The following is a 72089-nucleotide window of genomic DNA, read 5'->3' as shown; positions in this document are numbered from 1 at the left end:
ACATGTATTTCAAAATAAATATAAGACATAATCGAAATTGAATGATAAAAGTTCAAGCCAGTTGCAAAGTTAGTTCACGAAAGACCGTTGGTATCGCGTCCTTTCCTTTTGATCGTGAAAGATAACTATAATGCATTATTGTTCCTTTTAGTATCTTCTCCAACTTTTTTTATCTACAGCAAAATATATATAAAATTAAGAATATGTGGTATGATTGCCAATGAGACTCAATTCTTCAATGACAAGTAATCTTCAGTCCAGAAGATTTGTTGTATAACTGAAAAAAGAAAAAGAAGGATACAACCACCAAATTACGTATACAGTAGCAATTCAGTAAGTATACCTCCATGTCCAGATTTTTCAGCTGGAGAATATGCATGGTATAATGTGTTAACTGGAAATGTATAATTATTCATCAAACTGTTTCAGCTTTCAGCCTTGTTTTCACTACTACGAGTGTCTTATAAAAGAATTAGGAATAAATGAGCACTCAGGTATTCCCACATACAAAAACATATCATTTTACAAGGATGAGATTTTGGCGAATCATAAGTCCTTCATGGCTTCAACGAACATTACATTGAACAGCAAATCTGAGGACTTACCTTGTTTGAATTAGATACCTAAGCTTCACAAAATCTCGTACAAAAAAACGGTACATTGCCGACTCATCTGCATGTTCTACAAAATTGTCCATTAGACAGACAAAAATTCTGCCCGCAGTGAAAGAGGGTCTTCAGAAATACTGTGAAATTGTTAACTCGCGTAGTGGTATTAACCATGTGGGTTCTAAAAAACTCTAAATAACTTCTGGATAATTTTAAATCACAATCTTTCTCTGATATCAATTCTATCAAAACTTTTGATTTTTCAACCCTATATACCACCGTTCCCATTGTGAAATTGAAAAATCGTCTGAAAGAAATAATCCACAATGCTTTTCAAAATAAAAATGGTAGCATACGCTATAAACTTATTCATGTTATTACTTTGGGATACCTTACGGCATATTTTGTTTATAGTAAACAAAAAGGTAAAACATGCTACAAAGAGGACCAAGTGATCAGTATACTGGAGTTTCATATTGGCAACATATTTGTTGAATTTGGAGTTTGGAGTTCAAGACCTAGTTGATAAATATTCCGTATCAACTTCACAAATAATACATGATGGTCTTGAAGTATAGATTCTAGGTACTGACATTGTTTATCATCTTAATTACGTGTTATAGTGTTCTTTTATTTGTTTTTGTAAATTATTAACCTTTACTGTTTAGTCCATTTTTTGTAATATCCTTTTCGCGTGGCTCGGTACTTATGCATCCAACCAATGTGTTGTTGTGCTGTGGTAAATTTTTGGTATTCTTCTTGTCTTTCATTTTTTCTTATGTGCTTTGTCTATTTTGTGCCATTTTGTTTTTTTCTTTGTTGATATATTTGTTTGTTTTTATAGTGATTAAGATTATAACATGATGTTGACTGCTGTACCCCTATTTTTTACATTGTTACCTATTATGTCTGGTTTTTTTTGTTCACACATTGTTGTCAATATAATGGAATTGTATGTGACTGTCATACAAGTGAGAGGTTTAGCTAGCTATAAAACCAGGTTTAATCCACCATTCTCTACATAAAGAAATGCCTGTACCAAGTAAGAAATATGACAGTTGTTTTCCCTTCGTTTGATTTGTTTGAGCTTTTGGTTTTGCCATTTGATAAGGGACTTTCAGATTTGAATTTTCCTTGGAGTTCGGTATTTTTGTTATTTTACATTTTATAATAACACTGTACCACCCTCATTACTTCACGCCCTTAAATGACCGTTTCATATACATTATTTGGTAATATTGTATAGCAGCGACAATATAAATTAAAAAGATGTTTTACTCAAATCGAATATACATTTATATAACGTATCAAGCAAATTTACAAAATATCTCTTTAAGATGTATAGTTTCGACTTATGAGTTTGAATGTCCTTTTGGTATCTTTCGCCTTTCTATCATAAATGCACATTTTAAACCATAAGCAAATACGTATGACAAAATCTAAACATAAGTACTGATATTTGACAGACACATGTCATTCTTAAGAACAAAAATTGGTGCCTGTTTTTTTTAACAGTTAAAAGACTTAAACATAACAAGTACTGTTTATTTTGTTAGGTCGACAAGTACAAAGAGTTGCATTTCACGCAAAATATACAATCAACGATCAACAGACTGAGCTCTCCTCAATCAGTTTGTTAGAAACGCTTATAACTACCGAAATGGACATTTTACTGCTCCTTCTGATGGCGTGTATTTCTATGCTTCTACATTCCAGTCGACGTATAATGGCGATAAATTACAACTACAAATATTCAAAAACAATTACTATGTGGAATCCGAAGCTTTGACGAATTTGGAAAAAAGAAGCTCAATGAATGCTATATTACCCCCTAAGACGAGGTTAGGTTATCAAAATACGTAATATCTTATTTATGAACAATTCAAGGAGGTCTGAGTTTCTTGTCTGGTTATCTTATGTATTAAAACCTGAAATCACCCGATTTCCATATCTAAAATCCGGGATTTCTTCGATTTATTGTGTTTCATTTTATTTTGTGACAGTGTAGTTTTGCCGTTGTCTTACTAATCTTTTGAGTTACCTGTTTTCGGTTATTGTCATTGTGCATTCTCTAATAATATACGACAAGCTATATAATTGATATACCTGAACAAGTCAATTACTTTACGACACCATTGAACAACTGACAAACTAGCCAAAATAGTTTAGTACCTTACCATATCTTATAGTCCAATTTACGCAAATGACATCAATTGTAAAATGAGTCATTACTATATTGTACCCGAATAATACAAAATAGTTAAATTTACTCAATTGTTTCATTTGACCCCATTGTCAAACAATTTGACCCTAAAAAACATGAAAATTGCATTCGAAAACCCTATATCGACGAAAGACACATAATACCATGTTCTTAAAAATAAATACACACAGAAAACTAAAAAATTGAGCAACACGAATTTAAACAACAGCTGTGAAGATAAGTACCATGGAAGGGTCTATAGTTCTTCCATAGTAGTTTGATTACTTGTATTCAAATCTATGATGAATAATACATAAAAGGGATAACAGGAATCGATATAAATACCACAAAGTACAACAGATCACTAGATTCATCAATATTTGACACCTTTGAAAACTACAATACACACAAACAAAGAATTAAAGTGCAATATATCACTAAAACCACTAATACTCGACTCCTCTGATAATATAATATACACAAACAAAGAAAAACAAAAAGAACATCAGAACACTAGATCCACCAACACTCAACCCCTCTGAATAAAGACCTACAAACAAAGACAAATTAAAAAGACCAGAAAAACACCAGAACTACCATTACTCGACTCCTCTGCAAAATAAACTCAAACAAAACAAACAATAAAGAACAACAGAACCCAAAAAAACCACAAAAACTCGACTCCTCTAACAAATAAACACAAACAAGACAAAAAAAACAAAGAACAACATAGCACTAAAACCACCAAAACTCGACTCCTCTAACAAATAAACACAAACAAAGACAAAAAACAAAGAACAACATAGAACTAGAACATTCAAAACTTGACTCCTCTAACAAATAAACACAAACAAGACAAAAAACAAAGAACAAAATAGCAGTAGAACCATCAACACTCGACTTTTCTAACAAATAAACACAACCAAAGACAAAAAAAAAACAAAGAACAAGATATCACAGGAACTACCAACACCCACCTCATATGAAAAATACACGCAAACAACAAAGAACAACAGAACACACTCGACTCGTCTACAAAAATACTCAAAAACAAAGAAAACAGCAAAGTACAACATAACACCAGAACCACCAACACTGGATTCCTCTGACAAAATACACACACACAAAGACAAACAACTTGTACAACACAACACCAGAACATCAACAATTGATTCCTCTTACAAAATACACACAAACAAAGGCAAACAATTGATCGCTTGAACCACCAACACTCGATAAATCGACAGGACTCCACATCTCTACCTGTACATAATAATATGTAACCCAGTATCTCCCAAAATAGACAGTACTAGAAATCTCTACCTGTACCTAATAATATGCAACCCAATATCACCTAAATTAGACAGTACTAGAAATCTCTACTTGACATTTCTACCTGTTCTTAATCATATGCAATCCAATGTTACCTAAAATCGACAGTACTAGAGATTTTTACCTGTACCTAATAATTTGCGACCCAATGTCACCTAAAATTGTCACACACATAACAAGTTTTTATAATGCTACAACTGGTGAATTCAAATTTTCAAAAACGTACCTACTTCTTTGTAAGAACAAGAATGCTCTATCTGAATCACTTCAATTGATGAAAAATGAAGCATTTTTGATAAATATTTTTGCCGGTAACGTAACTAGTAGTGTACACGTTTATTGCTGTCTTGAAAAATACTAATAGGGGAATGATCTATGTTCAAAAAGACAAAAATACGGAGAATGCGTTTGGTCGTTGTTATTCAACGTTTTCTGGTTTCGTTATATATTATTAACTCATGAATAGACATGCTATGCTATCTATTATCTGCTGGGCTTTTACAATGCATGATACCCGGCTGAAGACCACGAGATCGATATTAATCATTATGAGCTGGAACTATTATCGAACCAGGCATCTCTTATGCAATTATCAAAAACAGCACGTGTTTGAACATCATATTGACTTTTATCATTATCTATTTCTTTTGGTAAAAATTAGATGATACTATTACCCAATTTAATAAACCAATTAAGAATTTGTTTTTAAATATGTAATTTAAGCAATGTGTTCTGATACTTAAACAAATGTGTAAAGGTCGATATTTAGGTTTGGGATGAAATGTTGTATGCAATTTTAAAAAAATTGAGGCTTGGTCGAACATGCGGTTCCCTAATTTCACATAACTTGGTTTGGAAATGCTGCTTTATTGCTGTAAACAATTCCGTTTTAGCGATACGGAAATCAAAGGACTTCATCATATTATTTTTGTCTCAGTAGAGCTCAATAAGTCTCAATAAATAGGAAAAAAAGTGTCAATACGATAACATAATTGTACCTCCATGGAGGAGTCATGCTGCAAAAGCAAATTGTTTGTGTTTTTTTCATGCATCCCTTTTACTAAAATGACTATAAATAGAAGAAAAAACATAAAAAACCAAGCCAACAGAAAAAGGATAAAAGGTTTTTTTAATGTTGTTGATTCCTTCTAATTCATTTTTTTTCTCAATCGAAAAACTACTCAAAATTTGCAAAAATTGAAAAAAGCAAATTGCAGTTTTGTTTCATATTTAGCATGTTTAGACAATTCTGATTTGATTTTCTTGTTAAAAATTGAAATACCTTTATGAAACGACAAAATGTGAAATAATTTCAAACCATATTTGCCAAACATCGTTTCAAGTCATTTTCAAACAATTATGTTCAACGGGATGTGTATCTGGATAAATATGATATAGCGTATATATTTTTCAAATAAAATTGTCACTTATCATACCAAAGAACTAGTTTAAGTGATTTTGAATGGCATAATCAAATAAAACTGACTAATCTGATTTAGGTCGGACTTGTGTCGTAATGGTCTGATCTATTTCTAAGAATTTACATATGGATTGAAATAACTGTTGTTCGAACTGACTACCTTGATCACTATGCAGTTCTAGCGAACACCCTTATCTTTTTTATGCAACCTTTAAGCATCACCTCAGCGACAGTTTTTGCTTTCGGATTTGATAGTAGAATTATTTGCATGAATTTAGTAAAGTGATCTTCATATTAAACTACTAGTTAAAGTTATTTTAAAGACATAATAAGTAAAACTTGAATGAGATAATGAAGTATTATGATCACACTAAGGGGAAACTGAAACTGTTAAACAACAATCGTCTCCACTTGATAAAAACAACCTGATAGCTTCTCGTTGTTATTCATCGTTAAAACTGAAAAAGTATATCCGCCTTCAGAACAATATGTTTTCTTGTGTGACATAATTGTATATTTGTTATTAATTAGAAGGCGCACATCAAATATAAAAAGCTGCACAATCACCATTTCATTTTCCATAGTGGTCCCAGTTATATTACACTATAAAATCAAGGAATAGTATATGAAAAAAGAAGATGTGTTAATTACCTTAAAAGTACGAAATTAGTTTGTTTATAAATACATTTGATTCAGCAGATAGAATATTTTCAGCAATTAACAGTAGTATATATGGCAAGGTGTCATATAGCTTTATTCTACATAAAGTTGTGTTTTATATTCACTGTATTATTTGTTGACAGGCAACAGATAATTAGTTCTTAAACTTTTATATCAGCTTTTAACCTTGTTGTCATAACATCACTGCACCAATGGCGTCAGTTCACGCCAAAACCAGTGGTAAAGGGACTATGAGTTCACATCTTTGCTACAATTGTCTGTTTAAACCTTTTTGGACGACCCGATCTGAAGACAGAGCTACCAGTTCTTAATCTACTTACAGAGTTTGATAACTAGAAACAAAACTGTGAGAATAGGAAAATGAGTTATCAGACCACCTAGTCTGATCTAGCAACCGTCAGTTCGAAGCTTCAAACTTGGGAGTTTACATCAAAATTTAACATTTAAGAGAGAATGGGTTTGACATATTTGTATGAAATGTGTAGTACCAAAACATTTCTATATGAAAGGTTAAATATAACTTCTACTGTTCTACCTAAAAATGGATAAAAAGATTTCAAAATAAATATATGTTGTAATTTTCCAAATGCAAATTTGAAAGCAGTAAGAAAATATGTAAACAATAGAAAACATCAGTACTGATATTTGAAAGACACATGTCCTATGTTAAATATGCACTTTTCAAAAAATTGTGCAGAATTTATCTTTGTTTCAAATAAAGAAATACTTTACATGAGTAAAGTTTTATCCTGTCCAGTACTATAGAAAAAATTTCACATAACATTTCATTGCATATAAGAAAATAACTATCACTGGAAGTTAACCAATCAAATTTTCCCCTTTCTTAACATGTGTACAAGTTTTAGTAACCATGTAACCTCAAGTTTCAAAAATATTCTATAGAAACCCCAAATAAAAAAATAATGATGCTTTGAAAAACCCAAGATATATGTTTATGACCCAGAAATGTTTTACTGCAATGAAATGTAGGATCAATTACCTACCACTGTCAAATTCAGGGGAATATTTTTTTTCGACCTATTTTCGTATGCAACAGGATGTGACGTACTATGATTTGGTGGTATCACACCTTTAGATTTTTAGGAATTTTAGACTTTACATTATTGAGTTATGGGATTTTATTCATCAAAAAAGGAGGATTTCCATGTTTTCGGACATAACTCAAAAATGCTTTCAGCAGTTGTCATTTGTCATGAAACTTTGGTCAAGTGACTATATCTATTGATGCAAGCTCCGTTTCAGTTTTATAAATTTAAGGTTTTAGGTTTCAGAGTTATGGTATTTTATTCATAAAAAAGGGGGGATTTCCCAGTTTGCAGATTATAATTCAAAAAATGCTTTGAACAGTATTAAACTTTGTTGACTGCTTTATATCTATTGAAATAACCTCCCTTTATTTTTATGCCCCCGTTGTAGTGGAGGGGGCATTAAGTTTAACCCTTGTCCGTACGTTCTAAAAATAGAACGTTACATCAAATAGTTGATTTGGGTCAAAGTTGAAATTGTCTTTTGCTCAAAAAGGTAAATGTGCTGATGTAAATAGATTACGGTCTTTTCTGTGTTTATCAACTTAATGTCAGTGATCATAATTATTTTGGTATTGCTCGGGATTTATGATAATTAAATTATGAATGAATTAAAACGAAAGTAAATTTCCAGTAAAAATGTTGAATAGAAGCATGTTTTCATGGAGTGTGTGTCCGAGCGAGAACATCTCTATGTTCATTACTTTAGGAATATTAATTTAAAACACAGATTTCACTATTCAGCCCATTAGGGGCCAGCTGAGGCCCACCTCTGAATGCGGGATTTTTTCGCTGCATGGATCCCATTGGTGGCCTCCGGCGGCTGTTATCTGCTCTTTGGTGGGGTTGTTGACATATTCCCCATTTCCATTCTAAATTTTATTATTTCAGCTTCTTTTTGATAGCTGAGGGATAGTTATGATAACTAGACCCAGGAAGCGTTCCTCGGACACACGGGTTCATGCTGAGCTCATCCAGACAGAAAACCATGCATTTAGGGTGACTATACGCGCCTTAACGAGAATATTGTTAGTATGACAAACACAGGTTTCATCTCCATATGACTAATCTACGGTGCAACAATAAAATTACTTTGTAACAGTGAAACGCCAAAAATCAAATATATAGTTGAATAGCATTGGAAACCAAAAGTTACAATAAGGGACAACTAATGACCAGATACTTTTATGTAAATACAATTAAACAAAAACATTCATGTATCAAGTGTAGTACAACATTGTCATTTATTTATCTGATGTTGCAGGATCATTTGAATTGAGTGTGATCTCAGTCATTAAACCACCCCTGGCTGGTCATATCATTAACATGGTCATTCCAGTCAAGTTTTAAGGTGTATCTTAATTAAATATATATATAATATAATCCAACTATTTTTAGGCGTTTGAACAATTTTACAGGATCAAATGTTCACAATTACTACATAAAAATCTAAAGATTTCGCCACACCTACCCCAAATAAACCGACGGGTGATCGAATGTGCTCTAGAAAGGAAATTAGTTACTGCATGCCCCACTAGTGACACTAGTTTATATAAATTTGAGAGAAAATACAGAACTGGCTAAACAGTTAAAACAAACCAGACTAAGGTTAAACGAACAACTGCTCATCAAGGTACAAACCAAATAAAAAGACATACACATAAAGAAAGAAACATATCTAAATCATGGAAGAACATCTCGGTTTGGTATAACTTCATAATAACATTCCTAAATTCAATATTTTAATGAAAAATCCCAATACATTAAAGAGCTTGGTGGTGAAAAACCCAATTGGATATTTGCTTGAAGGGTGAATTGGAGTTAATAATGCAATTGAAAAAAACTATTTCACTCAATTACATAAAAAAAAAACCATTTGTGAATTCTTATGTGGAGCTCTGTTGTATGCTGAATCTGATTAGTTCAGTTTGTGGGGAACCAGTACTGGTAAGTAAATAATATTTGGTGTGTTGTTGTACATGTATCAGAATTACAACATCTAATCCATGGGGATTAGTTGTCAACCCCCTTAGTCATGGTTGTCATGGTCTATTGACATTAAATCTTGGGCATGTTACAGCTTAAAATTAAAAATTCAAACCTCAGTAAATTACAATAAGACCACCATCAACATCATCTTAAAAACTAAATGTGTATGAACATGCATATTAATATTTTGGTGTAAGAAGTTCATCCTTTCAATCTACTTTGTCATATTCCTTTCATATTCATTTAAATAAATGCAACAAGGATTATTAATATACATGTACAACAATAAGAAAATAATCCACTGCCAAAGATAATTGAAAGACGTCTAGAGGTCAATACACAATCTCAAACAATAGACAAAATGAAAAACTTAAAAGTACAGCCAATTGCTGAAATGTATTGTTACATGTATTTGCAAGATCTAAAATATTATATCTTTCACAACTTTTTATGCTTTTATGAAATTGAGAACAAAAAAAAAGATGTCTATTTCAGGGATATATAATTGGTCATACATGTAATTTGAAATCTTATTTTATTATGACGTCGGATTTGTATGTCGTCTTCAGGAATGGGTGTTGGTTAGAAACTGGATGTCAATCTGAGTCTTATACATGTATATATATTGATTCAGTTGTGATGAATAATAGACACTGATAGATAAGTCTGATAACATTTTATAGTTGTAATGTTTGTTCACCTAGATGGAAGTATGTTCTTATTTCAAAAAGAGGGCACTCAGCAAATATTATTAATTAGTGCATGAACTACTTGCTAGAAACTGAATGTTTTTACAACAACTTTGTGTGTTTTAACTGGGATACATATACGTACATATAATATAAAAAAATTCATGTCTTTTTCAGGACTTCTGATCCATGTTTGGCATGTTTGTTAGGTCATAGAGGTGGTTATGAAGGTTGGATGTTCATGACAGTCCTTTATTACAAAGTATATTACTGGATTGAGCTTTTTGTCCAAGTGTATTATTAAAGTGTTTTGCTTTGAGATCAGTTCATTGTTATGCAAATGCATTCTTTGTGAAATAAAGATTTGACAGACAACTCACATCTGCATATGATCTGCTGCAAGGTAAGATGATTATAACTGTCAGAACAAGGAGTTGTACCATCCATTCAATGTAAGTATTTAAAGGGAGATAAAAGCATTTTATTTTAATACTCTTGAACCAAACTTTTTTTGTCCAGAAGCCAAATAAAAAATGCACAAATTTACCAAACAATGCTACTCGTGCTACTAACAATATGAGCTAGGTGGTTTTTTAACATTTTTTAAACATCTATGCTGCCTGCTGGTGAGTCATGAGTGTAAATGATCATTCACTTAGGGAGCTACCATTTGATTTTAAGGGGGGGGGGGGTTCTAGGATAAAAATTTTGTCCTGCATTTTTTTTTAGTTGTATTCTCTGTCCTGCATTTGTTTTTTTCACTCCATTCGGTCCTGCATTTTTTTTAATAGTTTATCCAGACTTTTGTATGCCCGCCGTAGCGGAGGGGGCATGCAGTTTTACCCTGGTCCGTCTCAAAGTTGGTTTCCGTTCTCTAACTTTAGTCTGCCTCAACCAAATGTTATGAAACTTATACACAATGCTTATTACCACAATATACGGGTCAAGTTTGAATTTTGGGGCGGTCACTTTTCATGTTCTAGAGTTATGCCCTTTACAAATTTTTTTTTCTAAATATTAAGTTATTTTCAAAATTGGAGTTATCTTCCTTTGTACATGATTATAGTGGAATCAACTACAATCAATGCTTTATACAATGCAATGTTTAATTTTGCCTTTCACTGATAAATTAACGCAATTTTTACCCTTCATTCCTAAAAATATTTCAAAGTCTTCTTTGAAAATTGGAGTTATCTTTCTTTGTGCATAATGGTAGTTGAATCAACTACAACCAATACTTTATACAACGCAATATTCAATTTTACTACCTACTGATAAATTAAAGCAATCTTTACCATTCAGTCCTTACAAGCTTTTTGATTACCGCTCTAGGGTATGCCCCTTTACAAATAAAAAAAAAATGCTGAATTTTTCGTTTCCATTCTCTAACTTTAGTTTGCCTCAACCAAATGTTATGAAACTTATACACAATGCTTATTACTACATAATACAGATTAAGTGTGAAATTTGGTGGTGACATTTTTTACCATTCTTGAGTTGTGTCCCTTTATAAACATAAAAGTTGCTCAATTTTTCGTTTCCGTTCTCTAACTTTAGTTTGTCTCAAAACTTTATGTTATGATACTTACACACAATGCTTATTACCACCCAACTCGGATCAAGTTTAAATTTGGATAGCATCACTTTTACTGTTCTTCAGTTATGTCCCTTTTTAACTATATGAAATGCAAGCGGGGGCATCATCTGTGTCCACACTATTCACATTTATTTACATAAATTGTCATCCTGCCTTTTTACTTACTGAAAACTCCTGTCCTGTCTTTTTTTCGCAAATTTCATCCTAGCCCGCCCCCAAAACAAATATCAAATGGTAGCTCCCTTATACATATATACAGGTAATCAGTGTTAGTAAGTATAAATTAATTTTTTTAATCCTATTGTCCGTCAATCCTGTTTATATCTAAAAGAATTTAAATCAGTTTGTAGGAGTTATGAGCATCTGTATTGGAATCTGCCGGATCTGGTATATTATCGTTACTTAATACCATAACATATCTTCATAGAAACAATTTCCACATTTAAACAAAATCTTTTACTAATGATACTGGAAAGATCCTGAACAAATTTTCAGTTTTATGTGGACAAACCCAAGTTAGAAATGACCATCTCAAAGGAACATAAATAAAACCATACAAATATTACATGCATGCAGGTTCTCGGACACCATCCCTCATACTAAAATCACATCATGCAGAAATGCACCTTATGTGGTCCTCTTATTTTGAGTTTTTGCTACTATCCAAAATCAAATTTTAGGACTTATTTTATCGGAATCATTTGGCAATCCTTCCAATCTTCCACTTCTTTACGTAAATCTCTCCAGTGTTGGAGCACACTCAACTAGCTGTGTTCCCTTATTGGATCATTTTTAAAAATGTTAATGTATTCATAGGCACATAGAAGTTATTTCAAAGTTAAAATGTTGAAAGGAAATCCTCCAATGAAACGTTGCACATGCAAAATTTGTTTTTTACAGGAATGTTAATATAATATAGACGAAGCACTCATAGCACGTTGGCCGGTATGTAGATTTGATATATAATGTCTAGCTAAATAAAATCTATGAACGGTCGGCACTGATTTAAAGAAGTGTCTCCTCCATGACAGTCGAACATTAAAACTCGATATTAAATAAGACACTGCTATTTTCAGTGTTTGGTACAGGTTGGCTGTCACTGTGCACAACAGTTCAACATAGAACCCTATGGGGAAAAACCAGAGAACTCTTTTTTGTCAGAAAACACTGTCAAACATCCAAACATACTATCCAAACTGATCTGTGTCCACACTTGTTTTTTAACAATAAATAATTACACAGTACATAAAAAATGAATGATTTGCAACTCTATAGATCATATTTAGTAATTTAAATATGACATGTACTAGGTGATTTCTATCAAATAAACTCCTGGACAGACATCACTTCATATTTATAGAGTAGCAAATCATTCTCATACTTTGTTTTGGTAAAATAAATAATGATTAAAGGTTAAAAGGTACAAGTATGCTATTGTTCTCTGAATAATTTTTACCCAACTGCGCAAGTGCAAAATGCACCATATGGTTCAGAAGTCTAGGATTATGTGCAGGTACTTCGTTTTAGCTTCTTCACCACTCTGGAATGGCAAACAGCCGGCTTTTACAGAACACAATGTTTCACTGTTGATGATTTGGGTTAAAGGTGACATTGCATAGATGTTTCGAATCAAGGAGCTGATCAGATCTAATACTGTCTTTAAGTTGTTTTACTATAGTCTGAAACTTGACAGTTAAGTAGGTACTTCTTGACAATAGAAATGTCATTGTCGATATCTGGCACCTATTTTGTCCATCCTGGTAATTTTAAGAACCAGTTGGAAGATAACTATTGGTACTCTTTTCGTTGTTCACTATCAAAAAGGTGATTTTTCTGCCTTTGTTTTTTTTTTCACTGTTAATATATTAAGTTCGATACTTAATACTATATCCAGCGAGTTATGACCAACACCATCAGTTTGGATATTTGCATCTGAACAGAGGCGTTTTAAGTCCAATGAATTTAAATACTTTACATCTTTATATATTTGAGATGTTAAAGGAAGTTGTTGTAGAAATGTCGCTACACTTTTATTGTGTGGATAGTAGCCATTCTAAATTAAACTATATTATATATATGAATTGTCTATTACATTTTTTGCCTCCTTGTTTATATTTTACCGGAACTCCGCCACCGCGCGCTGTATTATGGGTAACTGTTAAATATACTATTCATTGAACAACCAAACAAACAAGCACGCAACAACAAACAAACATTTGCGATATGCAGGTGGTGGGTAGCATCCCTAGGCATTAGTTGCATTACGCATTTTGGCTTGTTATTACGTTCTTCTTCTCTTTGTATGCCATCTGGTTTTTTTTCAATAACAGATATTGTAGAGTTTTGATTAAATATTTAGTACCGTACAAAATGAAAATGATACTTTGTAAATTTCCTACGTCCGAAGCCTTTATCTTTAACAGGAACTATCAAAATCAAATATATTGAAAAATCAAGTGAATTACAAGTTTTGATGTTTGCCTCTTTTAATTGTAATCTTAAATTCTTTTCATTGTTTTTTCAATTGTTTTTTGCATATACTGACGGTGTTTTTTAGTGTTTTGAGTGTGTCCTTGGTTAATATTCCATTATAGTATGGTCCTTCTTATGATTCCGTCGAGTTTCTTTCAATCTGAGAATTATCTTGAAATTCCATCGTATACTTTGTCAACAGTAACGAGTGACAGAGCATATTAAAAGCGAAAATTCAAAATACAAATTCGATGAGAAAAAGACACTTACCTGGACTAACAGAAAAACGACTAAAAATGAAACAACAGTGTACTAAGCACTGCATAAAATAACTGTATACTGAGCAAGACGATCGCAACCATAAATCGGGTTGATTTCAGGTGCTCATAGCATGTATAAAGTCGATGATCGGTAACTTTAAGTGATGTATGACGATTGTAATATATCCGCTGTCATCTAGATCTGTAACACATACATCCCGTACCGATCAACCAAATACTGACGGCGCCTGTAAAACATTCGGAAGGGTGACTTCTACTTTACAATAAGAAACCTGTATGTAATAGCTTCATTGTACGCAACAAATCTCCATCGAGGCAATCATGACAGAAAACGCAACCGTTGAAATATCGTAATAATTGGAAAATATTTACTCCATTAGCAGGCGTTGCGGGAATGTTGCTACATAGAAACGGAAAAATCATTACTGGATAGCCGAAGTACTGCTCGAGAGTAACGTATTTTAAAAATGAGACATTAAACGCAAGACGGAAGGACAGAGGGTCTGCTACTGCTTAGAAATGGAACTTGACAATTCAAAATCGTCCTCTTTTCCATGAATAAGACTAATTGCCGGAGTTGTTCTTACATGAGAAACATGATAGGTGCCACATATGGAGCAGGACCTGCTTCCCCTTCTTGAGATTCTGAGATCACCCCCAGTTGTTGGTGGGGTTCGTGTTGCTCAATCTTTAGTTTTCGTAATTTTGTTTTGTATTCAATTGTTTGTCTTTTGATCGTTTTCTTTTTTTGCCATAGCGTTGTCAGTTGATTTTCGACTTATGAGTTTGAATGTCCATTTGGTATCTTTCGCCTTTCTTTTGTTATCATTAAGTCTATCACAGATTCTAGTTTGAAGTCGACCATCTGTGTCAATATCGAGGAAAATATCAAAATATGAAGTAGTCTTTCTTCTTTCGATTGTATCTTTATTCTAAAGTTACTTGGAAATATGAGATATTAGCACTCATTGAAACGTGAAAAGTAAAATAACAAAAATACCGAATTTCAAAACGGAACGTCCCTTATCAGATGGCAAAATAAACCTCTCACTTGTATGACAGTCGCATAGAATTACATTATATTGACAATAATGTGAGTTATTGAGTGACAGAACATCATCAATAAATTTGAAAGTGAAAATGAAGAACTTTGCAAGATGCTTGTCTGTATGGATGCTGCTTAAATTTGGCAAATACTGAAAAAAGAAAGAGTTAGTTTTAGCAAGTTCAACCTACGAATGCCTGCTTGTATACTTTTCATATAGTTACGACTAAAGGAAAAAGAAAGCTCTAATTCAACAGCCGTAAATTCCTTCTTAATGGAGCTCTGTACATTCCTGACCACATGTGATAAAAGTTCATATCATTGATTTGTTTCCGAATATTTACGATAAAAGCAATCGAGGTCAAAGCGTTAGGATCAGAAAAATAAATATGTAGTTTCTTTAAGTAATTCTGCCACTGATTTAGATTCAATTTATATAACTTTTAAACATGATTTTAGTTTTAATTCTTCTTTTAAAAAAAAGGGTTCCAAAGTTAAGGAATTTCTATTTCAATTATGCAGCATTTAGTAATCAACCTATCAATGCAACATTTGCCACTCCTGGCAAACTTTGCCTTACAATAGGACTTCTACAGACCATTTCAATAGACTGTTACTTCCCATAAAATAGGTTTATATATAAGGCGTATAGGACTTTTTAGCTGTATTTGGCAAAACTTTTAGGAATTTCTGGTCCTCAATGCTCTTCAACTTCGTACTTTATTTGGCCTTTTCAACATTTTTTTATTCGAGCGTCACTGATGGGTCTTTTGTAGACGAAACGCGCGTCTGGCGTAAATATAAAATTTCTATCCTGGTAACTATGATGAGTTCATTGGTAACAATATTTTAAATTCTACATGTTTGGTAAAATTCTGCATCGAAGGACGTACCGAATTTTCAAAATTAAGCAAAGTTTCTTTTTCTGAACCCTCGTCAGATATATATATATATATATATATATACTTATATATATATATATAGTTGTCAAATGTTCAGAAATGTGCAAAATATTGTTCCAACCCATAAGCACACACGAAGCTGTGAAACAGTATAGATCAGTTTTTTTTTCTTTTTTTTTTTTTATAAAATGACTGCTTTGAAATAAATTCAGATTCCTTGTCCGGGTTTAGCTTACATTGTGTTGCTTTTTTGGTTTTATTAGCGCTTCAACGACTTTAGAATAAAGTGGTCACCATCATCAATGAAGAGACATAAATTATCAAAATGCGCGTTTGATGCAAAAAAATAGGCTAAATCTGAAGGACATCTACCACTGTATGTATCATCATTGTATGTATATTATTTATCGTCACGGATGCAGATCTGCTAAAGGAAACCCTAAACCTCCATATGAATCAACATTACAATAACCTTATTGATCAATACGGATATATATCTGCTTCCGGGAATACATGTCATGCTTATCAAGTACTTGACAAAGCTACAGCTAATAGTGAAGATTTATACTTACTGAAAGATTTTTATAATACCCTCGTAAATAATGTCTGACTTTAGGGTATTATAAAAATCTTTCAGTAAGTATAAATCTTCAAAAACGCTCCTTCGCATAAACTTACTGTTATGTTTTTAAGGGAACTACATTTGTATTCAAATTGATGGAGCAAAATGAATTTAGGTCGTTATATCTCCACTTTAATTTAAATCTTAAGCTAAACATAATTCTTTCAACGATCATTAATCATTTTTTTCTATTGAGCGTTAATATTCATATTTATGGATAGCTAGGATCAATTCATTCTGGTATTTTTGTTCACTCTTAGTGTCAAATAAAGGCAACAGTAGTATACCGCTGTTCAATAGTCATAAATCGATTTAACTGAAACAAATCCGGGTCACAAACCAAAACCGAGGGAAACACATCAACTATAAGCGAAAAATAATGGAACAACAGAAACACTGAACTGTTACAAAAACAAACGCAAACATACATAGAAACGGACTATTTGATAACAACTGCCATATTCCTGACTTGGTACAGGACATGTTAAGAAACAAATGGTGGGTTGAACCTGGTTTTATGGCTAGCCAAACCTCCCGCTTATATGGCAATATTAAAAAATACCGCTAAAATAACAACATTACGTTACAGGAATACAGTACAAATAAACGCAAGAACACCCACAAAAAGTGACGTCACAGGTAAATTTCTAAAAATAAAATATAAAATTGGGATTAAGTTTGTAATGGTGTTATTTTATGTATTTTCTAACCATTAAAAGAATATTAATATAGAATTGTGTTAGTAATGGTGTAATTATTTGTATTTTCTAACCATGTTGGTTTTTCTTATAAGCAAAAACTGTGTAAAAACAAATAAATTCTGTGCATATAGTTGCTTTAAACTAAAAATCATATAAATGAACTAGCTGATTAATTATCTGAACTTTTACATACATATAGAAAATAAAAATAGAATTCAAACCACAAATGATAAGACATAACACAATATCTAACCAGACTTACAAACTAAACATTATAACTAAATACATGCGAGTTCACACACGGCAAAACAGTCATATTCGGGAATAGGTCACGTTCGGTACTTAGCAGACCAGACGACGTAGATGGTAAACCACAATCTAAGACGTAGTAAAAATGTCGTTACATAGTTTAGACACAGACACATGGTATAGATGTATCAAACACAGGGATTTGATGACAGACACATGAATTGGATTTTCTAAGGTATCTGAATACTACAAGAAAGGAACATCACATGGAAAGTTGCCTGATTTGTTAACTGAGCAGGTCACAAGACATTTATAAACCACATATCGAGTGTGTGCAACCACACTAAAGATCATTTTTCTATCGAATCCTTTCCAAAGAATTTCTATTAAAAGGTCCAAAGCTAACACTACAGTTATTTGGTTAATTTTGATATAACAAATCTTGATAGGACTGTTGCAAAAACACTATTGAAAGATCTCTATAACTGTGTTGAATTGGTTACCTTTTAGAATAAGTTTATTTTAAGGATCGATCAGTTTACCCGGATCGTATCTAAAATTACGGGCTCGGTAAACAACATCGTCGTAAAACTTAGGATGTTTACAGAGTTTTGGCTGCTTGTTTCCAATATTTGGGAAAGTGAAAATATATTTTTTCTATGCTATATATACTATCAACTACATAACTACATGTGTGGTTACACAGTTTTGGCTGATGGATGCGAATATTGTCACCTTAACCTATTATGTCTGTTTGGGTCGCCCGGTTTTGTCGATGTGGCGGAGCAATAAACAGCTGTCATGCCATTGAGATTTTAAGGTAGCTGTATAACCAGCTTTAGCCCATTACTTTCTTCAGAAAATGCCTGTACAAAGTCAGGAATACAACAAATGATTTCTATTTGTTCCTTTGATTGATATAGTCAAGGTTGAGGTTTGTCGGGTTTTTTTATTTCCCCCTTTTTGAATTAACATTGTTAATTCTTCTTTATACTTTATATGTCAAATAAATTTTTGAGGGTTAAAGTCACTCAGATTCGTTCTACAAAATTTATGTATGAGGTCAGCTTATTGTTGAGATATCAATGTCAGACGATTTGACCATCAGCATTGTTTAAAGAGTGTATATAAGGACTTGCACAAACAATAAAAAGCTAAAATTAAAATATAGAAGTAAATTAAAGTGATCACGACTAGTAAATTACTGAAACGACACGATCAATTGATTTATTGCTAATAGTTGGAAAACCCAAACATGTTACAAATAAGTGTCCGGAAAATGTTATCTATTGTCCGGATAGAGGATGTAATCATTCAATATAAACGTTTTATCATAAAGGAAACAGACTTTCCGAATCCCGTCTTGCTTACTTTATCAAATATATATAGATATATTTGTGGTTTTTCGTTAAAAACTAGAAGTTTAAGTTAATCCTTTGTTTCGGAGCTTATATTTGTATAAATAATTGGTCGACAAATCCCAAACCCATTTTACCACTTTTGTGGTAGATATCGGATATCGTCAACTAAGAGGTGAGAATTTATCTATTTATGTTCATGTTTATGGGTCTTACTTTTCAGTTTATACGGTAATTAATAAATTGAAACTAGAATTAAATTATATTATCCAAACAACATACATTTGAATACGACACAATTTTAATAGCTTAATCGAAAAGAAATCACAATCGGGCACCAGTTGTGAACGACTCAATTGTATAAGGCAAAAACTATCAACGAATAAAAATGTTGAAAAAGGAGAGCCAAGCTCTATTACTGTCTTGTTATTGATAATGTATTTTCATTAAACAAAAATAGATATATCTTCATTTTTAGCTTCATATACTTTTAAAATGTGTAAACATGTTTTCTGAATCAATCAACAAATAATGGAATAACAAAATTATTTTAAAACGACAAAATTGAAAATTGTTAAATTCAATCGTTGATTACTTTTGGTATTAAACTGGATATTCGGACTTAGAACAAATAGACCAATATCCTTATTTCGAAAGCTCAAATTACAGGAGCGTAAACGAAATCGTGCATATTAATACAACTACCATTTTTACGCTTTCAAAATTACTTCTAAATGCTTAATTCCTCTGATAGTCGTAATAATTTACCTTTGTTCCTTACTTACTGACTGCATTACAATATTTGATTCTGTTGAATGTGACAGAACAAAGCTATTTTCAATTTAAGTTAACTGCTCTTATTTACGTACTTTAAATAATTTTATTCCTGTTCTCAGACGGAAATCTCGTTAACTTTGCAGAGATGACGGGAATATGGTTTATAGTGACAGTACTTGTCTTTGTTTTGAATCATGGAATGGCTACGCAGTCGATTATACAAAATTCCGATATGAGAGTATTTTGCCTGATGTTTGCATTACCAGGACGTAAAAATGGTCCAGATATTAACGGGTTCAAGAATCTATTCGATGCCCAACTCGATAAAGTAGGCAAGAATGTCTTTGGAAACATTCCACACAGTAAAAGAATGGAAGAGGCCGGAAAGATATGCACATTCATGGACAGTTCTTCCCCAAAATGTGCTTATCACAGGATAGCAACCATTGGAAACCACATGATTGATGATCTAAGAAGACTAGAAAGTAGCATTGGCACCGGATTCAAAGATTCGTGGTACATGTATACAGTACTTCTATCGACGTGGTACATGGATCGAGTTTTTTTAAGTCTCAACTGTGGCCCAGTGAATGTCAATTTGCCTCGTCCAACATCTCAGTGGGAATATATAGCTAAATGGAGTAAGCATCTACTCTCTCGTACAAATTTCTGCACTTGGTCAAAACCGTTGGACAAAACAATTGCACAAAATCTACGTCAAGAAGTGAAGAAGATTTGCAACTACAGGGAAACAGAGCCTATTTGTAGACTAGAACCGGTTCTAGACTTTGTAGATTCAATGACAATTCTATGCGATATTGTTCCACAAACCGAATGGCAAACTAGTTCAACAAACTTTAAGTTCTTTAAAAGTGCAGGATATATCAACTTCTATAGTATGAGGGTTAAAATGCCGCCAAATATTGTCAATCTATTTGATACAAGCACAAGAGAAGAAGCTATCAAAACAGGAATACTTAGCATCTTTTTTCAAATGTATGACGATTTTAAAGCAAATGACTTATCGCTAGCTGTCAAACTGTTAAAGATACTTCCCAAAAGTCAGTATTTACCGTGTGATTACAATGCACCTTTTCCATCATTCAAATGGTTGATTTGCTCATGCGCTAAGGTATTTAACGAGCTCCGTTTGTTCCTTCAAACGTATGGTAAGGCTAACTCCGATGTTTTACCCCGTAAATTCTTAGTTTCAAATATTGACTTTCGGGAATACATAAAAAACTTAAAAGTATCTCAAATAAAAGAGCTGGCAGAGAAGAATGCAGTCAGTCTTCAAGTCGTTGCTATGGATATCAAGAATGATGTACAACACCGATTTCAACAACTGGGAACATACTTTAAGAAAGTAGCTACGTACCAAAAAGCTAAGCTAAATGCGGACGTTGGATATCTCAAAGGCAGCATAAAAGATTATCAGACGAGATTTAACAAATATGTAGAAGATATCAAAGGTAAACTAACAACATTACTAGGGCTTTACATTGGTACTGTTTCGGCAGATTTAGTTCAAGCCGTAGCAAAGATGGCAATACGAATTGCAATGGCTGGAAATCCATTTAAATGGCTGGCTGGTAGTGGGAATACTGACGATATTTTGGAGTCCGCGACAGAAATAGCAGAAGCATCCAGACTTCTAACTCATGCTATTCGTAGTGCAGTTAATTTTGGTAAGCTTGTGGATTACAGCACTACAATTGCAAAAAAACTAGCAAAAAATGAGAAGATGATAAAGAATGCTGGTAAGATTATGAATAATGCTATGAAGATTGTAGAGTCATCTGAAAATGGGTTTGAAACAATACAGTCCAACTTCTTGAGAGACTACAATGACTATTCCCCTCAAGTTACAAAAGATGATCTTGCTAAACTAGGGTCATACTGGGAACTATTTATTGAAGAGATATGCGAGGGTATTGCTTCCACAAGTAGTATACATGCAAATGCAATAAGAGGAATTGCGGGAACAACTGGCAGGTGTCGTGAAGCTAAAATAACCGCCGCACAATTGGTAGCAACACAAGAAGAAGTATACGACATGCAGTTTGACCTCATGGAAACAATGGCAAATTTAATGCGAAGCCTCACTCAGATACAGAGCTCCAAAATTCTCGGAAATGGTCCAAAAGCCCAACATCCAAGTGGTCTATCCGTCGATACTATAAAGACCCTAGTAGCAGTTTCATCGATGTCGTACAATATTCTACAGACAACTAATGTTCAAATGCTGTGTAACATTTTGGAGTACAAGCATGGAAGAAAGCCACAGTTATGTAACGGATTGGCTACAGATATTGATAAATTATTAGCATTAAGAGACAGCGAATGTCACGAGGAATTGAAATTTATAACATTGTCAACAAAAAGGACGAACAAAACTGGCGATTTTTCTTGGTTAGACCTTTCCCTGTTATTCCGTGGTGAAACTGTTCCATTCCAAGTACCAGACGTAAACTGGTGGATGCAGCATGGTAAACTTTTACCATCACAAAGAGATTATAGCTTTTATCTGGCTGGGTTTGAAATTTATATGCCTTTTGTTAGCGATGACGCTCGTCCGGTAATTATATTTGATCACTTGCTGTAAATTCAGAATTTTTGCGCTGTTTTTCTCATTGCAAAAATTGCACTAATCGCCTTTAATTTGTTTACATAGTTTTCTATGTAGCACTTAATTTAGTATTTTTGTCCATTTTTCAACATCACAATGGAAAATGCACGGTAAAATTTCTGAATATACAGTTATCATAAATATTTTTTTTGCACTGACCTTTTGTACGTTGTCAATATACAAAATGTATCTGAAAAAAAATAGAATCATCGCCTTTTTTTCTGTTTGATATCATTTTCAGTTTACAGGATGCATTTTTAAGATCTAAAATGCTACCGTTGTCCTCTTACTGTTAATATCATTGATTGCTTTTCATTTATGATTGTCTTTTTCTAATTCATCATCAAATATTAATTAAAGCGACAGAAGTTTACCGATGTCCTTTATATGTTAGGACCACACACAATTCGTTCACACCCTCTGTCAAACCCACCATTTCAATAAACAGCAAAACGTATGAAGTTGACAAACTGATACTAGTAAGGGAAAAGAAGCATATGTGTTTCAAATTTAAAATGGAGATCATTATAACACTTGAATATGAACTTTTTGAAAGATGTAATCTCTTAAATATCAGCCTTTTAAATCAAATGACATTTCATTAAAGATGAGACAATTCATGTAAAGCAGAACCAACCTGAAGCAGCCCTGGTGCAATTTGTAAGTCTCACATATGCACATTAGATTTGAGGTAACAAACAAAAAATGAAGAAATCACATGGACTCTTAAATGAGCGATATCACGTGCGTCCATCGGGTAAATGTCCACTTCTATGAATGCACCGCCAACCATGCGCAATCACACAAAGTTTCAAAATTTGGAATAGGAAAGAACCTGTACATTTACAGATCAGGCAACTATACTGCTATCAAAATATTTAAGATCATGTAAACATGTTTAGCTACAATCAATTCTTGAAGGTAACAATAACACATGCAAGACTTATGAAGTGTTGATGCAAAACTGTATGGGCTCCTTCCCTTTTCCACTTTTAACAGGACATGTTATTTAAGATTAATCCAAATTTCCAAAATATTGTGGAAATAATATGAAATATGTAAACTATTCAGAAAGGACATATTTTCACTGTTTGTAATGAATATATTTTTAAATTTAAATAAATTATTTTCTTCATTAGGTACTTGTTCAAGTCAAACCAACGAACGTCGACAATAAATTGTTTAAAGATTCTAAGACGAACTACATAATATCACCACTCAAACCAATTTCTGACCGACTCAAGATATCCTACATAGAAGGTCGAGGTACCGTTTGCCGTCAGCAAGGAATACCTAATCCGTACCAACAATGTGGCGGGAACCAAAGATCATCATTTCAACAGATATGCCCTAGTTCATTAAGTAATGCTAATTGTTTTGCAGTTTCAAATGTCTAATAAAGAAAACATTTACAATTTACAAAGACTTAACCTAGATAAAGGATGCACGCAAACATGGCAAAAGAGACAGGAAATTAAGGTTGAGATAATGTCTGACGATATCAAAATCTGTCAATAACTTTCAAGAGAACTTTCCTAAATCAATTTTCGACTGGTAAATTTCATGACACCTTTAAAAAAGATGGACGAAAGATACCAGAGGGATATTCAAACTCATAAATCGAAAATAAACTGACAGCGCCATGGCTAAAATAGAAAAAGACAAACAGACAAACAGACAAACAGACAAACAATAGTATACAAAACACAACATAGAAAAATAAAGATTCAGCAAAACGAACCCCACCAAAAACTGGGGGTGATCTCAGATGCTCCGGATGGGTAACCAGATCCTAAAATTTTTTTTAATGCTTTTGTATATAAATCAGCACATATAGCCTCTGCTACACATTGCACGTCTTACAGCAAAGTTACATTACATTTTTGAACACTTTATGTATGTACGATGCACACTGGTTTATATATACATGTACTTATAGCAGCTAACCATTTTAACAAACATAAATTGCTCTTCAGGCAAAGAAGACGACAGTGTACTGCTACCGTCTATTTACTCAAAGTTTAATTTGCGAGTCGAAGGATATGAGCAACTTAATCTAGATAAACCAGTCACCGATGTTCCTCTAAAAATTGGCATCAAGTTCTGCTCTGTTGATCCATCTCGACCTTTGCAACGGCGGAAAAGAGAAATCTCAAGGTATCTATAATGCAGAGCTAACATTTTACCAAATGTTTCATCATTTACCGTAGAAGTGTAACGTTGACATTAACTATGTTTACAACGTATCAATAATCTTGATATTGCTATATAAAAGATATGGGAAATGAGTATTAAACTTTATCGTAAATAGACCATTGTACCCAACTGCAAGGCTTAGTCACAAATAAATATTCACGAGTTTTGTTTATTTTTATAAAAAAAAATATACAGGAAAACATCCGTGCCAATCAAACCGTGTTACTTCAACGAAAGTCCGTGTACATACTGATACGGTAGATCAAACCCCTGTGTTACTTCAACGAAAGTCCGTGTACATGCTGATACGGTAGATCAAACCCCTGTGTTACTTCAACGAAAGTCCGTGTACATGCTGATACGGTAGATCAAACCCCTGTGTTACTTCAACGAAAGTCCGTGTACATGCTGATACGGTAGATCAAACCCCTGTGTTACTTCAACGAAAGTCCGTGTACATGCTGATACGGTAGATCAAACCCCTGTGTTACTTCAACGAGAGTCCGTGTACATACTGATACGGTAGATCAAACCCCTGTGTTACTTCAACGAGAGTCCGTGTACATACTGATACGGTAGATCAAACCCCTGTGTTACTTCAACGAAAGTCCGTGTACATACTGATACGGTAGATCAAACCCCTGTGTTACTTCAACGAAAGTCCGTGTACATGCTGATACGGTAGATCAAACCCCTGTGTTACTTCAACGAAAGTCCGTGTACATGCTGATATATTTAATCAAACCCCCTTGTTACTTCAACGAAAGTCCGTGTACATGCTGATATATTTAATCAAACCCCCTTGTTACTTCATTGAGAGTCCGTCTACATGCTGATATGGTAGATCAAACCCCTGTGTTACTTCAACGAGAGTCCGTCTACATGCTGATATATTTAATCAAACCCCCTTGTTACGTCATTGAGAGTCCGTCTACATGCTGATATGGTAGATCAAACCCCTGTGTTACTTCAACGAAAGTCCGTGTACATACTGATACGGTAGATCAAACCCCTGTGTTACTTCAACGAGAGTCCGTCTACATGCTGATATATTTAATCAACCTCTTGTTACTTCATTGAGAGTCCGTCTACATGCTGATATGGTAGATCAAACCCCTGTGTTACTTCAACGAAAGTCCGTGTACATGCTGATATATTTAATCAACCTCTTGTTACTTCATTGAGAGTCCGTCTACATGCTGATACGGTAGATCAAACCCCCGTGTTATTTCAACGAAAGTCCGTGTACATACTGATATATTTAATCAAACCGTGTTACTTCAACGAAAGTCCGTGTACATGCTGATATATTTAATCAAACCGTGTTACTTCAACGAAAGTCCGTGTACATGCTGATATATTTAATCAAACCCCCTTGTTACTTCATTGAGAGTCCGTCTACATGCTGATACGGTAGATCAAACCCCTGTGTTACTTCAACGAAAGTCCGTGTACATGCTGATATATTTAATCAACCTCTTGTTACTTCATTGAGAGTCCGTCTACATGCTGATACGGTAGATCAAACCCCTGTGTTACTTCAACGAGAGTCCGTGTACATGCTGATATATTTAATCAACCTCTTGTTACTTCATTGAGAGTCCGTCTACATGCTGATACGGTAGATCAAACCCCTGTGTTACTTCAACGAGAGTCCGTCTACATGCTGATATATTTAATCAACCTCTTGTTACTTCATTGAGAGTCCGTCTACATGCTGATATGGTAGATCAAACCCCTGTGTTACTTCAACGAAAGTCCGTGTACATGCTGATATATTTAATCAACCTCTTGTTACTTCATTGAGAGTCCGTCTACATGCTGATACGGTAGATCAAACCCCTGTGTTACTTCAACGAAAGTCCGTGTACATGCTGATATATTTAATCAACCTCTTGTTACTTCATTGAGAGTCCGTGTACATACTGATATATTTAATCAACCTCTTGTTACTTCATTGAGAGTCCGTGTACATACTGATATATTTAATCAACCTCTTGTTACTTCATTGAGAGTCCGTCTACATGCTGATACGGTAGATCAAACCCCTGTGTTACTTCAACGAAAGTCCGTGTACATGCTGATACGGTAGATCAAACCCCTGTGTTACTTCATTGAGAGTCCGTCTACATGCTGATATGGTAGATCAAACCCCTGTGTTACTTCATTGAGAGTCCGTCTACATGCTGATATGGTAGATCAAACCCCTGTGTTACTTCAACGAGAGTCCGTGTACATACTGATATGGTTGATCAAACTCCTTTGTTACTTCAAGGAATGTCCGTGTACATGCTGATATGGTTGACCAAACCCCCTTGTTATTTCAACGAGAGTCCGTATGCATGCAGATATGGTTGATAAAACCCCCTTGTTACATCAATGAGAGTCCGTGTACATGCCGATATGGTTCAGTTATTTATTAAACCAAACACTTAACATCAAGTTCGTGGGTGACTTTATGGCTTCTACAACATTTTTGATTGTTTAGTGACAATATCTTGACCGGTCAAGTGTTTTCCACTTTAACGTGAGTTCCGATTAAGCCTGGATATAAATGATTATTGTATTTGATGAAAATAGACACTATTATACTACGTAAATATCTGGGATCATGTCACATACACGTTAAATCGAATTCTTTTATTTTAAAAAACTTTGAACAAATGGAGGCGTTCCATGATATGTTTATGTTTATTTTGGCAACTTCGGCGAATAATGTAACTTATAAATGCTTTAGTTGGTAATTAACACCTGGTGTAGCGCTGGTCATTACCGATTGGTGGGAAAGTAGAGTCTATTGGATAGGGACAGAAGTTTTGCCTTGCAGAAGACCATCTACGGGCCCCTCAAAGAGTTGTTGCAAGGGCTCTTAACGTTACTCCCCAATTACATATACCTATAACTTATTTCCCATTAATTACTTAAACCTATAACTTATTACTCACCAATTATGTATATACTTAAAGCATACGCAGACAGAGATCAAATGGAGATTGTTGTCCTCAGAACAAACAGTATTACTCAGAAATGACAAAACAATGTGAATCTTGTCCTGTTGGGTCACAGAGTTACTACAATGGACTGTTTTGTGGTGAGTATAATTTCTTTTGTTCTTTGGTATAATAATATATCGTTACAGTTTCTGTAGCATGTCCCCAGTAAAAACTAGGTGAAAGATACCATAGTGATATTAAAAAATTTCAGTCGAAGAGAAACGGATAAGCTATTGCAAACAAAATTTAAAAAAAAACACTTCATAGAAAACTATAGGCTAAGTAACATCATCCTCACTAAAACATTGTGTCTGCAAAACACTTCAAAGAAAACTATAGGCTAAACAACACGATCCACACTAAACACTCGTGTCTACAAAACACTTCATAGAAAACTATAGGCTGAGCAACAGGATCCTAACTGAAAATCTGATGTGATCATAAAAGGGTTCACTATTTAATATATATGGTATATGACAGAAAATGTATTAAGAAATGTTACGAAGTTTACACACATTAACATCTTACAAATATTGATTTTGTAGCATAGTCATAGTATTTTATTGATAAATATGTAAAAAAAAAATATCTCAAAATTAGACTTTTTTTGGTTTTCTTTTTTTGTTTTTGCACTATATATAAGACGTTTGAAGTCCTAATGTCTTATGTACATCTGAAGGATGTTATTTGATAGTTTGATAGTACTTTATGAATTTCGGTTTCAAGGGGCCAAAAACGTGGTCTTATCATTCCTTCTCCTTTGATACCATCATTTTAATAACTTATTGATTAGAAACAGAACATCACATTGTTGAAGCTATTATAAACGAACTCATTCTCGTTAAATACTTGTTTTATAGTAAACCGTAAATGACCGACCAGAATTGAAAAAGATGGCGTTATTATAAATATGGTCGCAGTATAAAGCAGTAGTATTTTACTCATGATTATATGCATATGCAGTGAAATTCTTTACTCTTTTTTTTTCAGGTAAACTTATCAACATACGTTTCTCTGGTAGCATTACTGAAACCTTCACCTATGCTAAGGCGGTCAATCTTTGCAAGCAGAGTGGTTCCAATATTGCATCGACACAACTGTTCGCACAGGCGCGTCAATTAGGTCAGACGTCATGTGTGTGTGCCTGGTTAGAAGGATCCCGTGTTGATTCGCTTACCACTAAAAACAACTGTGTAAACAAAACGGCTTGTTCGACTTCGGGAAATATCAAATTCGTTCATTGCACAACCAACTTTTCCCATTAAAAGTTTGCATGATTCACGCATAGAAATATGTCCTATATATCACAAGTTCTTCTTCTTTTTTAATGGACTAGCTGATAAAATTGAAAAAAAAATGTATTAATGTATTTAAGTACGCATATTGAAATGTGTTACAATACTTAAAGTATAGACGTTGACAAACTTAATCACTGCAATTCAGGAAAATTGTTCCTTTGATTTTCGCATATGTTTTTAGTCGAAATGTATAAACAAATCTTACAGGTAAAATTCTTTCAAAATTGATGTAATTCCTCTTAAATCTATGATTAATAAGTATATTTTCATACGTAACTCTTGTTTAATCGTAATTGGGAAGAAGTGAGACAAGCAATTTTCTCACAAGGGCAAAATTAAACAAAAAAGTTTATTACAAAGAATTAATGAATGGAGATATATGTCAACAAATCAACGATAACTTTAACAATAATAACGATTTGTTAGTCAGTCACAAAATAATTAGGAAGCTTTTTAAAAAGTAAATTATTTCATGCATTGCAGGCGTAGTTGAATATTTGGAATCAATATAGAAAAGAATTGGGTAAAACGTAGGTTAAAAAACTGAACAAAACTGTTAAAACATATCTAGATTATGTGGTATAAGAAATGCATACATCTGAGACATTCATACACCGTGCAATAATTTGGAAAAGTTATTCGCTTTGAAGCATTGTAAATAGCTTGACCATTTTGTATCCCTTTTTAGACTGCGCTCATATTAATATTTTACTTCTAAAAACAGAATATGTACAATATTAATCTACGCCTCTGGCATCAGATGATTAAGATGGAAACTAATTAAGGATTTATTGCTAGAACATGATTTCTATTTCTGTAATAAAATATATATATCTGCAAAAATGTCTTATTTCCTTGTAAAGGCTAGATGCATATGATACATGTGACTCAACTATTCAAAACCTAGAATTGACGACGACTATTACCCAATAAGAAATAAACACGAATTATCAATTATCAACAGCTATCATGGTAGTTCGCCAATATTTCGTTACGAATTGTGATGATATATAGATGAATACAAGTATACCTTCGGGTACACGTCATATGATGATATCTTGATGAATACCAGTATATGTTTGGGTACACGTCATATGATGATATCTGGATGAATACCAGTATACCTTTGGGTACACGTCATATGATGATATCTGGATGAAAACCAGTATACCTTTGGGTAAAAGTCTTATGATGATATCTGGATGAATACAAGTATACGTTTGGTACATGTCATATGATGATATCTGGATGAATACCAGTATACCTTTGGGTACACGTCATATCATGATACCTTGATGAATACCAGTATACCTTTGGGTACACGTCATATGATGATATCTTGATGAATACCAGTATACCTTTGGGTACAAGTCATATGATGATAATTGGATGAATACCAGTATACGTTTGGTACATGTCATATGATGATATCTGGATAAATACCAGTATACCTGTGGGTACACGTCATATGATGATATCTGGATGAATACCAGTAGACGTTTGGGTATACGTCATATGATGATATTTTGATGAATACCAGTATACCTTTGGGTACACGTCATATGATATCTGGATGAATACCAGTATATTTTTGAGTATACGTCATATGATGATATTTTGATGAATACCAGTATACGTTGGGGTATACGTCATATGATGATTTCTGGATGAATACCAGTATACTTTTGAGTATACGTCATACGATGATATCTGGATGATTACCAGTATACGTTTGGATATACGTCATATGATGATATTTGGATGAATACCAGTATACGTTTGGATATGCGGCATTGAGATAACAACCAAACAATAAACAATATGCTAATTAAAAAAGATTCAGTAAAAAATAAAATGACAAATAATGAAAAATATTTCCTTATACACATTACAACCAGCAAGAAAATGCACAAAATACAACAGTAAAAAATAACTAAAACTAAAGCAACACGAACCCAGTGAAAATCAGAGGTTAACTCATGCGCTCCATACTAGTCCCTGTTCTACTTTTGCCATCCGACGGTCTGTTAACGATAGGTTGATAGTTGCATCAAAATAATCGGCAATGTAACCTTAATTAATAATGGAAATGAAAGCTGTCTTTATAAAAATAACTCGTTAAATGTGTAGTAATTTTATCACACCAACTTTCGTGTATAGTAAGTATATTGCAAAGATATCAATAATAACACACATACGAGAGGGAAAAAGGATTTTACATAGACAAATTGTCACAACCAAGTTATGAGACACTCACCTACCAGAAGTATAAACGGCCGTCAAAACTGCTTACCAAAACCATAAAATAAACGTGAAACGAAAGATATCATAGAGATAGTCAAACAAGCCCAAAAACGTTGCTTAAAAGTGGCGTTAAAACACCAAAAATCATATCAAATCAAAAGGTAAACAAAACTGTATGACAATTATCATTGTCCAAGCGTTATTACTTTGTAGGTTATGATAATCATTTTGCGCCTTCTCTTATGATTTTGTAAGCAAGGATATATCAATATTGACTACTTGGGATTACGGTGGATACTACACACGAAACATTATGTGATAATATTACTATTATATTCACAAGTCTTTTACAAACAAAGCTATCACTTTCAATTATGAATAGTTTTTAATAGTCAATTGTTTTGATTTTTGAAAGATGTATTTCTATTGCAGTAGTTTTTTTTGCCTACCTTTAACTGTACGATAGTTAACATGAATGGAAAAGTTGAATTGATTTACATAGCTAATTTCGAGGCGTTTTGTAGCTTACTATGCGGTATAGGTTTTGCTCATTGTTGAAGGCCATACGGGACTTGTTAACTTCTATTTCATTTGGTCTCTGGTGTAGAGTAACTTACTGTTTGTGAACATTAAAGGTAATTATCACATCTCCTTGTTTTTATAGTTTATATCTTGTCTTTATAGTGTAATATAACCGAGGCCACTATGGAAAATAAAATGGTGTTTGTACCAAATTAATAACAAATTATTAACAAATATATACAACTATATCACACAGGAAAACGTGTTGTCCTTAAGGCGGATATCATTTGTCTGTTTTAAAGGCAAATAACAAAGGGAATTTCCGATTTTTCTTACGAGTGTGGAAAGTAAACAAGTGCCTGTGGTATGTTGACCATGAAGCAGGTGTGTAATTCCGGACATGTATCTACGGAAGCAGATGTGTGTCCGTATGGACGACATTTATACGTGAACTGATGATGCATGGTATGGTAGATGTCCTTCAGTTTTACTTTATTATGTCTTCAGAACTACTTAAACTAGTTATTCAATATGAAGATCACTTTACTAAATTCATGCAAATATTTCCAATATCAAATCCGAAAGCAAAAACTGTCGCTGAGGTGATGCTTAACGGCTGCATAAAAAGATATGGGTGTCCGCTAGAACTGCATAGTGATCAGGGTAGTCAGTTCGAAAAACAGTTATTTCAATCTGTAAATTCATAGACATAGAAAAGATATGGGTGTCCAATAGAACTGTATAGTGATCAGGGTAGTCAGTTCGAAAACCAGTTATTTCAATCTATATGTAAATATATAGAAATAGATAAGACCAGGACGACACCAGGCCATTCTATACAAGATGGATTAGTCAGTTTTATTGTATTATGTCATTCAAACTTCTTGAACTAGTTGTTTGATGTGATTATTCAAAACATCTAGTAAACAATAATGTATATCGTGGCATTTTTTTTTCGCAAAATAAAGTATATCACATTTATTCGGATACACAGCCTGTTAAACATAATTGTTTGAAAATTACATGAAACGATGTTTTCCAAATGAAGTTTGAAATTATTTCACACCTTGTCGTTTCATAAAGTTCTTTCAATCTTTAACAAAAAATCAAATCACAATCGCCTACAGATGATTCAAAACTGCAATTTGTTTTATAGAATTTGGCAAATTTTGAGTAGTTTTTCCAGAGAGAAAAAAGGAATTAGAAGGACATTCTCCACAACATTCAAAATACCTTTTATTGTTTTTCTTTTGGCTTGGTTTTGTATTTGTTTTACTTCTATCTATGTATACATTTATGCCTAAGTCATTAAGTATGAGTGATATATGAAAAGAAAATTGTTTTTGCAGAGTTACACCTTCATGGCGTTACAATTATGTTATCGTTTTGATCCTTTTAAACTATATATCGGGACTCATTGAGCAAATAAAATAATATGATGACTTTTTTTATTTTCGTATCACTAAAACGGAATGCTTTTCTGCCATAACGCATCATTTCTAAACCAAGTTATGTGAAAATAGGGAAACGTATATTCGACCAAACACAAATTTAGGTTAGAAAGGTGTACATCTAAAGATGTGACAAAGATTATTTATTCAATATTCAAATGCAATTCAACGAGTTCTAAATGCATGCAAAATTTCAACAAAACCCTGAATCGTGACATTTTAAGTATACTTTCATGTTTGATTTTTTGTTTGTATTTTAATTCTCAATTGGTACATGAAATTAAATATTTCACATTGGAATAGCCTAGTAGATAAAAGATATCCTATCATATCTATTAATGAATTGATACTATATAATGAAACCAGAAAAAGTTGAATAATAACGACCAAACGCATTTTCTGTAGAATTGTCTTTTTGAAAATAAATCATATCCCCAGTAGTCTTGTCCAATGCAGCGGTAAATGTGTACTCTATTAGTTACATTAACGGCCAAAATATTTATTAAAAATGCTCAACTTTTCATAAATCATTATTGTTCTTCCGAAGAAGTAAGTACGTTTTTAGTTGTTATTTTTAATTGACCAGTTGTAGCATTGTACCCACTTTCTATGTGTGTGACAATTTTGTTGAATTTTATTATTTCATTTCGGTACAAACAAATTGGACCTGCGGTTAACATTGCTAAGAAAACTGGACGCTGAGCTGAAACAAAAAACAGTTTTGTGTAAGATATTCATCCTTTTTCTACCTGCAGGTCAATGTTTACTAAAAAAATTGTGTTAATAAACACGTTTAATACTGGCATGTGTGATAACAGCACACAATTTCTGTGAACTTAATTTTTCTGCTATTTTTACCCATTATCTATTTTTTTTATATTTTAGCACCAAATGATTCTGTATTCTTTATTTTCAAAGCCTGTTATCTCTATTCTTTATTTTTTTGCTTCTTTATTCAGTGTTTTCGCCCATTATTCTCATTTCTGTAAAACCCATCCAGACCCTCTTACGTTATGTTTCTATCTGATAAGACAAGATAATATCAACTGTATTTTGCAGTTTGTTATTATGTTGTTCCGTTATCCTACATTTTCAGTATAGGGGTGAGCGCTCGCTAATAATTTCAACCACGCTACTTTCTGTATGTGCCTGTCCTTAGAAATGAGCTTGAAATTTAGCGGTTGTCGTTGATTGCTGTCTATCATACATTGTCATATTTGTCTTTCGTTTCATGTTTTGGAAATCATTTTAAATTATGGAATATACATGTATTGCCCTATTTCATAGTTCTGATTCCCGTTTTGTTTTGTAAGCTCTTCATCGTTTCAATGAAGTTCTGGATTTCACCTCTTTTAGCCTGGAGCATCACTGGAGAAACATTTTGCATCTGTTGTACAAAATTATCAATATGAAATCTATATACTAAGTAATAATTAGTTTACGGGTAATGAATATTTTTAAATTACTATATAACAAAATATTAATTTTTCTGTCCACCGCGCGCGGAAGTAGTCAAGAAGACATTAATATTTTTTCAAGGGTTGACAGGATACACGTTATCGTTATAAATTTTAACTTCACGGTTTTTATGCCAGCAAATTTAATAAACAACGATTTTATACAGTTTGGTTTTTTTGTTTTCATCTTACATAGGGCTTTATTTCTGATCTTATTTCTGTGTACACAATTCTAAATCTACATATTTCACCTTTATCAATATTAGGAAATCCGTTTGGACGATTCCATATACCATTATGTTTTAGGGGTTTTAGCTTCAGTGTCGAGTTGGTGTATAGTATTAAGGGTTGTCTACGAGAAATAAATCATTTTTCTGATAGATTAACTAAATTTAAAACCAATATAAATATAGTTAACATATATATTTTATTTAACTGAGTAAATTGATCGGATTGTGATTGATACATATACCAAAAATTCTTTTTGGTCTATCCCAGTCATGACATTTGCGCGGGAATTTCTTCCATTGACATCGTAATATAATTTACTTTGGATTATTGTTATCTTTAAATGTAATGTGATAGGATTTAATGTGATATTATTTGTCTCTTCTTCTATAGTACGTAGTTTGACGTCAGGTTTGTACACATGAAGTCTCTAGTCTAGTCAGATCTGAAGTATACATGTACTCATTCTCAATTTTATTCTGCATATCCCACCCCTTCCTTACGTCACCCTGCTCGTATCACTCCTTTGAGACAAAAATGTCTCTTCTTCTATAGTACATAGTTTGACGTCAGGTTTGTAAACATGAACTTCTCTAGTCTAGTCAGATCTGAAGTATACATGTACTCATTCTCAATTTTATTCTGCATATTCCACCCCTTCCTTACGTCACCCTGCTCAGTCGCTCCGTAATTCTCGTATCACTGCTTTGAGACAAAAGTGTCTCTTCTTCTATAGTACATAGTTTGACGTCCGGTTTGTACACATGAACTTTCTCAATTTTATTCTGCATATCCCACCCCTTCCTTACGTCACCCTGCTCAGTCGCTCCGTAATTCTCGTATCACTGCTTTGAGACAAAAGTGTCTCTTCTTCTATAGTACATAGTTTGACGTCCGGTTTGTAAACATGAAGTCTCTAGTCTAGTCAGATCTGAAGTATACATGTACTCATTCTCAATTTTATTCTGCATATCCCACCCCTTCCTTACGTCACCCTGCTCAGTCGCTCCGTAATTCTCGTATCACTCCTTTGAGACAAAAATGTCTCTTCTTCTATAGTACATAGTTTGACGTCAGGTTTGTAAACATGAAGTCTCAAGTCTAGTCAGATCTGAAGTATACATGTACTCATTCTCAATTTTATTCTGCATATCCCATCCCTGACCTACGTCACCCTGCTAGGTCGCTCCGTACTTCTCGTATCACTGCTTTGAGACAAAAGCAGGCATTATCAGCAACGTCATAACTCGCGTCATAATGTCTGAGGAGATTTAATCAGCGACGTCACAATTTGTGAGGAGTCGTTATCAAGCTTGCTTTCGTCCAGCGTAAAACTGTCTTAGGGCTAGGCCGAGTTAGGGAGGTGAAAAAGTCAGTAATAGAACGATAAACAGATAATCATGTTTTCTTAGTATAGATACCATAAAATATCACCCACTGTCGCTTAGGACACAGTTTTATTTATTTTAGCTCATTAGCTGCGCTCACTCACCAAAAATGTTTATTGCGGCTCACTGGCTAATATTTGACGATATCAATGTGTAGAAAAGCCGATAATCTATACATATATGGTCAGATCAAATGTTTTCGTACGTCATACATATGTCATATGAATTCGTACTATGCATGCCTTTTCAATGGAAATTGTGACGCCACAATGCATTCTTAATAGCACGAAAACCCATGAAAAGAGGATATATATATATACATATGTCAACCAAAATTTTTCAGCGATGTCATAATGTGCGAGGAGACCCTATCAAGCTTGAGTTCATCTAGCGTCAAAACCGTTTTAGGGAGGTGAAAAATACCAGCAATAGAACAATAAACAGATGATCGATATTGTAAAATATCAATGTGTAGAAAAGCCAATGATCTACATGTATACATATATATAAATATATATATGTGTGTCAACCAAAAAATACAACTGATTTACACCACAACTGTTGAAAAGACCTTTATGCATATATATTTAATCTCATTCTAGTCCGTTCAACTGACAGAATCTGTATATATTTTATGAACTCTTAACAAGAATCCTCATGGACTATTCTTTATACCAATATCTGTTAGCCATTTGGGGGTCGTTTGCATTCAAAGATGAGTTATAGTGGGGTTTTATTTGCGAAAAAGAACTCAATTTCCCGATAGTTAACGTTTTCTTTATATTTTGCTTTGTCAAAATGATCTAAATATGAAGGACAGTATATAGTCCTTAAGATGGTATATCACGATCTTCACATTACTTTTAAGCAGAAAAGACTGCCATTGGAGTATATCACCACTGGGTCTTTCATCCACTAAAGACATTCAAGTAGAACATTTTCTGTCGGGTTTGTCCACATTTTGGAATATATTAATACATGTATAGAAATACTGTTGAGTCTGTTCCCAAATGCCTCCACAATTTTGAATATATTATTTCATGTATAGATGTACTGTTGAGTCTGTTCCCAGATGCCTGAGATACACTTAAATATTTATTATTTATTGAAAATAAGTGGAATCATCTTTTTGAAAAGTTGTCCCTATGGTAATGAGTCCCCCCCCCCCCCCCCCCCCCCCCCCCTTTATAAGTTAAAAAGGCTACTATTGTAATAAAAATTAATGGTTTTAATAACTGCGTAATATAGCATGGTCTGCTTATTGTGCGTTTCCCTAAGAGCGAGTTCTGTGAGAGTAGAAATTAAACCTTTCCATTTTGGGGGGAAACTAGCTGGTTGCAATACCTAGGATGGTATAAGGCATATCTGTCGCTGTAGAGACAGGCCGGAATCGACTGACACCTATTAAGGAGAGGTTCGCATTTTTTATTAATAAAGAAAGAGAAATAACAATACAAGATAAAATACAATCTGAACAAAAAACACATTGAAGAACAATAATAAAATTAGACATACATTTTCAATTAATTTCAAAAAAATTTCATAAAAACAGCAAATACTTTCTAAAATAACTTAAGATTAATTTATATAGATTATATTGATTATCAAAGTTTTATTTAACTTTTAAAAGTTTTTAAAGTCCTGAACTTACCTATTAAGGAGAGGATCGCATTTTGGCGAGCCAGCTCTAGTTCAAGCTAATATAGCAGTACGCGCTGATGCTATGGCAACGTAACTTTCTAAGTTATTATAGCCAAATATCGAATTGTCCGAAAGTATGTCCAATATTAAGTTGTTTAAGAACAGATGTTTCTATTATGTCAAAAGTTATATAATAAATGTTGACCTGCTTGTGATGTTAATTTGATTCATATCTCATCAAAGATTTGTTCTATCAAGAAATAGTTAAATATTCATTTGTATTAATCTTGTAATGATAAATATAGTGTCTTAGAAGATTATTTAAATTAGTATTGACAATACCCAACTATAATTTGTAGTATTGATATTGATCCCACGTAAAGTGAAATAATAGTTTCCGACCTACTTTGTTATAAAGTTTTATCAAATATTCCGTCACAATACTACATCTGTTTTTCCTTTTTTTAAAACCACAAAATATCCATCATTTTTTTTTTGGGGGGGGGGGGGGGGGGGGGGGAGGGGAGAGGGGGGATGTTCCCAACCTGTTTATTATTGGAATTGTGAATCAGGCCATTACTCCTCAATTGTATTGATGCAAACTTTTCATGTCGGGACAGTTTTTCTCATTTTTGAAGGCTGTATGTATGGTTGCCTTTAATTGCTATGTCATTAGAACCTCTGTGGATAGTTGTCTCATCACGCTCATTGGCAATCATATATACTACATACATGTATTGTAATTTTTATATGTATCCATCCTTTAGAAAAGTTGTTTCGAATGTAATGAATCCCCTCCAGATCCCTCTTTATAAGTTGAAAAGGCTACATCTTCTTTTTATCTTCTTTAGAACTTTTTGTTTGGGGGGGCGGGGTCCCAGCCTGTTGTTTATAAGTTGTAAATCAGGCCATTAATTGTTGCATATTTAACATGTCTGGACTGTTTTTTTCTCATTTTTGAAGGCTGTATGGTTGCCTATAATTACTTTGTTATTTGAACCTCTGTGGATAGTTGTCTCATTTGCATATGACATATACTGATTTTTATATGGATTGCAGACCTGAAAAAGATGTTCAAAGTTGAATATGCTGCAAACTTCAAACAACCTACTACAAATTATTAACCATGAAACTGTTGATCAGAACTATATATAATTGATTTCATCACAGTCCTCATACATGTACCAATTTCAATCAACAGAACAAATGCAAATAATTATGATGTCATGAAAGGTTTTTTTTTTAATAAATCTTGAATCTTTATATCAATATAAACTGAATCCCAATATAAACAAGTTGGGCTCTTTTACAGCAGAATATACAGTATGGGGTTTTCTCATTTTTATACGCCTGTTTACGGGACGTATAATGGTATACCGTTGTCCGCCTGTCTGTCTGTCCGTTGTCAACATGTCAGACATTAACTTGAAAACGCTTTAATAAAATTGCATAAAACTTTGGTGAATTTTTTATATCTATTGACGTGAGCTCCCTTTCTTTTTTTATATATTTTAGATTTTACGTTTCCAAGTTTATTCTTAAAAAAAGGGGGGTTTTCCAGTTTTCAGACTATAACTCAAAAATCTTTTAGCAGTTTTCATGAAACATTGGTGAACTGTTTATATCTAGTGATGTAAGCTGCTGCCTTTAGAAATTTATAAATTTTACATTTCCAAGTTATGGGGTTTTATATATTAAAAAGGGGGGATTTCCAAGTTTCGAGTAATGTTTTCAGCAATTCTCATTAAACCTTGGTGAATTGTTTATATCTATTGATGTAAGCTGCCTTTTTGATTTTCATAAATTTCTAATATGACATTGAGAAGTAATTGAACTTTATTCTTTGTAAATGTGACGAGGGTATCATGCGCTCATGGCGCAGCTGTTTATTGAAGGTGGTATGCATATGGTTGCCTATAATTTCTTACATCCATTTTATTTGAATTTTAGGGAATAGTTGTTATTTATATAAACAAATCCCACGTCGATATATTACATGTACAACAATCAGACATCAACCCACGCCAACCTGAATGTAATTGAAAGACATCTAGAGGTCAATATATAGTCTCAAACAAAAGACAAAATAAGGAAAAGTATAGCGAATTTTTTAGAAGAATTATTATGAAATGTATTAGCAATATTTAAAATATATCGTTTAAAATGCTCCACCTACCATTTTAAAAAAACTGGGATTTCATTGCGGCTAGTCTATTAGAGGGGTATTTCATTGGTTGTAGATATGGAATCTTATTTTATCATGAAGTCAGATTTGAACATCGACTTGAGGAATAAAGGTGGAGTAAAGACCGAATGTCAGTTTTAGTGTTATATATGTATGTCAACTTTACTCTTATATATGTATACATATATTATTGATTCAGTGGTGATGGTAAATAGACACTGACAAGTCTTAGATAAAATTTTATAGTTTTGAATGTTTCTTGATCAGTTAACTAAAATTAGGTGGAGGTATGTTCTTATTTCCGACAGAGGGGCACTCAACCTATATCAATTTGTGCATGAAGCGATTGATAGTTGCTAGATACTGAATGCTTTTACCACAAATTTATGAAAGTTTTAACCGATAAATACGATAATAAAATTCATGTCTTTTTCAGGACTTCTGATCCAACCATGTAGTATGGCATGTTATTGAGATATGGTTTTGGTCGATGGATGTTCATGAAGGACCTATAGTACAAAGTATATCACTGGATTGAGCTCTTTGTCTAAGTGTAATATGAAAGTGCTTTGCTTTGGGCTCAGTTCATTGTTAGGCAATTCATTCTTTGTGAAATAAAGATTTGACAGACAACTCTCGTGTACAAGGAATTGTCAAAGTAGTATCCATTCTATGTACAATGTAAGTACTAGGGAGATAAAAGCATTGTATTTAGATTTGAACCAAACATTTTTTGTCCATTAGCCAAATTTAAAAAAAAAAACACAAATTTACCAAACAATGCTACTCGTGCTACTAGCAATATGATGCTAGCTTGTTTTGTTACACTTTATTTTGATACATCTGTACTGCCTACTGACGACTCAGTCCTGAGTGTAAAGGGTCATTCTGTATGTTAAAAAAAGACCAAAATGCATAAGGCCTATCTAGCCTAATTGATTTCTAAAATTATATTTCATTGTACATGTTCAACACTTATCATTCATTTGTTTATTTCTTAATTTGTGTGGATTAACAGTAAATGTTAATTACTACAGTACACTTTCATACCACAACAAAACTGCCATACTGTATTGGTATCACTTATATTTGTATCCATATAACAAAAAAATTGAAAAGAGAATATTTTTGCAATGCATTTTTCATATTGAATACTATAACTTTTTGGATCTTTAGACATATTAAGTAGATGTTCATATCCACTTGAAATTTTATCAGATGACTTCTGTAGCAGTTATGAGTCTTTGAAGCATACTCACAAAGGTTCTTTTGTTGATATCATTTTCATACTGGTCAAAACTTTTTTTTTTTGCTTTGACCAGCTTTGGAGGAGATATTTTCAAAGAATTAATAAAAAAAAATAACACAGAGGTTTACTTTCTAGCTCATCTAGCCCCAAGCATCATGTCAGGCATTGTCATTACTAAAAACCATTAAATGTCTTCTAATCTGAGAAACAATTTCGACATTTAAACGGAATCTTTTACTTATGATACTGATGATCCACCACAAAGTAATATACATAGAACCATACAAAAAGTAAGCAAATACATGTTCTCGGATACCATCTCCCATATTAAAAAAATCACATCATGAAAAAATGAACCTATTATGTGTTCCTCTCCTACTAGCTACAAAATGTATCCAAAATGAAAGATGTGGAACATATTTTATCATAATCATTTGATAATTAATGCAATTAGTGTCTCTTCCATGCCCGTCTTGAACATAAACAACTAAATATTAAATAAACAACACTCCTAATGATCAGGTTGGTTGTCATTGTGCAACACAGTTTATAATATAGAACCCTATGGGAAAAACATAGAACTTCTTTTGTCATATAAAACACTGTCAAACATCCAAACATTCTATCCACACTGATCTGTTTCCACACTTGTAATCTTAACAAAATATATATTTAATTGGCTATGTTGTTGACAAGAAGTATAAAGTGCTGAGGTGGGTGATTTTATTTAAGTAAAACATTTTTACACATTAATATACTTCCAAGTAGAAGAATAATTAAATGATATTTTTCATATCAGATGCATTATCAGCTCTCGAGCGTTCTGCTCTTGGACTTATCATACATTTGCTATGAAAACTAGCATGTAATGATTTGATTTAGGTTTTTCTTAAAGAAACATTCCAAGCGCCACTGATCCAGTTTCAGATATTTCTTGTGGAAGCATTCTACGCGCCACTGATCCAGTTTCAGATATTTCTTGTGGAAGCATTCTAAGCGCCACTAATCCAGTTTAAGGTATTTCTTTTTGTTGAATCATTCTAACCGCCACTGATCTAATTTGAGGTATTTCTTGTAGAAGCATTCATAGCGCCACTGATCCAGTTTGAGGTATTTCTTGTGGAATCATTCTTAGCGCCACTGATCCAGCTTAAGTTATTTCGTCAGAAAAAATTTCAAATGCGACTGTTCTAGTTTCAGATATGTATTGTGGAAGCATTCTGAGAGCCTCTGATCAAGTTGCAGGTTTTCTTGTGGAATCATTCTAAGCGCCACTGATCCAGTATGAGGTATTTTTTTGTGGAATCATTCTACGCGCCACTGATTCAGTATGAGGTATTTTTTTGTGGAAGCATTCGAAGCGCCACTAATCAATTTTCAGGTATTTCTTGTGGAAGCATTCTAAGCGCCACTGATCCAGTTAAAGGTACTTCTTGTGGAAGCATTCTAACCGCCACTGATCTAATTTGAGGTATTTCTTGTAGAAGCATTCTTAGCGCCACTGATCCAGTTTAAGGTATTTATTTTGGAATCATTCTAAACACCATTGATCCAGTTTCAGGTATTCCTTTTGGAAGTATTTTAAGCATCACTGATTCTGTTTCAGGTATTTCTTGTGAAAGCATTCTAAGCGCCACTGATCCAGTTTGAGGTATTTCTTGTTGATGCATTCTAAGCACCACTGATCCAGTTTCGGGTATTTCTTGTGGAAGCATTCTAAGCGCCACTGATCCAGTTTTAGGTATTCCTTTTGGAAGTATTTTAAGCATCAATGATCCTGTTTCAGGTATTTCTTGTGGGATTCTAAGCGCCAAAGATTCTGTGTAACATATTTTGTGTGGAAGATTTCTACACGGTAATGATTCAGTTTGCTATTTTTATTATGGAAGTATAATTATGATTTGTCTGAACAGTGACTATATGGAACTGTCACTTAGTGAAATATCTGAACACTACTGGATTTACATTTAATTTTTTTTTCAATTCAATATTTTATTGCCATATAAACTTTACAGTTTGTGACATACATTTAAATCTAGATGTGAATATAAATCAAACTACAAACAAAACATAAATTTTATGTTAAGATATTTCTGATGATTAACAGGCTGTTTCAGACTAAAATTTGTTTACAAGTGTAAGATAGATGTTTACCTCCACATCACTTGAACTCTGGTGGATAGTTGTCCACTTGTATCATACTACAACCCCTTTTCTTCATATTTATTAGTCAATCATTTAATAAAAAAATAAAAACTAAGGTTTTTACTCTCTTGGTCAGGCTGACATAAAGAGAACATGGCTATTCTTTTTGGAACTCTTCAAATATTTGACTGTCCTTAAATTTCAAATGTTTTAGTTCTAGCAGTCCTGATGAATGAAAATCTAAGAAATCTAAGAAATCTATGAAAATTTTTTGATACAAACAAAATATACAAAGTGATTATATTTTCATTACCTATATGTAAGGTAGTATAACTTTTTCACAGTTTTTGGTCATTTCTTGTGGTTTCTATTTTCTGCTTTGGCCGGGTTGTTGTCTCTTTGACACATTCCCCGTTTCCATTTTCTATTCTATGGACTTGGTTGAGTACTGATCATTTTAAAAGCTGTCCAATTCATAGCATAGTCACAGCATCAGCTCAACTTATCCTTGTTTTTTTTAATCACGTGATTATTTTTTCATTCTAAATAGGTCTGACAGATAAGGTCGTAAAAGTTGAAATATTAATCCATCAAATAGATTCCCAGATAATCTGTCCAATCCAAAACAAATTATTCATTTTATTTTCTTTACCGGAAACTCTCTTACTTTTAGTTGAATTATCACCGTTATTTACATGTTTTAATGGCAAACTTAACCCCTGCATCTTTAAACTGACAATGTCAGTATGCCCTTCATCTGTTTTCTAATGAATAACTTTCAACCCTACCAACATAAATACATTAATTTGATAATTCATCACATTTATATTAGCAGGGATATGGGAATTATTCTAATCTAGATATTTATACCTTTGCTCAATTTACTGAAATAGAATGTATGGACAACAAACCCTCACAAATTTAATTTACATATATAGTATAAAGACGAATTTACAAGGTTAATTCGAAAAAAAAGAAGAAATCCATTAAACCTGACAAAATCCAACGCTCGACAAGATCTACCAACATAACAAAAGGATAGCAACTGTCGTATTCCTGACTTGGAACAGGCATTTTGTGAGAAAGTAATGGGTTAAACCTGGTTTTACAGTTAGCTTAACCTCCCAATTGTATGACAGTGGTTTATAGCTCCGCCACATCGACAAAACCGGGCGATCGAAACAGACAATTAGGTCAGCGTGACAATATTCGGATCCAGCAGCCAAAAACATACATGTAGTTGATAGTACATGCAGTATAGAAAAATATTTTTCACTATTCCAAAAATTGGGAACCAGCAGCCAAAACTGTGTAAACATCTTAATTTTTTTACGATGATGTTGTTTACCGAGCCCGTAAACTTAATTACGATCCAGCTAAACTTATCGATCCTTTAAATAAACTTATACTAAAGGGTAACCATTTCAACACTGTTGTTGGATCCTTGAATAATGTTTTTGCAACAGTCAGTATCGAGATTTTCAATATCAAAATTGACCATATAACTGTAATGTTAGCTTTGGACTTTTATGTTAATTTTTTTTGGGAATGATTCTATACAATAATAATCTTTTGTATGGACGCACACGCTCTTTGTGTGGTTAATAAAGGCCTTGTGACCTGCTGTTTTATCAATTCAGGCAAATGGTGCAAGTGTTTTCTTTTTCTGTAGTATTTAGACACGTTAGAAACTCAAATTTATTTGTCTCAACTACTTGCTCGGTTTGACACCTATGTGTGAATAAATATACAAGGATATCCATAAGAAAGTGTGAAAGTTGACGCCAAACTAATTGGAAAAGAAAATAATAGAAAACAAAGGGTTAATTATTGTTGAACAAAATAGGTTTACATTAAGATTTAAACCATGATTGAGATATAACGTCTTTTGTTCTTTCAAATAAAATAAGATATGATTCTCTTAGTAACATACAACTTTGTGTATGCGGAGGAGCGTCTGTTAAGTCAGAAATTATATAAGAGGGTATTATAAAAATCTTCCAGTAGGTATAAAATTTCATTATTAGTTGTTTCTTTGTCAAGTACTTGATAAGCATGACATGTATTCCCGGAAACAGATGTGTATCCGTATTCATCAATAAGGTTATTGTAATGTTGATTTATAGGGAGGTTACGTGTTTCCTTTAGCTGATCTGCATCCGAAACGATGATAAGATATATACGATGATGATACGTACAGTGGTAGATATCCTTCAGATTTAGCCTATCCAGAAATACTTAAATTGGTTGTTATAGAAATAACTTCATGAAATCTCTAAAAGAAAAAAAAAGGAATATAATGTTATTACCTAGATAATAATATTAAAGGCATCAATTTTATTGCACCGGATGAACATTTTGATAATTAATGTCTCTTCAATTATGCTCGTGACCACTTTTTTGAAAGTTGTTGAAGCGCTGATAAAACCATACGCCTTATAGATAAACCCATTTTATGGATAGTAACAGTCCATGGAATTGGTCTGTAGGAGATCTACTTTAAGGCAAAATTTGTCACGAGTGGCAAATGTTGCATTGGTAGGTTGGTTACAAAATGCTGTAAAAATTGAAATAAAATATCCTTCATCTTGGGACACTTTTCTTAAAATGAAGAAATAAAACTGAAATCATGTTTAAAAGAAATATAAATTGAATCTAAATCAGTGGAAGAATTACTTTAAGAAACAATTTTTTTTTTTTTGATCTTAATGATTTGACTTCGGGTGCTTTTTCCGTAAATGATCGAAAACCAATCAATGATATGAACTGTGGTCAGGAATGCACAGAGCTCCATAAAGAAGAAATTTACGGTTATTGAAGTAGATCTTTCTTTTTTCCTTCAGTCGTAACTATATGAAAAGTATACAAGCAGGCAATCGTAGGTTGAATTTGCTAAAACTAACTCTTTCTTTTTTTCAGTATTTGCCAAATTTAAGCAGCATCTATACAGAAAATCATCTTGCAAAATTCTTTATTTTCACTTTCAAATTTATTGATAATGTTCTGCACTAATAAATTACATCGTTGTCAATATAAAGGAATTCTTTGCGACTGTAATACAAGTGAGAGGTTTAGCTAGCTATAAAACTAGGTTCAATCCACCATTTTTGACATAAGGAAATGCATGTACCAAGTCAGGAATATGACAGTTCGTTTTCATTCGGTTGATGTGTTTGAGCTTTGGATTTTGCCATCTGATAATGAACCTTCCTTTTTGAATTTCGGTATTTTTGTTACTTTACTTTTTTCACGTTTTAATGAGTGCTTATATCTCAATTTCCAATATTCACTAGCGACATATTTCGTGGTCTTAGATCTTTACATACCAGTATAGTCGTCTGATATGTAATTTGACCAAATGTATCCTATTGTGACATTTTGACTGAGTGTGAATTCGCATTTCGGGTGATGCCTGCATATGCATAGTAGGAGACGCTTACTCTGTGGAGCATCTGGTATGTTCCTTTGTAATTCATGTGATTCCCTTAGTGTTTGTTTTTGTTTCCTTGATTTGTCTCTTCCTTGTCGATTTACGAGATCTGAACAACAATAACAGTTAAATTAGAAACTGCGAGATTAATTAATGCGATTTCAAGAAAATCTGCATACAAATATATTTATCAGACATCAGAATGTGTGTTCTTATTATTGCGAAACTGGCCCAGTCGCATTATTCTCATTGGTAAAAACATCGCAAAAACTTCTGAATTTACAGTACTAAGAAAAGAAAACTACTGTTCAATTTTACTCGTTATCTATCTATTTGTATTTTGTCGCTTTTTAATAACTTACATGTATGTGGTTCTTCACCATTGATCGTTTTGTGTCGAGCTTACAACTTACAGAGATTGCTACTGTGATGAACAACCTGTGCACGATTACACCCAATAATGGAAGGATAAAAAACAATTTGATAACGCCTCTTATGTTTTTAATATAATGTCGACTAGTTAAGGATTGTAAACTGTAAATCAAGTAGAACAATTCAGACAACTTCTGAACAAAGACTTATCTTGTACACAAACATTGTGCACCTGGTATCTGAAGTTTCACAAGCGTTCAAACTGACCAGACCGGACCAAAAAAAAGGTTGAATAAAAAACTCATTATTATCAAAGACCGTATGTTTGCCTCTATAGATTTACATTATTTTACATGTATGCGTCGTTGCGTTACTTTATTTTACATGTATGCGTCGTTGCGTTACTTTATTTTACATGTATGCGTCGTTGCGTTACTTTATTTTACATGTATGCGTCGTTGCGTTACTTTATTTTACATGTATGCGTCGTTGCGTTACTTTATTTTACATGTATGCGTCGTTGCGTTACATTATTTTACATGTATGCGTCGTTGCGTTACATTATTTTACATGTATGCGTCGTTGCGTTACATTATTTTACATGTATGCGTCGTTGCGTTACTGTATTGTTGGCGTTCATCAAAAATCTTTTTTGAAATGCTTGTATTGTTCTAATTTTTATGAATCAAATATCGAGTTTGATATTATCCCGGTTAACACAGCGTTGACAGAATGATTCTATACATATTTAAATGATCGGTTATAATATTGGGATCGCCTATACACGTCTTTTTTTTAAATCTTATTTCTGCATGTTTGTATTTAAAAAAAGTAAATATAATTTTCTGCATCTTTTCATCCTCACCATTTCCGGCGCTATTCGAGGTATTGCGCATAAAACTCATTTTATTTGTCAGGTTCACACACGTGCACGTGACACAACTCTGCAATTTTATTTTAAAATTTCCTGTCTCGATCGCTTTCCCTTTTCTTTAACTACACGACAAAGCATGATATAATGTTTGCTGGAGTTTCAGTAACAAAGGAAATAATTCCGTGTACCATTATTTGTTAAATATCCACATGCACGACTCCAAACAAATAAGAAAACTGCATCTGCATATTATCTTGAGAATTTTTATGGCTGTAATAAGGTCAAAAGAAGAACCCGCATATGAATTTCCGCAAAATAAATCAGATTGGAGTTTTTGATAAAACTTCCCGTAGCACAGATCAGTCCCAGTGTTATGCCTTAGCATTGTGTATATTATAATGCTATAGCAATGTGTATAGTGTAATGCTAAAGCTTTGTGTATAGTGATATGCTATAAATGTACTGGTGTAATGCTTTAAATGTACTGATGTAATGCTATAAGAATGTACCAAGGGCGATTTTATGAGAATGTATCCATCCAGTATGATGCTAAAAAAATGTACCTAGTGTAATGCAAGGAGACTGTTCATAATGTAATACTATACGAGTTTACCTAGTGTAGCGCCATACGAATTGTGCCTGTATATAATTCAAATGAATTGCTTTTTTGTTAAAATAATATAAAAATAAGGAGAGTGGTATGATTGCTAAGGAGAAAACTATCTGCCACAGTTTAACTTAGATCGGGTGTCTTTTACTAAGCGTCCGTTTTGGTCATGTTGCAAAAATACTTTTTTGTTTCAAAAATATTTTACCAAGTATCATTCAATATACAACAAAATACATTTAACTTGAAATTTAAAGATTGAACTATCAAAAAATAAAATGTCGTAAAGTATATTTAAATTTTTTGGGGATGTTTTCAAGAAAATAAGACCCGTGACCCCCTATTTTTATTTGATATTTCAGAAGTATTTTAAAATGAAAAGCAATTCTCTAATCGAATTCTAGCCAATTCTATCGTTTAGTGTTTCCTCGATAAGGAAAAATTTAAGTTTGCCCTATGTAAACAATATAAATAACCCGCCAAACTTCGTTAATTTCAATGTTTTATTACGAAAAAAACAGGGTCCGTGATCCCCATATAGGCGGCTATAAAAGGCCCCGACATTGTATACATAATTTTCATCACCCCCTCCCCCTTCTTCCCCAACCTTATACTCTTATAATCTATTCTATCATAACCTCCTTGATACACAAAAAACAACAAAAGAAAATAAATTTCGCTATCCCTTCAAATTTGGAATTTGATAAAGACAAAAAATAGCATGTTCTATTTTTATCATACATGTGTAGTTCCAGTTTCAATCATGGTTCTAAATTTAGATTTTACTTTCCCCAAAATTGCGGACGGAATAGAAGAAACCTGTTTATTTTCTTCAAAACTGATATTTGAATGACATAGATTTTACTTATTCTGAGATAAATGTTATAGTGTTCAGTTCTTAGTTTCTGTGTAATGTTTTGTGGACGGAATCTAATAATTTTTTTTTTGCTATTGGCTTTGTTTTTCGACTTATAAATGTTGCACTAGTGGTCGATTACCCCCTAGTATCTTTTATACTTTTTACATAAATATAAATCATGTCCTAAAATTTCTAATTGCATAAAAAACGGACATGCCAACGTCTTTCTAGTTCAACACACAAATGCACATGCAAGATAATTCTTCGTTACCACAAATTTACGCTACACTGTTAGCATGTTTCATTCAAAACTATGGTTTTTCAAAAAATATTGAGGGGTCAATTTTGGTTTAAATTTTAATGAATTTGATACGAATAGAAGCAGAATTGTCCTTGGTTTATTCACTTTATTTGGTTAAAATTTTGTTGTGAGGCGTTTTTCCTTTCTGTTGAAATAAACACGAGTCGTATTGTGTAACGTCAGAGTACCCAAATTGCACCGAGTACCCAAATTGCACCTATTTAGCAAAAATAGCAGAGGAAATCTTACAAGTTTTCCTAGAGACTAAACTATTTGTGTTTTTATGATTTGACTCTTTTCACGTCTTTCAAAATAGGTAAATATATTTAAATATACACAAAAAGTTCACAGTATATATAAACAGATGAAGTGTTCACTGGATAAAGTAAAATGTACGGAAACGTCGCCATGCGACGTCCACAAAAAGTCATCATTTAAAAATAAGAAAATAAAATATGTTACAAGCATTCATTTCTTAAAAAATGAATAGTAAGCATGGACTGATGTCAAATTGTTCTAAATGTTTAAAGAAATAAAACAAAATATCTGTTATTCGACTTTTAAGGATGTGAATTTAAGCATTGATGCAATTTGGGTACTCCTCAATACAGAATCATTGATCGTTTGGAGGTCTGTTCAAACCAATTTTTCTATTATTCAATATGGATTGAAAATTAAATTGGTGGAACCGTATAGTAAATAATGATACATCTACAAAATAAACACAGAATGGAAACTTTTGTCTAGATCATAAATAAACGTAGGTGAAAAAACTGTCAAAATAGATGTAATTTGGGTTACCTGCTCCTGCGTGTCTAAAACAAACAGTGGTAATAGAGTCATACTAACTCACAATAGGATACTCAGATTTCTGATTGGAGTCATTCTGATAATTTCTTTGAAGTATTGAGATAACACAGGAATAATTGTTTGGATTCATGATAGACCGCACGAAGTCATTTCTCTTTCATGTGCCCATTTTTCCTTTCTTAGAGTAGGGGAGATAATTGCGTAACTAAAGACGCACGTTTTTTTTATCCCAAATTCCGCCAGAGGCTTGCAATTACGTACATGTATACTTCGCCTAAAATAGATTATTACTAGATTAACCCCTGTAAACTAGCAGGAATATTAAGTGTTAATCGGGATCTTCACAGGGTATATGAGCTCAAGGTAACCAATCAAATTGTAGAATTATTCCGGATATTTCCCTCTAGTATAATATGATTTAGAACTTTATGAATTGTCTTTATATATATGGCTTATCTGGGAAAGTGGGGCGCGCTCAAACATTTATATGACAATAATACAGGCATTTGTCTATGAATTTTTTCCCTATATACATTTATATATCACAAGGTACTTAACTCGCATTTTTGAAAAAAAAATACACTCGGTCGCGAACTTTCGTTATATTTCGATTCCTCGGTTGTCATCCCACTAAAACTTGTTATGCCGTAAATCTACTTTAGTTTATCTATCAAATGGTGTAAACACGCTTATTTCTATTACCGGAATCATTCGTAATAGGCCTTCCAAGTTTGTCAACCGTTATTATTTCGTCTTCTCACAGCCCTTTGGAAATGTTAATCTCGAAGTAAACGGTTAATCATTATTGACCTTTTGGTATCTCTCCCCTCCCTTAGACATATCTCGGTTTCCGATTGGTCAATACTTATTGCTAAAAAAAAACGTTTTTAAAGTTATCTTAATTTTATAGACAAGTCCAGAGAGAGTCTGAATGACATTGATTGGGATGTGAAAATTTGAGTCAAAAAATAGAAAATCGTTACTCATTAGACATACCTCAAACAGCACTTATTAGATTTTTTTCACGAAATCTTTTACAAATGTACTATCTGGATGATAAGTTCTATTCAGAGAAAAACTAACGGGTTTTGGGGAAATCCTTTTTATTATTAATCATTTACGGCGAGATTAATATTTCCATAGGGCTGTGGGAAGACGAAATAATTACGGTTGACATACTTGGAAGGCCTGTTACGAATGATCCCGATAATAACAAGAGGCTCTCAAGAGCCTGAATCGCTCACCTGTATTTCAGAGGAGAAGATTTTTTTATGTTTGCAAACTTGATGAACAAATTGTGTAAAATTGTCTTTATAGGGCAATAACTCCTTAAGGGGTCAATTGACAATGATGGTCATATTAACTTTTTTGTAGATCTTACTTAGCTGAACATTATTGCTGCTTACAGTTTAGATATATCTATAATAATATTCAAAATAATAACAAAAAACTGCAAAATTTTGTTAAAACTACCAATTCGGTGGCAGTTCGGTTCGTCTGAAAATTTCAGGGCCGATAGATCTTGACCAATTAAACAATTTTCCCCCTGTCACATTTGCTCTAAAAGATTTAGTTTTTGAGATATAAGCCAAAAACTGCATTTGACCCCTATGTTCTATTTTTAGCCATGGCGGCCATGTTTGTCGATGGATACAAACTTCGGATACAATTTATAAACAAGAAACCTTAAGGAACATTTAGTTAAAATTTGAAGGTAATTGACACAGTAGTTTCAGAGGAGAAGATTTTTAAATGTTAGCAAACTTGATGAACAAATTGTGTAAAATTGTCTTTAAAGGGCAATAACTCCTTAAGGGGTCAATTGACAATTATGGTCATATTAACTTTTTGTAGATCTTACTTTGCTGAACATTATTGCTGCTTACAGTTTATATATATTTATAGTAATATTCAAAATAATAACAAAAAACTGCAAAATTATGTTAAAACTACCAATTCGGTGGCAGCAACCCAACAATGGGTTGTTCGATTCGTCTGAAAATTTCAGAGCTGACAGATCTTGACCAATTGAACAATTTTATGTCAGATTAAGCTTTAGTTTTTGAGATATAAGCCAAAATCTGCATTTGACCCCTATGTTCTATTTTTAGCCATGGCGGCCATGTTTGTCGATGGACCAAACCTTCGGGTATAATTTATAAACTAGATACCCTAAGGAACATTTAGTTAAAGTTTGAAGGTATTTGGCCAAGTAGTTTCAGAGGAGAAGATTTTTGAAATAGTTTACGACGACAGACGACGGGATAACAAGTTTCAGTGGGATAGACAACCGCAAAATCGGAGTATAACGGAAGTTTGCGACCGGTGACATTTCTAAAGTATACGAGTTAGTTACCTTGTGTTTAATATATATTAAAGTATTTAGGTAATCTTTTCAGAGACAAGTGCCTGTGGATAATAAAGTGAAACGTACGCGCTAAACCAAATGATTTTTTTCCGGGTGATCACCCAAGGTAATTACATATCAAACAATAGATCCTTTTCTGCTGGTACATCCTATTACACATGATACAAAACCTTAAGATTGAACACTTTGTTCGTAGAGAGTTAGAATAGCTAATCCCGAGTGAATTCAGAACAATTAACAGCAGTTAATAGAACCACAAAGCAAGTACTTTAATTAAGAATAAGATATTTATTTATGAATTAATATGTAAGCGAAGCAACATGTATCCAGGTGTGCTCAGTTTATTTTAAGGCGTTTAGCAGTTTGTAAATTTCTAGTTTTATGGGAAATAACAGTTTGTTTTCTTTTATCTAGTATGGCAGTTTGACATATCTGTTATCTGATGTGTGACGATTTAACATGTCTGTTATCTAATGTGTGGCATTTTGATATGACTGTTATCTCGTGTGGCTGTTCGATATTTCTGTTATCAGGTGTTTGACAGTTTATAATATCAGTTTATCTGGAAATTTGCTTTCAATTACTGCTTTCTGACTAAAATCATTACCGGCTGCTGGAGAAAATAAGCATGATATTTTGCATTTCAAAATCCCCGTATATAATGTACAGACGGATCAGATTTCAGGTTTTTATATCATGAATCCAGAGAATGTCGAGTGGTAACGACCAAACGCCTTCTCCACTCGATTATCTTTCTGGACATAAACTGTATCTCCAGCATACAATTGCAGGACGGCGGTAAATGTGTAACTATCCCCTGGTGTTTCGCTTGCATAAGGAATCATTATAGATTGTCCACTTTTCATCAATATCATACGAAGTGCATCAGGGGTAGCAGAAACTTCTGTACCTCCAAAAAAGTAGGTACCTTGTTTTGGGGCCTTGAATTGTCCTGTTCCGGGACTGTACGTAACTATTGCCTACGTTTGTGACAATATGATTAAATTTGATTATGACATTTCTCCTCAAAGTAACTGTATTTGCTGTCCATATTGCTAAGAAGGCCGGTCGCGAAGCTGAAAATAAAACATAAGAGTATTGAAATGGCATTTGACATCGTCTCTTCTACCTATAAGTGACAATTTACAATAAAGTATCCAGGCACAATCACTTGGTATATCTGTATATATAGGTGGTTACAACAAGGTTTATGTATACAGCTATATGCGCTATATCAATATATGGGTGGTTACAGCAAAGATTATGTATAAAACCATGTGTTAGTCATGTACAAATTAAATTTTATTTGTAGTTTGACCTTGTCATAACCCATGGTATCAATATATTTTTCTGTTTTAATCGCTGAAGATTTTTTTTATATTCTATATTAATTTCTGACAAATGTGAACGGCAAACCATATTTTTAAAATAAACTTTGACTGCTTTGCATTGAACTCTTTTTCAGAAGAAATGAAGAAAAAATGCAGAAGGTATGACCAGTCCATTTATTTGACCCCTTGAACTCGGTAATAGGACATGAGTATTTCAAATATCAGAACAAATGATTGATTGATTGATTGTTGGATACTTAACGTCCAGTGGCAAATATTTCATGCATGTTCAGGACGAAAACAAGTTAACAACAATGAATACAATAGGTAACGTCACAGTACCCAAATTGCACCTATTCAGCAAAAATAGCAGCAGAAATCTTACAAGTTTTCTTTGAGACTAAACAATTTTTTATTTTTATGATTTGACATAATACACGTCTTTCAACATAGGTAAATATATTTAAGTATACACAAAACGTTCACAGTATATATCAATAGATGAAGTATTCACTGGAAAAAGTAAAATCTACGGAAACGTCGCCATGCAACGTCCACAAAAAGTCATCAAATAAGATAAGTTAACAGCATCCATTTCTTAAAAAATGAATAGTAAGCATGGAATATTGTCAAATTGTTCTAAATATTTGAAGAAATAAAACAAAACATCTGTTTTTCGATTTTAAAGGATGTGAATTTAAGCATGGATGCAATTTTGGTACTCCTCATTACAGAATCATGCATCGGTTCAAACCCATTTTTCTATGATTCAATATGGATTCAAAATTGAATTGGTGTAACTTTATAGAAATAAGGATACATCTACAAAATAAACACATAATGGAAACTTTTGTCTGGATCATAAAAAAACGTAGGTGAAAAAACTGTCAAAATAGGTGCAATTTGGCGAGGGTTTTACTGCCGGTCGGGAGAAGACCTGTAGTGACCATATATCTATTCCGCAGTCACCCTTGGGGGTCAGTACAAATGTTGTTATTTTTTGTCTACATATTTGCATAATGTTTTCAAATTAGCATTTAAAGAAAACGTACAAAACACCTTTATTCTTGAGATCTTTTATCCATACATAGGTAGAAATGTTAAAGTTAGTTCTAACATTTCACAAAGAGACGTTTTGGTACTACATATCTCATACAAATAGGAAAAACCATGAATTATATTTCCGCAGTTTATTGTCCAGCTAATTTAATTTCTGGGGCCAACATATGTTCAAATTATGATGTAAACTTACAACTTCAAAGCTTCGATTTGACTGTTGCTAGATCAGACTGAATAGTCTGATAACTCCTTTTCAAATTCTCACAGTTTTGTTTCAAACTATTAAACTCCGGAAATAGATCAAGAACTGATTGTTCCGTCTGCAGAGCGGCTCGTCCAAAAAGGTTTAGAGCTACAATTGCAGCAAAGATGTGAACTAATAGTCCAATGACCACTGGTTTTGGTGTGAAGTGACACCCGCGCTGCAGTGATGTAATGACAAGGTTAAAAACTGAAATAAAAGTTTAAGAACTAATTAGCTGTTGCCTGTCAAAGTGTATAACTGTTTTAAAAATGAGCAGTTAAAAGAAATCCTACTTAACAGACCAAAATTCATCTATTATTACGTATTTGAATGTTCCAATATCAATCAAAGTCTTATATGCATTCACCTGTATACGTGCATTTACATAAGGTAGATTTCTATCCGACGCAGCTATTATTATACAGTAAATGTAAAGCGCAACTTTATGTAAAATAAAGCTATATGACACCTTCCTATATATATACTACTGTTTATTGATGAAAAATTCTATCTGCTGAGACAAATGTTTAAAGTTAACGAAACTATTTTCTTACTTTTAAGGTACATGTAATTACCACATCTTCTTTTTTACCTCACCGTTCCATCACTTTTGTCCGTCGTCGTCGTCCGTCCGGTGTAAACTATTTCAAACATCTTCTCCTCTGACACTACTGAACCAATTCCTATCAAACTTAAGCTGAATGATCCCTAGGGTATCTAAAATAAAGTTTGTGTCTTATTTTCTGTTTCGTCAAAAAACATTGCCACCATGGCTAAAAATAGAACAGAGTGGTAAAATGCAGTTTTTGGTTTATATCTCAAAAACTGAAGCATTAAGAGCAAATCTGACATTAGATAAAAATGTTCATTATGTCAAGTTCTATCAGTCCTGAAATTTTCAGATGAATTTAACAACCCATTGTAGGGTTGCTGCCTCTAAATTGGCAATTTTAAGGAAATTTTGCAAAATTAGGTTATAATCTTGAATATTATTATAGATAAAGATAAACTGTAAACAGCAAAAATGTTCAGCAAAGTAAGATCTACAAATAAGTTTTTTATGACCAAAATTGTCAATTGATTCCTTAAGGAGTTATTGCCCTTTAAGGACAATTTTACACAATTTGTTTATCATGTTTTCTAACTTTAAAAAATCTTCTCCTCTGAAACTACTGAACCAAATTAAACTAAACTTAAGCTGAATGATTCTTAGGGTAACTAGAATAAAGTTCGTGTTTTGTTTTCTGTTTCCTCAAAAAACATGGCCGCCATGGCTAAAATAGAACATAGGTAAAATGCAGTTTTTGACTTATATCTCAAAAACTAAAGCATTTAGAGCAAATCAGACAAGAAGTTAAAGTATTCATTAGGTCAAGGTCTACCTGCCCTGAAATTATCAGCCTAATCAGGTATCTGATTTTTAGGTTATTGCCTTTGAATTGATGATTTTAAGGAAATTTGGCAGTTTTCAGTTATTATCTTGAATATTATTATAGATAAAGATAAACTGTAAACAGCAAAAATGTTCAGCAAAGTAAGATCTACATATAAGTGGTACAAAGGGGTAAAACGCATTTGTTTGCTTTTGAAGAAAATATGACAGATACAAAGAACATTTAAATGGCATTTTTAAGCCACTCGTTAATATATACTGAAAAGCAAAATTAATTATTGATGAAAGATTTAAGCAAAACATTACAGGTGAGCGATTAAGGCTCTTTAGAGCCTCTTGTTTATATACATACTATAACTTGTCTTTATAGTGCAATAGAACCGGGACAACTATGGAAAATTAAATGGTGAGCAGCTTTTTATATTTGATTTGCGCCTACCAAACTGATAAAACAAATATACAATTATGTCGCACAGGAAAACATATTGTTCTGATAGCGGATATCATTTTTCCGTTTAAACGGTGAATAACAACGGTAATTTATCTTCCAACAGTTTCCCTAAGTGTGATCATAATACACCATTGTTAGCCTTTCTCAGTCAAGTACTTGATATGTATGTTGACCATGAAGGTGTCAGACCACCAATTCACTCACTCCAATTTAGAACGCATGTAAAAGGCAGTATCCCTTCCCTGACAAAACATAGTGCTTTTGATGTCATTTTTTTTCTTAAAACTATCCAACAAATTTGCTGAAATGAAACTTTTGTTGAAAGAGAAATATATGTAGACACTTTTGAGCTAAAATTTACTTGTTCATGAGTTTGCATTAAAAATGAGGATTAATGCGCTCCATAGTATATTTATTTAAGATTTCCAGAAAACCAGGGGTTTTATTTTGCAGTACTTGTCTTCCGAACGTTAGAAGTTCGCTACATGACTTAAAACATTGGTTGAAAATTGACATGTAGAAAGGTGATACATGTACAATTCAGGATATACTTGGTTTCTATGAAGTTAAACTTAAGGTAAAATATTAAGAAAGCTAGGGAAATTGCAAAGTTTGTTTATCTTAGGTGACATTGAGTTGCATATGGTTTAGGTTCAGGTAGAAATGTCTAGTACTGTCGATTTAAGGTGACATTGGGCTGCATATGATTAGGTACAGGTTAAAATGTCTAGTACTTAACATTTTAGGGTGGAATTGGGTTGCATATGATAAGGTTCTGGTAGAAATGTCTAGTACTGTCGATTTTAGGTGAGAATGGGTTGCAACTGATTGGGTACCATTAGAAATGTCAATAGTCCTGTCGATTTAAGCGGACATTGAGTTCTGGTGGCGTTGTTTGATCTGTACTGTGTTACCCATTACATGAGAGTCTTGGTTGTGTATTCTTCATTTCTGTATTCTTTAATATTCAAACATTTTCTCTATTCTTTCTTCTTTTATCTTTTTTGAACCTTTTTCTCTATTCTTTATAATTTAGCACCCACTTATTCTGTATTCTTTATTTTCATAGCCTATTTTTTTCTTTTGTCCTGGCCCTTTATTCTGTGTTTTTGTCCATTATTCTCCTTTCTGTAAACTCAATCTAGACCCTCAAACGTTCTTGACCTGACGTTTGGTCTTTTTGGCTTTTAGTCTTATTGTTAATTTTGTATCCTGTTTCTATCTAATGAGACAAGTCTATTTCAACTGTATTTTGCGCAATCATCTTACAGTTCCGGAATTGGGATGATCGCCTGCTAATATGTTCAACACCGCCACGTTCTGTGTACCTGTCATAAGACAGCTGCATGAAATTCAGTGGTTGTCTTTGATGCTGTTGTTTATTGTTTTTGAAATCATTTTCAATTATGGAACATATCTCCCTACTTCATAGCTCTGTTTCCTTGCCGGAATTTTGCCCTTAGGTCCATTTTTGTTTTATCAGCTTTTCGTCGTTTCAATTAAATTTGTGATTTCACTATCTTAGCCTCGAGCATCACTGAAGAGACTTTGATTGTCGAAATGTGCATCTGGTTCAGTAAAATTGTTACCGTTATCGTTATTGTACATCAATCAGACCGTTGTTTTACTCGTTTAAATTGTTTTATGTTTTGTCATGTCTATACCTTATACGATATAGGTTTTGCTATACGGTAACCCATATAGTGTTAACGTCTATATCATTTGGTCTCTGGTGGAAAGTTGTCTCATTGGCAATTATAACACATTTTCTTATTTTTATAAATATTAGGAAACATAAAAATATATTAGGAAAAATGCAAAACAAATAATACAATGTGTTCATTGTTTTCACAGTTTCATGACTTTAAATTTTGGTATGCTCAGTAAACGTTCTGCAAAAATTAAACTATTTCAGCAATGAAGGTATAGCGGTCTTACACGTTTTAAACATTTTTAGTACAAAATTATCCGTGTGAAATCATTGATAAGTTCGTTTGAGTATTCTACGGTTAAATATTTCTAAAATAATCTTTATACATATGATTCAATTGTCTATGTTGTTGACTAGAAGTATATATTGCTGAGGGGAAAACGATTTTATTAATTTATGAAATGATATATTTCCAAGTAGAAGAATATGATTTCATATCAGATGCATTATCAGCTCTCGAGCCTTCGGCTCTTGAGCTTATAATACATTTAATATGAAAACTAGCATGTACGTAATGATTTGACATTACAAGAAGGTCTGGATGGGGTTTATATAATAGAGAATAATGCGCAAAAAGTGCAGAATAAAGGGGATATATAATAAGAAAAAAAGACAATAAAATAAAGAATAGAGAATAATTGGGTGCTAAAATATAAAAATAGAGAATAATGGGCAAAATAAATTAAAAAAAAATAGAGAAAAATGATCTAAAGAAATTAAGAAATGAAGGACCCCAAACTGACCCTCTCACAAACTCGGAAACACATTGGGAAACTCCCTGTAGATTGAAGTGAACAGACTTCCTATTAACTGTTTGGCTATAGTCAATCGGAAGTACGTCCCGGTACAATATATTTATATTGTTTTGTATATCGATTAGATTTCTAATGACATAATAGTTAATCTTTTTAAAAAATGTTGAATTATATAAATCACTTAAGTTTTTCTGTGCCAAGCATAGATAGTCTTAGTCGTATTTGGCACAATTATCGGAATTTTGGTTTTGATCGGTACTTTGCCTTATGTCTAGTTTTTTTGTTGTTTTTTTTTTGTGCTTCGTGTCGAGAGTCAAGGCATTTCTACTGACTTTTACAGTTTTTCTTACGTTAAGTTGTAATACAACTGTCCCACGCTTATGTCTTATGTACATCTGAAGGATGTTATTTGATAGTTTGATAGTACTTTATGAATTTCGGTTTGAAGGAGCCAAAAACGTCATACCTTCTCCTTTGATACCATCATTTTAACCTTCTCCTTTGATACCATCATTTTATTAACTTATTGATTAGAAACATAACATCACATTGTTGAAGCTATTATAAACGAACTCATTCTCGTTAAATACTTGTTTTATTGTAAACCGTAAATGATTGACCAGAATTGAAAAAGATGGCGTTATTATAAATATGGTCGCAGTATAAAACAGTAGTATTTTACTCATGATTATATGTAGTGAAATTCTTTACTCTTTTCAGGTAAACTGATCAACATACGTTTCTCTGGTAGCATTACTGAAACCTTCACCTATGATAAGGCGGTCAATCTTTGCAAGCAGAGTGGTTCCAATATTGCATCGACACAACTGTTCGCACAAGCGCGTCAATTAGGTGAGACGTCGTGTGTGTGCCTGGTTAGAAGGATCCCGTGTTGATTCGCTTACCACTAAAAACAACTGTGTAAACAAAACGGCTTGTTCGACTTCGGGAAATATCAAATTCGTTCTTTGCACAACCAATTTTTCCACTTAAAAGTTCGCATGATTCACGCATAGAAATATGTCCTATATATCACAAGTTCTTCTTCTTTTTTAATGGACTAGCTGATAAAATTGAAAAAAAAATGTATTCAAGTACGCATATTGAAATTTGTTACAACATTTAAAGGTCTAGATGTTGACAAAGTTAATCAATGCAATTCAGGAAAATTGTTCCTGACATTTTCCTACGTAGCTCTTGCTTAATCATAATTGGGAAGAAGTGAGACAAGTAATTTTCTCACCGAGGCAAAATTAAACAAAAAAGTTTATTACAAAGAATTAATGAAAGGAGATATTTTTCAACAAATCAACGATAACTTTATGCAATAATAACGATGTGTTTGTCAGTCACAAAACAATTAAGAAGCTTTTAAAAAGTAAATTACAGCTGACACATTCATACTCCGTGCAATAATTTGGAAAAGTTATTCGCTTTGAAGCATTGTAAATAGCTTGGCCATTTTTTATCCATTTTTAGACTGCACTCATAATAATGTTTTGAAATGTTAATATTTTACTTCTTAAAACAGAATATGTACAATATTAATATACGCCTCTGGCATCAGACGATTAAGATGGAAACTGATTAAGGATTTATTGCTAGAACATGATTTCTATTTCTGTAATAAAATATATATCTGCAAAAATGTCTCATTTCCATGTAAAGGCTAGATGCATATGATACATGTGACTCAACTATTCAAAACCTAGAATTGACGACGACTGTATTACCCAGTTAAAAATATACACGAATTATGAATTTTCAACAGCTATGGTAGTTTGCCAATATTTTGTTACGAATTATGATGATATCTGGATGAATACGAGTATATGTTTTGGTACACGTCATATGATGATATCTGGATGAATACCAGTATACGTTTGGCTATACGTCATATGATGACATTTTGATGAATACCAGTATACGTTTGGGTATACGTCATATGATGATATTTTGATTAATACCAGTATACCTTTGTGTACACGTCATATGATATCTGGATCAATACCAGTATACCTTTTGGTATACGTCATATGATGATATATGGATAAATACCAGTATACCTTTGGGTATACGTCATATGATGATTTCTGGATGAATACCAGTATACTTTTGAGTATACGTCATATGATGATATCTGGATGATTACCAGTATATGTTTGGGTATACGTCATATGATGATATATGGATGAATACCAGTATACGTTTGGATATACGGCATTGAGACAACAAACGAACAATAAACGATATGCTAATTAGAAAAGATTCATTAAAAAATAAAATGACAAATAATGAAAAATATTTCCTTATCCACATTACAAATCAGGAACTACTAACAGACCAGCAAGAAAATGCACAGAATACAAAACTAAAAAATAACTAAAACTAAAGCAACACGAACCCAGTGAAAACTAGAGGTTTACTCGTGCGCTCCATACTAGTCCCTGTTCTACTTTTGCCATCCGTCGGTCTGTTAACGGAAGGTTTATAGTTGCATCAAAACAATCGGCAATGTAACCTAAATTAATAATGGAAATGAAAGCTGTCTTTATAAAAATAACATGTTAAATGTGTAGTAATATTATCACATCAACTTTCGTGTATAGTAAGTATATTGCGAAGATATCAATAATAACACATACATGTATACGAGAGGGAAAAAGGATTTTTCATAGACAAATTGTCACATCCAAGTTATGAGACAATCACCTACCAGAAGTATAAACGGCCGTCAAAACCGCTTGCCAAAACCATAAAATAAACATGAAACGAAAGATATCATAGGGATAGTCAAACAAACCCAAAAACGGTGCTTAAAAGTGGCGTTAAAACACCAAAAATCTTATCAAATCAAAAGGTAAACAAAACTGTATGACAACTATCATTGTCCAAGCGTTATTACTTTGTTGGTTGTGATAATCATGTTGCGCCTTCTCTTATGATTTTGTAAGCAAGGATGTATCAATATTGACTACTTGGGATTACGGTAGATACTACACACGAAATATTTTGTGATAATATTACTATTATATTCACAAGTCTTTTACAAACAAAGCTATCACTTTCAATTATGAATTGTTTTTTATAGTCAATTGTTTTGATTTTTGAAAGATGTATTTCTATTGCAGTAGTTTGTTTGCCTACCTTTAACTGTACGATGATCACTGAAGAGACATTGATTGTCGAAATGCGCATCTGGTGCAGAAATTGGTACCGTTTATGTTATTAACATGAATGGAAAAGTTGAATTGGTTTACATAGCTAATTTCGGGGCGTTTTATAGCTTACTATGCGGTATAGGTTTTGCTCATTGTTGAAGGCCATACGGGACTTGTTAACTTCTATTTCATTTGGTCTCTGGTGTAAAGTAACTTGCTGTTTGTGAATATTAAAGGTAATTATCACATCTCCTTGTTTTTATAGTTTATATCTTGTCTTTATAGTGTAATATAACCGAGGCCTCTATGGAAAATAAAATGGTGATTGTACCAAATTAATAACATATTATTAACAAATATATACAATTATATCACACAGGAAAACATGTTGTCCTTAAGGCGGATATCATTTGTTTGTTAAAACGGCAAATACTAAAGGGAATTTCCGATTTTTCGTACGAGTGTGGATAGTAAACAAGTGCCTGTGGTATGTTGACCATGAAGCAGGTACCTAATTCAGAACATGTATCTACGGAAGCAGATGTGTATCCGTATGGACGACATTTACATGTGAACTGATGATGCATGGTATGGTAGATGTCCTTCAGTTTAACTTTATTATGTCACTCAGAATTACTTAACATGAAGATCACTCTACTAAATTCATGCAAATAATTCTACTATCAAATCCGAAAGCAAAAACTGTCGATGAGATGATGCTTAAAGGTTGCATAAAAAAGATATGGGTGTCCGCTAGAACTGCATAGTGGTAAGGGTAGTCAGTTCGAAAACCAGTTATTATCATTATATCATTTTTATGTAAATTCATAGACATAGATAAGACCAGGACGACACCAGTCCATCCTCTATCAGATGGATTAGTCAGTTTTATTGTATTATGTCATTCAAACTTCTTAAACTAATTGTTTGATTTGATTATTCAAGACATCTAGTACACAATAATGTATATTGTGGCAATTTTATTCGCAAAAAATATAAAGTATATCATAGTTATCCAGATACACAGCCCGTTGAGCATATTTGTTTGAAATTTACATGAAACGATGTTTGGCAAATATGGTTTGAAATTATTTCAAACCTTGTCGTTTCATAAAGGTCTTTCAATCTTTAACATGAAATCAAATCACAATTGCCTAAAGATGATTCAAAACTGCAATTTGTTTTATAGAATTTGGCAAATTTTGAGTAGTTTTTCCATAGAGAAAAAAAGGAATTAGAAGGACATTCTCCACAACATTCAAAATACCTTTTATTGTTTTTCTTTTGGCTTGGTTTTGTATTTGTTTTACTTCTATCTATGTATACATTTATGCCTAAGTCATTAAGTATGAGTGATATATGAAAAAAAAATGGTTTTTGCAGAGTTACACCTTCATGGCGTTACAATTATGTTATCGTTTTGACCCTTTTAAACTATATATCGGGACTCATTGAGCAAATAAAATAATATGATGACTTTTTTTATTTTCGTATCACTAAAACGGAATGCTTTTCTGCCATAACGCATCATTTCTAAACCAAGTTATGTGAAAATAGGGAAACGTATATTCGACCAAACACAAATTTTGGTGAGAAAGGTGTACATCTAAAGATGTGACAAATATTATTTATTCAATGTTCAAATGCAATTCAATGAGTTCTAAATGCATGCAAAATTACAACAAAATCCTAATAGTATCATTTTAAGTATACTTTCATGTTTGAATTTTTTGTTTTTATTTTAATTCTCAATTGGTACATAAAATTAAATGTTTCACATTGGAATAGCCCAGTAGATAAAAGATAGCCGATCATATATATTAATGAATTGATACTATATAATGAAACCAGAAAAAATTGAATAATAACGACCAAACGCATTTTCTGTAGAATTGTCTTTTTGAAAATAAATCATATCCCCAGTAGTCTTGTCCAATACAGCGGTAAATGTGTACACTATAAGTTGCATTACCGGCCGAAATGTTTATTAAAAATGCTCAACTTTTCATAAATTATTACTATTCTTCCGAAGAAGTAAGTACGTTTTTAGTTGTTTTTTTTTTAATTGACCAGTTGTAGTATTGTACCCACGTGTGTGTGACAATTTTGTTGAATTTTATTATTTCATTTCGGTACAAACAAATTGGACCTGTGGTTACCATTGCTAAAAAAGCTGGACGCTGAGCTGAAACTAAAAAAAAACATTTTTGTGTAAGATATTCATCCTTTTTCTACCTGCAGGTCAATGTTTACAAAAACAAATTTTGTTAATAATCACGTTTTATACAGGCATATGTATGTGATAACAGCACAAAATTTCTGTGAACTTAATTTTTTTGCCTTTTTTTACCCATTATCTATTCTTTACATTTTAGCACCAAATGATTCTGTATTCTTTATTTTCAAAGCCTGTTTTTCTCTATTCTTTATTTTTCTGCTCCTTTATTGTGTTTTTTCGCTCATTATTTCCCTTTCTGTAAAACCCATCCAGACCCTCTTACGTTCTGTTTCTATCTGATAAGACAAGCCTATATCAACTTTATTTTGCAGTTTGTTATTATGTTGTTCCGTTATCCTACATTTTCAGTATAGGGGTGAGCGCTCGCTAATAAGTTCAACCACGCCGCTTTCTGTATGTGCTTGTCCTAAGAAATGAGCTTGAAATTCAATGGTTGTCGTTGATAACTGTCTATTATACATTGTCATATTTGTCTTTCGTTTATTGTTTTGGAAATCATTTTAAATTATGGAATATACATGTATTGCCCTATTTCATAGTTTTGATTCCTTGCCAACATTTTGCCTTACATATTTGTCATATCAGATGCATATCAGCCCTCGAGCGTTCTGATCTTGAGCTTATATTATATCTGCTATGAAAACTAGCATGTAATTATTTGATAATACAAACCAGGAATCACTATATTGTTTTTTAATAATTACATCGATTAGATTTCTAAGGATATACAATATACTGCTTTATATTTACTGTATATAAAATGTCAAATTATTCAAAATAGATCAGAGATTACGTATATCAATCTCACCCCAGGCATAGATAGCATTAGTCGTATTTGCCAATATTATTTGGAATTTACGTTTTTGATGCTCTTGTATTTTTTAAATTCATGTGTTATTCCAAAATTGATTAAAGTGTGTGCGTCTAGCGTGTTACTTTTCGGCTCCTGTGTTATGGTAGTAATTTAAAGAGGCAGGTTTGTCCGTGTCTTATTATGTGAAACATCCCAATCAGTTGAATCAAAATTTATAATAACCGGAGCACAGCTCCATGTCATGTAAAACAACCTGCAAGTTTGATAGAGGTTTGTCAAGCTACTTTCAATGAACTGCTAAAATCTTGCAGTATGCTACAGTTCTTAAATACAGTTATCAAATAAAGCATGATGTATTAATTAGCTGTAATTGACTTAGTAGTAGTAACTATGCGTACTATTAGATCAGTACGTTGTGTCTTTTGTCTTTATGTTAAGTTGTCTTTTGTGTAATATGTGGATCTGATAAATAAAGCCATTTCTAACTGATTTTTACATCTTTTTCTTATTTTAAGCTGTTATTCCGGTGTCTCAGGTTAGGGGATAGTGCGCGCCAACACATATGTTTAACTCTCCTGTCAAAGAGCCTGATGTCTTTAGTTCCTGTCTGTCATATTTGTGTTAAGTTCATTGTTTTGTGATGAATCAATCAACTGGTTTTCTTGTTTAAATTGTTTCACATTTTTTCATGTCGAGCCCCTTTGAAGCTCAGTATACGGTATGGATTTTATTAATTGCTGAAGGTCGAAGGATGACCTATAGTTGTTTACTTTTTAGTTTTAGACTCTTGTGGATGGTTGTCTCATTGGCAATCATACCACATCTCGTTATGTTTTTACTAGCCGACAGTTTCCTGTTTTTTTGTCCATAATAATAAATTAACATGTTGTGTAAAAGTAGAAATAATTGAAATACAGGTAAAATCGGGAAAAAGAGGATACTCCACAGTCTGCATTTAAGTACATGTTGAGCTCATCTAACTTAAGATAATGTCTCTTTGTTAGCTATTGTCATCTCTTATAGTCAATTCTCTTTATGGAGAAGCTGATTTCCGTAGAACTTGAATCGTTCATCAGGCACTAATAATTATATTGTTTTGATATTATTTCACCCTAATTTTGCTGATCATGAATGTTCTTAGAAACAAATTGTTTATATTATTTTTCTTTAATAAACAACTTTCCAAATGTGTTTTACGAAGCGCCTATGGCTTGATGTTTGCTTACTTAACATCTAGTGGCAAATATTTCGTGCATATAACATATTGAGAAAAAGTTTACTATGAATCCAATTGGTAGTTTCGGAAAGTGGATGAACTATTGATAAAAAAGAAATTATTTACACCAAGGTTCCAACTCCCTCAGATAACGTTGCCATTTGTGCATAGGCTATGCTTTTAGAACCCTATTGGTCATATATTTTCTCAAGCATTTAAATAATTATGCATCCTTCAATTTCAATCTTTTGGGGTGTGAGAGTTCGTGATGAACACCAAATTGAAAGTTAAATTTTCTATACGAGGTGAAAAAAATACGTTATTTCTTGGTATTTTTGTTGAAGCATTTTAAAAAGTAAAATAACAAAAATACTGAACTCCAAGGAAAATTCAAATCGCAAAGTCCCTTCTAAAATGGCAAAATCAAAAGCTCAAACACATCAAATGATTGGAAAACAACTGAAATATTCCTGACTTGGTACAGGCATTTCCTTATGTAGATAATGGTGGATTAAACCTGGTTTTATAGCTAGCTAAATTTCTCACTTGTATGAAAGAGGGACGAAAGATACCAGAGGGACAGTCAAACTCATAAATCGAAAACAAACTGACAACGCCATGGCCAAAAATAAAAAGACAAACAGACAAATAATAGTACAGATGACACAACATAGAAAACTAAAGACTAAGCAACACGAACCCCACCAAAAACTGGGGGTGATCTCAGGTGCTCCGGAAGGGTAAGCAGATCCCGTTCCACATGTGGCACCCGTCCTGTTGCTTATGTTATTACAAATCCGGTAAATAGTCTAATTCAGTAGGTTACATTCGTGAAAAGGGAAGGGTATTATAGTTACGACATAAGGAACATATCCGATATCATCTGTGAAACGGTTATTCCATAACGGTCAACCAACTCGTGATGGAGTCCGTAAAATTTACGAAGGGATGACTTCAACTTCACCATTTGGAACTCTTGGTTTAATAGCTTCCTTGTGAGCAGCAATCCTCTATCAAGGAAATCATGATAGGAAATACAAGCCCAGGATATCATATCAATTGGGAGATACATACTCCGTATGCAGGCGCTGCTGGAATGCTGCTACATAGAAATGGAAAGTTCACAATTAGGAAGCTGAAATCATCTCTTTTGTCGTAAAGTTTTGTTTTGAACCTACCCTCATTGTAAATTTCTAGATGCAAGTCAACATATGAGGCAGACCTAACTGTATCTGTAGTATCCTTTATCTCTAGTTCGATGGGATAGATTCGTTCAACATAGTCACCAAATTTTGTATTACTTAGTGAGAGAACATCATCTATATAGCGGAACGTAAAGTTAAAGGATATTGCTTACTTCTTATCTTTCTTCCTAAGAAGTTCCTGTATGAAGTCAGCCTCATAATAATAAAAAAAACAAGTCGGCAAGAAGAGGGGTACAATTGGTTCCCATTGGAATTCCGACAGTCTGTTGAAAAACACGTCCTCCAAACGTAACAAAAATGTTGTTAACCAAGAAATCAAACATCTTGATAATGTCAGTTTCAGAGAATTTTTTGTTTGAATCAGAGTGATTCTTTACAAAGTAGGATTTATCCCTCCCCAAGACAAGGTACTTGTATCTACGTTCGCCATTCTTTTTAATGAAACAAAGTAATACCAACTCTTTCAATTTGTCTTTTAGTTTGGAATGGGGAATACTTGTGTGAAGTGTAGAAAAGTCAAATGTTTTAATACTATTGCAAGATGAGAGAGTCTTAGATTGTATGTACTCTAAAAGATCTTTGGATTTTTTTAGTATCCACATCTGATTCACGCCACCTCTAGAATAGGCAGTTTCACAATAACTTTGGAGCCCGGCTTTGATTGCTCATAAAATATATGTTAATAATTTAGAAAGAAGTTGTTTGGAGCACTTGGAAGACCCATCAATATACCGTTGTTTGAAAGGACACTTATGTAGTTTATGTATCCAATACAGTGATTGAAGATACAGTTCTTCATCTTTGGAAAATGAAAGGATATGGAGTAAATGTACATCGCACACAATACATAGAAAACATAGAAAATTATCAATGAACAGGGCTTTTATTCCTGTTCTTCATCTTGACAGTTGATGTAGGGTCTTCAACAATGAACGAATCATTCATACCCTACAACAAGGTCAAGACGGCCCCTAGCGTCGACTTAAGCGGTACTATTGATAAAGATAAACCACAGTTCACCTTCTTGCTCCCCACCCGCCTCGGAGTGCCAACTTGTGCGATGCTTGTGTACGACGGTTCTCCAGTCGAAAGCACCAGGGATACAAGAAAAGTGCAGTAATTTTGAAAGACATCGATCGCCGCTTAAATATGGTTGAAATTCCAAAGGAACATAGAACAGACCTATGATTATCCAGGATTTCCTCTTTGGTAAGTGTCGTGAGGGTATATGTTGAATTTCCAAATGAATTGTCAATACCTAATTCATTTATCAAGCAGTTTATGCAATGATATTTACACACAAACACGATGTTGTTTGGGGCTTTATCTGCGGGGACAACAACATATTTGTCATGGAGGTAGGACAAGTGTTTTGCAACATTTGGGTCTTTAAAAATTGACGTAGCGTGGGTATTGATAGACCCATTTAGTTTCTTAATTCGGATTTGTATCAACGACCTAACAGACTTTATCCATTCGGAAAGAGTATCTACGTCTTTTCTCTCGCGTTTAGCCCATTGCCTGGCATAATCCTCGACTGAATCCATCAGTATTTTGAAGTTGTATTTCCAATTGATGGATTTAGGCTCTCGATTTTTATGACCTTTGGTTAACAAATTTCGCAGGGAAGTGTTATTGACATTGTTAAGGTATCCGGTAATAACGTGGCCAGCAGGACTATATGTGAATTGGGAACTAGCACAGGTGCAATAAGGAGGTTTAGACTTGAAGTCGTCAATGTTGAGATCCTGCAAAACGTGTTTTTAATTGAAAATTTTAGTTGCAATTGGTTTGGTATAGGTATTTTATTTTATTTTTTTAAGAAATTATTGGTACAGACAGATCTTTAAAATATTTTCGACTGAACTAATTTATGATGAAGGATATTGCCTAAGTTGACGCCATCGAGACCTTTGTTGGCAAAGGAAAGATTTTTTCTCTTTTTCATCTTTTCCAATGGGAACTGGTTTGAAATGTCTGTGACTTGCAATATCCGAAATGATAGCTGTAAGTTTGTATTGGTTTGAATGAGGGTTTGTTACAGTGGTTTCCAAACATAAATTGAACAGAGCATGAAGTTTTGAAAGGGGTAATGAGTAAAGTTTCGTGCGAATGTGATGAATACCTAACGGCTTTAGTATAAATGGCAGCAAGTCATTAATAGAAACATCATGCAAAGTAGGTGATGTATAATGACGATGACCATGACTGCGTCTACGTCGAAGAGTAGAGTTGAAAATATTCATCACATTCACCAAGCTACAGGAAGGACTAGATAGAATACCTATACCATCAATTTTGTCATTGCAACCATATGGTGTCGCAGTTCCCAATTGTCGAATCCAGTAGTCCTCTTTTTGTCTACGGAGAGGCGTTGCAAGTTGAGGATTGATAGTCTTGTGGTATATTTTGACAGTCGCATAAAATTCCATTGTATTGACAACAATGTGTGAACAAAACAAACTGATATAATAGGTAAAAATATCAAAAATATGGGTACAGCAGTCAACTTTGTATATCTTGATCACTATAAAAACAAACAAATATGCCAACAAAAAAATAAATGGCATATAGACATAGCACATAAGCAAAAATGAAAGCCAAGAATACAAAAATGACAACAGCACAACAACACATTGGCGGGGTGCATAAATACCGAGCCACGCCAAAAGGATATTACCAAAAATAGACTTAACAGTTAAAGTTAATAATTTACAAAGACAAATAAAAGAACATTTTAACACGTAATTAAGATGATAAACAACGTCAGAACCTAGAATCTATACTTCAAGACCATCATATATTATTTGTGAAGTTGATACAGATTTATCAACAAGGTCTTGGTATCTTCCGATGAAAAGGGACGAGACGTTCTTTGACATACTCCTGGTTCATCAGCTTTCTGCTCAGACACTGGTGACGTTTTATAACGTCTGTGTAGCAGCTGCAAGCTCTTGAATACCGAACGAGTTGGGAAATGTATATCCCATATGTAGGTGAAGTTGGTATATTGCTACTTAGGTGGGGGAAATTGATATTTTCAAAATTAAAATCGTTTTTCTTAGATTCTGGTAGTGAGATGACCGTTTATGTCAATTCGAGGTATAAGTCTAAAACTGAGGCGGAGCAAGCCGTGTCTGATGTTTCTTTAATTTCTAGTTCTGGAGGATATATTGATTGAACCCAATCAGAAAAATTTGGATTGTTAATTAAAAGAACATCATCAATATATCTGAATTTGAAATTAAATGATCTGGCTTCTATGTTCTTCTTGATCTTGACAAGTGTCTG

General features: G+C 33.1%; 1 protein-coding gene and 1 pseudogene across 2 annotated transcripts; one reads left to right on the top strand and one right to left on the bottom strand.

Moving 5' to 3' along the window:
* Window positions 1-19249: 19249 nt before the first annotated feature.
* On the top strand, window positions 19250-29931 carry LOC127731593 (uncharacterized). Of its 2 annotated transcripts, none has more exons than XM_052240339.1 (6): window positions 19250-19370; window positions 20116-22550; window positions 23741-23963; window positions 24578-24758; window positions 27764-27888; window positions 28781-29931. In XM_052240339.1, exons 2-6 carry the CDS (start codon window positions 20118-20120, stop codon window positions 29053-29055), a joined length of 3237 nt encoding a protein of 1078 aa, XP_052096299.1. In that variant the 5' UTR covers window positions 19250-19370; window positions 20116-20117; the 3' UTR covers window positions 29056-29931. The 2 variants fall into 2 exon arrangements, with proteins under 2 accessions (XP_052096299.1, XP_052096300.1); XM_052240340.1 differs by having other exon boundaries at window positions 19266-19370; window positions 20092-22550.
* A 23962-nt stretch (window positions 29932-53893) lies between these two features.
* Window positions 53894-58646, bottom strand: LOC127731810 (complement C1q tumor necrosis factor-related protein 4-like; annotated as a pseudogene).
* Between the last annotated feature and the right edge of the window lie 13443 nt (window positions 58647-72089).

The sequence above is a fragment of the Mytilus californianus genome, unplaced genomic scaffold (assembly GCF_021869535.1).
Source record: "Mytilus californianus isolate M0D057914Y unplaced genomic scaffold, xbMytCali1.0.p SCAF_20, whole genome shotgun sequence".
Classification (NCBI taxonomy): Eukaryota; Metazoa; Mollusca; class Bivalvia; order Mytilida; family Mytilidae; genus Mytilus; species Mytilus californianus.
The sequence above is the reverse complement of the archived record's forward strand: the minus strand, read 5'-3'. Positions and strand labels throughout refer to the sequence as shown.

Bases quoted from the DNA above. Each gene is read 5' to 3' on its own strand.
- LOC127731593 (XM_052240339.1), top strand. From the start codon at position 20,118: ATGACGGGAATATGGTTTATAGTGACAGTACTTGTCTTTGTTTTGAAT. The intron at 22,551-23,740 runs GTAATTATATTT...TTTCTTCATTAG, and splicing joins TTAGCGATGACGCTCGTCCG to GTACTTGTTCAAGTCAAACC. The intron at 27,889-28,780 runs GTGAGTATAATT...TTTTTTTTTCAG, and splicing joins CTACAATGGACTGTTTTGTG to GTAAACTTATCAACATACGT.